The 60,948-nt window shown below is 36.8% G+C and overlaps 6 protein-coding genes and 1 long non-coding RNA gene across 29 annotated transcripts; 5 read left to right on the top strand and 2 right to left on the bottom strand.

Moving 5' to 3' along the window:
• Window positions 1–419: 419 nt before the first annotated feature.
• LOC103963035 (protein CHROMOSOME TRANSMISSION FIDELITY 7) lies at window positions 420–3,059 on the bottom strand. Of its 2 annotated transcripts, none has more exons than XM_009375817.3 (6): window positions 2,753–3,059; window positions 2,213–2,480; window positions 2,007–2,102; window positions 1,628–1,696; window positions 1,048–1,385; window positions 420–668 (listed from the first exon to the last, which is right to left on the bottom strand). In XM_009375817.3, exons 1-6 carry the CDS (start codon window positions 2,920–2,922, stop codon window positions 524–526), a joined length of 1,086 nt encoding a protein of 361 aa, XP_009374092.2. In that variant the 5' UTR covers window positions 2,923–3,059; the 3' UTR covers window positions 420–523. The 2 variants fall into 2 exon arrangements, with proteins under 2 accessions (XP_009374092.2, XP_048424119.1); XM_048568162.1 differs by having other exon boundaries at window positions 2,213–2,483; window positions 2,753–3,058.
• A 752-nt stretch (window positions 3,060–3,811) lies between these two features.
• LOC103963034 lies at window positions 3,812–16,070 on the bottom strand. 5 transcript variants are annotated; one of them, XM_048568133.1, is made up of 21 exons: window positions 15,867–16,069; window positions 15,500–15,568; window positions 15,325–15,397; window positions 14,922–15,044; window positions 14,475–14,644; window positions 13,780–13,929; window positions 12,899–13,042; window positions 12,339–12,399; window positions 11,638–11,951; window positions 10,650–10,781; window positions 9,795–9,914; window positions 9,455–9,541; window positions 9,192–9,314; window positions 8,862–8,982; window positions 8,636–8,761; window positions 7,846–7,980; window positions 7,254–7,405; window positions 6,923–7,063; window positions 5,323–5,682; window positions 4,645–4,787; window positions 3,812–4,234 (listed from the first exon to the last, which is right to left on the bottom strand). In XM_048568133.1, exons 2-20 carry the CDS (start codon window positions 15,554–15,556, stop codon window positions 4,677–4,679), a joined length of 2,700 nt encoding a protein of 899 aa, XP_048424090.1. In that variant the 5' UTR covers window positions 15,557–15,568; window positions 15,867–16,069; the 3' UTR covers window positions 3,812–4,234; window positions 4,645–4,676. The 5 variants fall into 5 exon arrangements, with proteins under 5 accessions (XP_048424090.1, XP_009374087.2, XP_009374088.2 ...); XM_009375812.3 differs by having other exon boundaries at window positions 15,500–15,562; XM_009375813.3 differs by having other exon boundaries at window positions 5,323–5,646; window positions 15,500–15,562; window positions 15,867–16,068.
• Window positions 16,071–16,577: 507 nt separating this feature from the next.
• On the top strand, window positions 16,578–21,891 carry LOC125468234. Of its 7 annotated transcripts, XM_048567966.1 has the most exons (11): window positions 16,584–17,380; window positions 17,762–17,865; window positions 18,330–18,455; window positions 19,035–19,147; window positions 19,465–19,553; window positions 19,706–19,748; window positions 20,263–20,473; window positions 20,984–21,043; window positions 21,209–21,325; window positions 21,514–21,588; window positions 21,750–21,891. In XM_048567966.1, exons 5-11 carry the CDS (start codon window positions 19,543–19,545, stop codon window positions 21,800–21,802), a joined length of 570 nt encoding a protein of 189 aa, XP_048423923.1. In that variant the 5' UTR covers window positions 16,584–17,380; window positions 17,762–17,865; window positions 18,330–18,455; window positions 19,035–19,147; window positions 19,465–19,542; the 3' UTR covers window positions 21,803–21,891. The 7 variants fall into 7 exon arrangements, 1 of the variants encoding a protein (XP_048423923.1); XR_007252186.1 differs by lacking the exon at window positions 21,750–21,891 and having other exon boundaries at window positions 16,580–17,380; window positions 19,465–19,597; window positions 19,840–20,392; window positions 21,264–21,325; window positions 21,514–21,530; XR_007252183.1 differs by lacking the exons at window positions 21,514–21,588; window positions 21,750–21,891 and adding an exon at window positions 20,644–20,878 and having other exon boundaries at window positions 19,465–19,597; window positions 19,840–20,473; window positions 21,264–21,293.
• Window positions 21,868–26,516, top strand: LOC103963037. The gene is made up of 11 exons (XM_048567965.1): window positions 21,868–22,024; window positions 22,144–22,287; window positions 22,465–22,533; window positions 22,604–22,738; window positions 23,055–23,171; window positions 23,397–23,642; window positions 23,766–23,855; window positions 24,055–24,179; window positions 24,363–24,511; window positions 24,624–24,713; window positions 25,590–26,516. Exons 2-8 carry the CDS (start codon window positions 22,195–22,197, stop codon window positions 24,124–24,126), a joined length of 822 nt encoding a protein of 273 aa, XP_048423922.1. The 5' UTR covers window positions 21,868–22,024; window positions 22,144–22,194; the 3' UTR covers window positions 24,127–24,179; window positions 24,363–24,511; window positions 24,624–24,713; window positions 25,590–26,516.
• A 606-nt stretch (window positions 26,517–27,122) lies between these two features.
• LOC125469929 lies at window positions 27,123–35,943 on the top strand. 6 transcript variants are annotated; one of them, XR_007252260.1, is made up of 5 exons: window positions 27,123–27,423; window positions 27,520–27,668; window positions 28,295–28,848; window positions 28,949–34,249; window positions 35,315–35,943. It is a non-coding gene; the product is annotated as an uncharacterized LOC125469929 (long non-coding RNA). The 6 variants fall into 6 exon arrangements; XR_007252262.1 differs by having other exon boundaries at window positions 27,124–27,423; window positions 28,949–32,003; window positions 32,112–35,943; XR_007252261.1 differs by having other exon boundaries at window positions 27,126–27,423; window positions 28,949–29,114; window positions 30,336–35,943.
• A 1,387-nt stretch (window positions 35,944–37,330) lies between these two features.
• LOC103955917 (monothiol glutaredoxin-S12, chloroplastic-like) lies at window positions 37,331–39,591 on the top strand. Its single transcript, XM_009367829.2, has 4 exons — window positions 37,331–38,052; window positions 38,189–38,262; window positions 38,754–38,830; window positions 39,329–39,591. Exons 1-4 carry the CDS (start codon window positions 37,796–37,798, stop codon window positions 39,422–39,424), a joined length of 504 nt encoding a protein of 167 aa, XP_009366104.2. The 5' UTR covers window positions 37,331–37,795; the 3' UTR covers window positions 39,425–39,591.
• Window positions 39,592–50,495: 10,904 nt separating this feature from the next.
• LOC103963038 lies at window positions 50,496–56,180 on the top strand. Of its 7 annotated transcripts, none has more exons than XM_048568144.1 (7): window positions 50,496–50,704; window positions 50,881–50,982; window positions 51,120–51,238; window positions 51,565–54,250; window positions 54,439–54,570; window positions 54,664–54,800; window positions 55,349–56,180. In XM_048568144.1, the coding sequence occupies exons 4-7, from the start codon at window positions 54,214–54,216 to the stop codon at window positions 55,904–55,906; spliced, it is 864 nt and encodes a 287-aa protein (XP_048424101.1). In that variant the 5' UTR covers window positions 50,496–50,704; window positions 50,881–50,982; window positions 51,120–51,238; window positions 51,565–54,213; the 3' UTR covers window positions 55,907–56,180. The 7 variants fall into 7 exon arrangements, with proteins under 7 accessions (XP_048424101.1, XP_048424100.1, XP_048424102.1 ...); XM_048568143.1 differs by having other exon boundaries at window positions 51,117–51,238; XM_048568145.1 differs by having other exon boundaries at window positions 50,497–50,704; window positions 51,102–51,238; window positions 54,442–54,570.
• The last annotated feature ends 4,768 nt before the right edge of the window (window positions 56,181–60,948 follow it).

The raw sequence follows: 60,948 nt of genomic DNA, 5'->3' as shown, positions 1-60,948 counted from the left end.
GGCCTCCAGGCATGGGGTCTCTAAAACATACATTATTAAACAAATTCCTCAAATATAATTAATTACTCTGCAGGGTTTTATTTAATTACTAAAACATGTTATTTAACATTATTAAACATCTATTCTTTGTGTTTTGAACTGTTCAATAAGGAAGAATAAGATCTCATATACTACACCAAATTTCAAATATATATATATATATATATTTTACTGAATTACTGATATACATGTTTTTTATAATTAAGACACAAGCTCACTTTGCACCGGAGTTTGAATCCCTTCCTCGTAAACAAGAGTACGTGATTTACAATATCGTCTAGTAAATAGACGATAGTGTAAACTACATACATGGAGACGAGACGGAGATCAAAAGGAGAGCCTAACTGGAGACAAGTGCATGAGAATCACTTCAAAAAATCAGATTGAAGAACTGAATTTCTAGCTTTTAGAATTTAGCAAACATGTCAAAATTGTTTCTAAAGGAATTAAACTCAAGGCACAGATGGACACAAATATCTGAGTTTTATGGGACAGTATGGTTGGTTTTGTAAACCAGAAAATATCCACCACCACCAATATAATTGGATGCCAATGCCTTTCCAGCTGATGTTGGTTGAGAGAATGCCAGTTGAGAGCGTTCGAGGACAAATCCCATGCAGAAACTTTTCCTGTGATGGGGAAATAATAAGTAAACAGCCAAATGCTCATCGGAGCAGACATCGAAAAGAAGCAAGCGATTCAGTCTTCTGGGATAATAGGACAGAAAGTGATTTCCAGATGATCATAGGTTCAAAAGCATTTGCTAGTTCCGAAGGACATATGATCCGTATGAATAAGAAAAAAACCTGCGTTTCTTTCAGATTCTTGGACAATTTATTATACTAAAATCTACTTATATTTAGCTGATGTAATTTGGCTAGCAGTTCATGATCCAATCGCAGAGTTACAATATCGTACAATTTGATTGCAATGTGATGAAAATATAATAAAATCCACTCGAAAAGAAAATCCATAGAGAGGATAGCAAGGACTTGAACATGAACATACCTCAGGGCATCTAATAACTGGGTGGCTATGTGTTTTCTTCTGTTAGATGGAGTGACCCAAATGGCTCTAACGCCGCAAACAGCAGCCACTGCTTCCCTTTCGCAGAAGATAGCACCGTTGAGATTCTCATTCAACGCTTTAGGAACAGAAGGGGCTTTTCTCATGACTTCCCTCTGAAACCTGATATCCCCAAATTGGAGAGTAGATGATTTTGCTTCATGTGTTGTAGTACCATCAGAACTTCCATCAGCTGCAAATGAAGGAACTTTGTATGCTTCTGTTATTGGTTCCACAACTAGACAGCCAGCAACCCTTTGGGATAAAATGAACAGATATACCTACAAAAACAATAGTCAGATACTGGAAACCATCCACATAAAAATACTGATAAAATGCATTATTGCACTCCTGAAACTGTCAAAAGATTGGAGTTACATGGCACCGAAGTATTCATAAAGGCCTATGAAAGTCGTCCAAAGAATGCACAAATCCGGAAGTTAATGGTAATTCAATAAAAGACATTTGATGCAAATAAAGTTCTGGTGGCATTTTCTAAATGACCAAGTTAATTGTCACTCACCTTACACAACTTGTGCAAAATCCATCCATTACCAAGCTCACTCTCCATTCTCTTCACAACTTCCCCAACCTGCCATACAACATAGTAGCCCCATTAAGTGCATCTTCGAGTTAACTTGAAACAATACCGCATACATAGGGCTCGTTTGGTGTCTAGGGTTGGATTTGATTATATAACCCATTATCTTCAAGGTATGGTTGAAGCAAGAAATGAAAACTGTGTTTAACTTGAGGTAGAAGCCAGATGGGGTAAGTTTCCTTCACTCTAATCATTCACCTCTACCTTTATCATACCTTGAATTCTATGAATTATCCTATCCAATCCAATTCAATCCTCTAATAAAGTATCAAATTCATGAAAACAGATTTTGTGTTCGAACCTTGTTTCTCTGCGCCGGAGGATCAGAATCCAACACCAAAACAATCCGACCTCCTTCCACAGAAGGCGAATGAACAACCCTCTCATTGCACCATCCCTGCAAAATTTGGTCAGCAATTTGAGTAAACAAGCACCCATTTCTAACAATCTCATTGTTTTATCAATGGACCTAACAAAGGAGACACAAAACCTATAACGAATTTGCACCTTGAATGGAATTCCATTGGTATACTCCTTGTGAAATGCCCTGTGAGACTTCTCATCGTCTTCGTCTCCGGCGGTATACTTGACCCCGCACGTGGAGCACGTGTGCAGATTGAAATCAGACTGTCCAAAGTCCAGATAGAACTGAGCATAGCTTCTCTTCTTGTTCTTGGTCACTATTCTTCCCAATGTGGTCGATTCCGGCTTCCCGGAATTACCATCAGAAAAGGGTTTCTCCGGCAATTGGTTCACTGGATTTTTGTCCCTTCCACTACTTTAGCACACAAAGAAAAGATTGGAAGGGAAACAAAAGCAAATAAATATAAATTTAAACAGTCAGTAAATCAATATATTCATAAATAAACTAAATCTCAGATTTTCTATAAGGAAAATCCCAAAATTTTAAATCCAGGCTAACCCCAGTTCCTAATTGTCTTAACAGAAGCTACCCAGAAACAACTTTTAATAAAAAATAAAAACAAAAGTTGAAACGTTTTTTCTCGGCATCCAAACAGCAGAAAGCCCAGAGCAAAAAAAAAATACCTTTGAGGGTTTGGAGATCTTCGCTTGTAGGTGTTACAGTACTGGTGCTGCGTATTCTCCCAGACGCTCAATTCGTCGTCGTTTTCGTTGGAAAGAAGAGGAGATGCGGCTGCTGGGTTGGGGCAAGAGGAAGAGGAGGGTTTGAAGAAGGCACTGATCTTTGATTGCATTGCATGAATTCGTCGGATTTGATTTGAATTGGATCTGATTTCATTGAGGTTAGAGCAATTGGGGAAATTGTGGGATCGAGTCAAATTTCCCGCCTAATTTATTTCTTTGGGTCCTTCTGTTCCTTTTGAACTAACCCTAGCAATGTTTTATTGAATTTGATCACTTTTTATTTTGTTACTTTTTTTTATATGTATTTAGCACAATCATCATTTCAACGGTCAGATATGATCTCCCAATTTACGTATATTCGCATATATTACATATGACTGTCAGATGACGATTCTATTATATACATGTAAGTATTATTGTCAATCACTTAATTAATTAGATAAATAATGAGTTACATTGCATACAAACATAAATTTCAGAGTTAATGAAAACTAAAGACTTTTAAAGTGTTAAACATTTAACAAGCCAGTTTAGGGTCGACATCGTTGTAATCCTAGCTAAAGGTTGCAAGCTTCCCCTGGTTCCACCTTGAAACACAAATCATAAAGTCTGACATAATAACAAGCAATTAAACCCATAAGGCGTCAGAAAGCTGACTAGGAGGATCTTTTGAAGTAGCACACCGTCGACTGACCCTTGATCTTCTAAGAACGATTCAGGAGTGAGCGAGAGAGAGAGTATGCTTGTCGGGACACAAAAGACGTGAATTATGACAAGTTCAGTTGATTAACCATACATGAATCTTCTTCTATTTGAGATGGTTTACAAATCATAAATATATGAAGAAAATATTAAGTCTTTCGAGGGCATTTGGGTTATTATCTGCACCAATCTTGTTTTGTTCTTCTTCTATTTTTCATTTTTGTGTGTTCCTGGAATACTTTGAACAAATTTGTTATTTCGGAGAATTTAGTATGTTTTTGGTTGTAAATAACAGGATTAACAAAAATAATGATCTTGTTAATTACTAGGTTATAGATAAGGAGTAAAAGTACAAAGAAAAACTATTCCTAAATCACCATCAATCTGTTTCAATCTTTCTATAACAAAATTGGACACCCAACACCGCCAGATATACGATGGAGACACTACTTTAGCTTCATGCCCCCAAAACCCGAAAAATTTGGTACGTGTTTGAGACTCTTTTCTTCTTTTGCTTTTGATTAGTTACACTCGTTGAAAACCATGAGGTAGACACAACGGCCATGGGAGAAGTGCATTCAGTCCCGGCCTTCGAGTACCTAAGCTGAACCAAGTCAAGGATTGACGACCAACATCAATCTGGAAGCCGTACTCTAGCTACTGGATCTGCACCGTCTGTTCTCTTTTAACTCCTTGTACTTCCACCATAGTTGCGTATTCCTGCAACAAACGGAATCAGATGCAGCGGATGCTTATAGCTGTCCGGAAAACAAGTAGTTAAACTGGTTATCTAAAATTGGTCATTCACTAATCGTTATCCCAAATGTCATCCAAGTGTGATTTTAAAGCTACAAGGGCTAAAGCACATTCCAGAGCCATATACTTTCATCTCCCTCCTCCCACTGGATTGTGTACACATGAGATATCAACTTCTGAATAGTCCTACACACTTTCATCTCTTTATTTATTTATTTGAGAGAGAGAGAGAGAGAGAGAGAGAGAGAGAGGAGGAGGAGGAGGAGGAGGAGGAGGAGGAGGGGGGGGGGGGTGAGTGGTTTAATAGCGAAGCGGATTATTAGGGCCCTACACATAAATGAATCCTAAAGATGGTTATGAAGAAGAAGACTCACAACGCAAGTTAACTCAGGTTAACAATGTTCTTCTAGACTGACTGCATCTCACTATGCAGTGTTATTATTACAGTCTGTAGTCTACCAAGTGCACATTGCACCTTGTGCTTTTCTTCAATCGTCATGCGGATTTCCGCTGATGACTGCATACATAAAGTAGAACAAGATTAAAGATCGCCTTTTTTTTTTTTCCGTAAAAATAAAATAAAAAAAGATCTCAACACAAAGAGCACAAATAAGAGTTGAGCGCGTGGAAAAAAACCAAATCAAACCAATGAAAGAATTACACCTGGGACGAAAATTTCCAGTTGTAAAGTAGTTACATATGGAGTGACAGATCAACTAGAATATCAAAGACTTTTCAATCCATAACACTCTTCAAATTACAATTTATATATTTTTGGCCATTGCCCCATACATCACTACACTACGTATATCAATCCTTTCATCCACTGCATGCAGTACATACCATATGTGTACATGTACATGTTGACTAGACATTGCACTGCAGTTACTCTCTTTTTAAACATTTATAGTTTATAATAATTGCAATTATCACGGGAATGGATCAAATGATCAAATTCAAATGAGGACAAGCTTCAGGTATGCTGTAAGGGGAAAAAAGTTCAAGATTATCTGAATATGCAGGGTTATGCCTGAGGGTGCAAATGAAAATACCTGTAATAACCTGATGCCTTCCATGATATAGTCAATCTCTGCCTTGAACGAAGATATGATTTGACAGATTTTGTCATCCATATGCATCAATTGCAGCAGGAAAACGACTGCATCTACCATACTTGAAATGTCAGTTGCGTAGTGGGTATGATCACCAGTTACATGTGGCAAACTACTTTCAGTTATCCATGACCCCAATGTATTCAATACAAGATTCAGAAGTTCGTGACTTTTATCAAACAAGACAAAGCAAGGGATGAGATAATAACGACATGAACTTGAAGAAATGGAAACGGTGGTCTTCTTGTCATCTTCAACAATGCACTGCATCAGAAGGCAGATACCTGAGAAACGGTAAAACTGAAACAAGGCCTAAGGACCTTCATTGTTTGAAATAGAATAGTATGCACTAGAGCGTTATGCAACAATTTAAAAGTTCACAAAGAGGGGGCACAAAATGTAAAACAATACTACACGTCTACAAACATATAGAAAGTATCAGTGCAAGACATCTGCGAAATGTTCCCTATATTGATAATTATTAAAAAGACATATATAGACATCCCTTCCAAAACCCCATCCTCCAGACCAGCAGTAGCATGAGATTGCAAACAAAATTATATTTTGTTGGCTTTTTATTAAAGGACATGATATTTAAAGATTCCAATCCATCGATTCTTGTGTTACAACGTGCAACTATGGAAGTATGACACGGTAACTAGCAACTTACCACACAAAGATACATTTATACTTCATAGAGGTTCCTATTGGAAAACACAACAATTTAAGATGAGCCTGTAAAGCAAAATGTCTTTGTGGATGTCTTTTCTCTTTGCCAAGGATAATAAGTCAATTATTATATGTGCATGAATTACTCTTTCTCATTGTTAGAAAGATATTAAACGTACCAAGGCCAGCCTAACCCTGATTTATTATCCTCATTTTGGTTACATTTGCAGACAGTGTACTGAGGCCAGCCTAATCCTAACCCAATTATCCCACCCTGGACAACTATTTGCATGATACTAATGCTGCCTTGCATCTTCATTAATACTAAAAATCTAATTAATAAAGGAAACATAAAGAAATCCTGATTAACTAGTGAAAAAAAAAAAAAAAACCAAATCCTTGTGAGACAAGGAATAAAGTTATCCAAAACTAAAACTTTACTAAAAATCTTAAAACTCAAGCCTCTTTTCTATGAAATGTAATCAAGCCACTAACAAATATGCAACACTGACTCGTTCTTTTTCCTACTTCCAGATATTATTCTTGAATGCATGAGCATTATTCTTTCTTATTTTGTAGCACTCTTGTTTCTTTGATTTTCTCCACTTTAATTGACCCCTATCTTGCCCTACATCAATAACCGATATCAAACCTGAGCATCCCGTGAAAAAACTTATTTTCATGGGAAAGACAAATTTACATATGAGCAGCAGAGAATAACAGATTCAATTAATATTGAATTTCAGAAACCAAAAACACTGGAATCCTCTCAGTGGAACATATTCCAAACTAAGTTAGAAGACACAAGAAAGTAAAAAATGGTGTTTGGGGGGTTAAGGCAGATGCTCTCCAAACAAGAAATGAAAGTTACCTGTACAACGTCAATCAGATACCGTGGAAGGATATTGCCTAGGCTTATAAAAGCTCCTTGGGAAATTATCGTTGTTTTAGAGTCCAGTGTAATAAGCGTCCTAAGCATAGCACAAACGTTGTCTAGAGGGGGATTTTGAGACTGAAATATGTAGAAAAATCAAAATCAGGAAACATAGGTAAACTGTAACTTTCAGAAATAAAGCACAGGAACACACAGTAAGTTGACAAAGTTAAGAAGATGAAGTTATAAAATAATAAGAAGTTAAGAAGATATTGATGTAAAGTAAACTAGAAGAACACAATAAGATGAAGTTATCTAGTCAACTCACCATCTGATCGAGTATAATTTTCTCTAGCATCTGCAAAACAAGAGTATTATCACCCATCTGTGACAGGCATGAGCAGACGATTCGGCTGAGTGACTTAAAAGTCCCTCGATTTGAGATATTCACATCATTCTCTCTATCAGGAACAATATTTTCTGCCATGATGAAGCAATTTTAGGTTTGGAACCCAACAAATTGCAATAAAAATTATGCATTTAAGTAATAAATTGGTTCTCTAGTAATACTAATATGAAGGCATCAGATCCTTTGGCAGCAAAAAGAATAAATAGCTATAAATAGTCCAGAGCAGGAACTTTCTATCCCAAAATCTCGGAGCAAGATAATATGCTTTTAAGTAGAGCAAGATGATTTTTGTTCTGAAGCAGCCTTTAAAACGTAAGTTGACAAAGTCTTACACTTGCAATTTAGTTACCTTATTACGATAAAGCATGAAAAACGATAAATCATTTGAAAGTCATCATATTAGTAGAAAATTAGAAATTTTAAAGTCATCATAAGATGTCAACTGGTACAAATAGAAATTACACATACTAATACAAACCATGAAGAGGAGAAGAAATTCTGTCAGACATACCTGGGAAAACTCTGAAATGGGAGAGCAAAGTGATCAAGAAACTAATGTGATCAACAATCTGAATATGCCCAGATTTATAAGCTGAATTCAGGACCTCTATGATTCGAAATAATACATATTGTTCCAGATCAGGACCTGCAATGAACGGGAAATAGATAGAAATGTCACTTAAACAATCCCAATTTGCAAATAACTCGTCATACTTCAACAATGTTCACAAATCACTGGAAAGCAGAAGAGAGAACATTCATCATTACTTCATATTGTTACCATATAACATCAATCAGAATCACCCTTTGATGTTTAATGGCATGTCTAACCCCCTATATGTTTGGATTTAATCCCTTAACAAATGACAGTTACATTAAGACATGAATGGCAAGCATCTATGTTCCAGTTGAAGGAAAATTACTATCATTCAGCCACAAAATGATGCAACAAAATGGTTTCTACATCAGATTTTAAAATGACATACTCTTTCTAATGAAGAAACTGATGCAGATAGGATTTTTTTTCCTGATTCTTGTAGTAAAAGATAACTCTACCAACAAAACTACTGTGCAGAAAGGAACATATCTGGTACCCATGTGACTTTAACCTGGAATACTTTTGGAATCCAAAGGTTCCCTTATAATTGTTATAACAGAAACAAGAATAGCTTGCATATTAATGGCATGCATGAGACATTAAAAAAGTCAAAATAATATCTATAGAGAACTTCGTACAGCATGCCAAACCTAAGCTGTCAAATCCATACAGAATCTAACCGAGGCAGATATGAATAACTTACATAGGCAACAGTAAGCTATTGACTTCAGCAAAAGTGGACCCAAATTAGAGATATAGCAGAGGCAGGAAAGAGAGAGTTCTTGAGAATCTCTGGGAAGCCTTACAAAGGGACCATATAATACATTTCCTGCAAGAACAAGAGGCAGAATCATAAGAAACCAAGTTGTCTGCTGACGGATGATTAATCCACAAAAAAGAATACTAGTGTCAACTGAATGGGCTCTTACCATCATCTTTACTTATGCCAAAAAATTCTTGCAGTGACAATTGCATGTTGTCATATTCCCATGCAAAGGATGAGTTCACTAAAGCACGTTGTCCCAGGCGAAGTAGAAGGTGCAGCACAACCTGAAGAAACATGCAATATAAACCAGAAATAATGGGGTGAAAAATCATAGGTGATGATAAAGACTGACTATGCAGAAAAACAAAGATGATAAATAATGACAATAATATTGAATAAGGTCCTCACTCAGAGATGCAAGATGCAAAACCTACTGTCTAGATTCTTCTGTGTCAATACTACTGTCTGTCTTACGAGGTTAAAAAAATGTTACCTGGGAATAGTATGGGTTTTTATCACCCAGCAGGATAAGCAACACAGGAAGCTCTCTTATCCAGGTAATCTGAAAGTCTAATATCTCGGAAATACTCGGATCCAGGTACAGCATATCTTGTCTCTATGATATGTAGAAAAGTTATCAAAATTCAATTTGAGAGAGAGAAAGAGATGAGTCTGATTTCTTACTACCACGGCTATACTATAAGGAAAGAAAAAACTTGGAGATATTGCAAGCAGGAGGTATAGAATCAAGCTTACAGGAACTAGCAGCTCCTCCAGTATGGAAAGACAAGCCAATTTTAAAGGGGATACAGGATTGCAGTCCTTGAATGCCTCACTAAAAGCCTGCATTTAATGATATATAGGTAACACCATTTTCAGAAGTTAAAAGACATAAATCATTTAATACCCCACTACAATGGTCTGTGTAAATTGGGAACCTCTAATTGTTTTAGAACCAAATCTAGAGTTACACAACCATTGAAGTACTTAAAGAAAAGAGTCAAGACAATCTTATAAGGAAAAAGGAATTCAGCTGACATAACTCTGCCGATGATAAAATCTTGGAATGTAAAATAGTTTTAAGCACAGCTCATACCTGAAGAAGGCGAGACTTCCAGTCATCTGCCACTCGATAAACAAGCTTTGGAACAAAAGGAAGAAGTGAAATTAAATGCTTCTCCCAGACTGCCTTACCAGAAAGCGTGTCATTGCATACCTGTAAAGTAACAAGTTTCCAACATTTTAAAAGAAGCTTTACAGAAAGTATTAGAAATGTAACCTAAAACATACAGTACAAAACTATTAAATACAGTAACCAAAATTGAATGAAATTTTCTTTAAAAAATAACCACCCTGGCAAGTTCTAGAGCATAAATATTTTCTTCAAAATTTGATGCTGCAAGTAACAACCTATCAGTTACATTATTCTATTGAAATAATATATGTCTTAATTTCTAGGAAAACTACATCAAGCACCCACCAGTATTTGAGCCCCAAACTATCATGGCAAAATGTAGATCATAAACTTCTTTTTACCTTCAAAACGTGAAGCTGTGGAACAACAATCCATCATTTACATTATTATATGGAAGACATTATTTTAATATTTTTTTTTCAAGGTAAATTACAACAGGCACCAAACCAGTATTTGCATCCCAAATTAACCCCCACCTTTGTGCTTAAGGGGAAGATGTGCAATGAGCCCTGAAGGCCATCATCGACACTATTAATACACATTAGCAGAATGCAAATCATTTTTTTTTTGTCAATATATGAGATTACTTTATATTTCAATTCATTGAATAGAAACAATCAAATTACAATGCAATTATACTTATAACTGCTTATCACACCTAGATCAGTACTCTTAAGAAATACAAAGCACATGATGCAGAAATTTGAACAGCATGAATGCAACTTCATACTAAAACATTATGGTAGACGAACCAACCTTTCCAAGCAGAGAATCTTCCAGAAATTCTAAAATTTTCTCAAATAAAACAGGAGGAGGGCAGATCCATTTGCTTAAGTGCAAAAATATTTCTGTCATCAGAGTGTTCAAGACAAAATATTTAACATCATCCTGTCAAACAGATATAGAAAAGAACCGATTCAATTCAAAAAGAGAACTTGTAATACTGGCAACAAAAGACCCTCATAAAATGTGAAATGAGTTACTACACACACACACACACACACACACACACATCTACAGCTAAGAATGTGCCTCACATAGTAGACATCCCTTTCTAAGATATTTGGTGCCCATATAGCACCTGCCCAGATCCTAAAGTTTGAAATTTCCCCCCAAGAAAAAACTCTAGTATAGAATTCTTACTATACACTCGGGTTTCAAGAATGTAAGAGCTGCCAAGGGGTTGGCCTGATATAATCCATAGAACAAGACAGACTTATGGAAACATGACCTTCTATGAAAATGTCAACATGTTCAGATACCATTAGATAGAAATGAAAACTCCCAAATACTGAATCGAAATTGCAAGACATACAAGAAATAACAGAACAGAAATTGAGAGAAATGCAAGAAATATCTAAGATGAACAAAAAAATAAAATGTGAACGTCAAAGACACATTATTCATTGCATTCGTACTATAACTTTATACCAATTTTATTCAAAGTATAATATATCATTATCAATGAAATAAAAAGAGTCCAAAAAAATGGAATATATCAATGAAAATATTGACAAATACATCGATAATGAGAAAAATTACAAATGATGGAAATTTTGACACAAAAATACAAAAATAAAATATTCAAGCAATGCTATAGGCTTCCATGCTTACTAGAGTATTAAAACAGAAGGACCATAGAAAGGATGCAAAATAAAGTGACACCAATCAAGAGACCCTTAAAGAAGTCATTTTGCAGAAACAATGATGAGTTTAAAAGTTATATTAAGGTTATAACTTATACCTTTTCTGAAAGTTGATTTCTCATGTTCAGGGGAAACAAAACTTGCAAAAACGTCTTCACTAGTGTCACAGAGATAGTATCACACATAGTCACACCATGCCCCCCTTGAGAAGGTTGTGATTCTAGTTTACCCTCATCAGTCATATAAAAGAAGAATTTGACAGCAAGGTTTATGCTGTTAAGTATGGACAGCATACAATCAAATGATTGTGTATTAAGAAGAGAGCCAGTCTGAACTTCTGGAATAAAATCTTGGAAACAATTTACTAGAACTGGGACAAGGTCTTTTAGTTTCGGGATGATGATTGAACATCCTACAAAAGAAAGCAAGATGATGATAGGTCAATATGAAAACGAAAAAAGGTATTAAATAATTGGAAGTTCTTGAACTGCGGAATGCTTGTCCCACTAAACAGCAACTTATTAATACAATCTAAGTAACAAGCTGATATCATCAGAGTGAATTTTGATTTCTCCTGCTGTGAGAACTGCTGCCAACTGCAAGGCATTTGAAACTAAGAAGTACATACTAATAAACTTACATTACCAAAATAAGTATTATCATTCCAATGTTCAGGAACTTCAACTATCAAACTCATATTGATCTATGTCGTGATATGAGCCATAACTAGACACATGGTGCCATCAGTAGAACATAATCGATAATGACGTATAAACACATGCACCAATGTATCACATACCAGCAGATTTTGCAAGTACATCAGGCTCAAAAGCATGCAGTATCCCTTGTCCAGCACCATTCTATTAAGTAAAAGGAAAGATATTACAAAACTATTTCATAAATAATGCAAGAGACTAAAAGCAGTAACTCAGAACAGTTTCTTCCTGATGCAGTTATATGCCCAGATAGTTTTTTTTTTATTTTCATTTGCCCTCTGATCACCACCATAACCCAAGAAAAAAAAATATTCTCCCATTTAAAAATTGTCCGTCCAGCTTCAGAAGTCAGATCTCCGAGTATGAATAAAACAAATTTATTTTCAAAACTTTCACATGTGTAGTCAAGGCTACTTTTCATGGCTTTCTGACTGACACATGCTTTGCACCCCTCATCTAAGTAGAGGAAAATGCTGATTATAATAACAACAATAACAAAATTTAACAGCAAAGTTTCAACCATAATGTGCAATGAAAGAATACAGCTGGAAGGTACAAGAAAACAAGCAGGCTCATGCTGCACAATACAAACAATGAAAGAAAACGTGCAAACCCTCTGGATTTTCAGAAAACTTAAAAATACCTTTTCACACGAGCCAACTTCTCTCTTGTTACATGGCAAAAGCGACAAGCATAGTTCCAGGCCGGCAAGAGCAGTCTTGAGCTTGCCCTTGTCCTCTAAAAAAAACTGGTTCCTCTGCAGAATATCCTCAAAGCTTTGAAGAATCTGCCAATGAAGCAATCGTTAAAACAACCTTAAAAGTTATCTTTAAACACAAAAAGAGAGCGGTAACAGTGAAAAATTCGAGTTCATCTAATATTTAGATTCATTAGCCACACAGACAGACTAAACCATAAACAATTGATAGGAAATAAAGCAGTGGAAAATATAAAGGCAACCAAACAAACAAGCTCACACACCCACCAAGGATAAAGATTCGATCAAGAATATCTGCATACAGGAATAACATGTCTAGTGGGAATAAGAAAGAAAGAAAGAAGAAGACAAGTAACATAAAGCTCAACATCTATAAGAACTTTCCTGTTATTGAGCAGAATGAGAGCAAAGAAAACATGAAGAGAAGAGACCAAGAATTACAGAAACAGCAGAATCTTGGAGAAAAAGAATGTTGTTGAATAAGGCCTCAATCCGTAACACTAGACGACAAAGTTGCAAACTCTAGCCATAAAATACCATTATAATGTAACTAAGAGACAGTGTGGGGTCTCAAAAGATGATTATGTAACATCCAATCTTTGCGACAGGTACATAACTACAAGAATATGCCTAAAGTCCATTCCATTAGAATAATGCATAGAAGAAGAACAAACCATATAACAGTTCATAGTCAATGACCAAAGCATAAATTAGAAATTCTACAGTTGTACATCAGAATAACATATCCAATAATGATTCCAACGAAAACACTGCACACATCATTTTACAGCACAATCTTAGGATACCTTTTCAGCATTCAAGAAGAAGGAAGGTGGATGGTATTGGATAGCAAGCTCCAAAAATTTGAAAGCCATCAACCGAACATCGATTGCTAAATGCGTCATTGCATTAAATATATAGGCCATCATCAAGGAAATCAACAGCTCTTGATTATCCTGGACAAGAAAAGAAGGGAAAAAAATGTCACATTAAATTCATTGGCTATAAACACCACCGAACTTAATGATAATAATAGAGAGATGATGACAACAAAATCTCAAAACAATGTTACACTTAGATGAATCCATAAATGCAATAAAAGCAGTGTGAAACTACCAAATTGTTCTATTGTAAGGAAGATGCATAACATTAAGAAAAAGTAAAAACTAGGAAGGAAAAAGAATAAGCCCTTCAAAGATAATTTATGTCAATTTCTATGAAAGAGAATAAATTCCATTTCCCCCCAGCTAGGAATGGCTTTGCACATCCAGAAGTATGGTGTGGCCGTTTAATTTAGTGCAATGCATGGCAACAATTGAATAAAATTTGGCATATAAGACACATGTCTCATGAAAAAATTAAGAGGAAAATAGTGTAATGAACAACCCAAAACTTTCTTGAACTGCAAATAATCAAATATAATCATCCTTGTTTCGCATTAATACATTTAATTCACAACAGATTTTTACCTCGCTGCATTCAGACAAGAATAAAAAATTACCTCCTTACAGCCAGGTAAAATTACTGACTTAAAAAGTTGATATAGCGTATCTCGAACCAGTCTATTGTCATCACCAATGCGTTCACGCAGCTTTTCAACAACAGCATACTTGTGCAACCTCAACTCTTCTGGATACCTAAGGAGTAAATCCTTCATACCCAGTAATGCATCTTCAAAGAGAAATAACAGTAAGATTATTAGATATATACTATACGGTACAAAATATTAATAATGGGAAACAACTTCCTAGACAACATAATTATTGAAAAGGTCGTAACCTCTTCAAATTTAACACACTAAAACCCAAATCAATGTGCAGAAATACATGATCAACGATCTAGGTAATCTATTTCAGGTTAAAAATAGATTAATTCTCATATTTTGGAAGATACTGTAAGGCTATAAGCGTTTTCATTAAGAAAATATTTTAAAATAACATTAACATACCTTTACGAACTTTCGGGTTGTAATGAGATGTTTGCTGAAGAAGTTCCTTCAATGTTAAACCTTTCTTGTTCACTGCTAATCCTGCCTTCTCTGATGCCACACTCTGCTCGGGAAGAACAATTGCTGCTCATAGCAACCATTATTTAGTACTCATTAAGAAACTAGTTCACTACGATATTTGACATCAAAATGGAAGCACATAGGCAACTCCATCATCATGGCAAGAAAAAGTATTTCAAACAATCAACAGAATACAAACTCTCATCCTTAATTACTCTCGTCACCCCAAAACGAACTTATTTTGATGACAGAATTTTCCTTTCAATGAATTAACGAAAAACGACACAGAGAGTACAAAAAGTAATATCAACTCATGAATTTAAGAACAGATTAAAGTCAAAACCTTTGGACTTAATTTCAGTATTCGTAGCGTTCTTTGGTGGTGGCAACTTTCTGCCAATCTTTCGCCTTATTTTCTGCAAAAATTACAAAAGAAAATAAACATAAAATGCAAATGAAGTTTTCGGATGTTGAACTTCCCAAAGCAAAATGCATTCAAAACCCGAAATATCGATTACTTTGAAGTCGATGCCGCGCTTTTGCTGCTTCTTTGCCGGAGCCTTGGAGCGTGCCATTTATACCTACAGCTTACACACAATAAAACGATCCTATTAAGTTTCTGCGCAAACTAATTACTTTGTTTATTGTATGGAATACAATTTAATTGACGAAATTAAAGGCTCTGCTGATCATATCAGATGGTATCAAATGGCAATGCGGCGCCGGTTTCAGGCCTTAGCCAGCTATTAAGAACAAGAACTCCAGGAGCAGTAAACTAAACCAGCTCTCCGTTTGGCAGCTGAGAAAATTTGGGGAAGTAAAAAGGAAAATAACAACTCTAAAAAAATTAAAGAGAACTAATTGCTTCTCTCTTCCTTTGCGTACCTTTTTCTCGGCAACCAAACAGCGGAATGGAAACAGTAAGCTGTGGTCTTCGAAGTGCCAAGCAACGAAGTTGAAGGAGGAGGAGAAGGGGAGAGAAGGTCAAGGAACGAGAAAGTGACAGTCACGGCGGCGAGGAGCAATTGCAGAGCGTATTGTGGAGCGGCGGAGAGATGCACTTCCTATATATTATTTGCTCATTTTAATTGTAAATAACTTATTTTTATCGTAAATATTTTATAATCAAAATTTTTTTAAATTCTTAAAATTACTCAAAGAATATTTTATAATCAAATTCTGTAAAGTTTTGTACGAATAATTTTTTCTTTACTCCATTGATATTTTTACATTAGAAAAGAAGATTTGGATCTTATCAAGATTCAAATGGTAAAGATTTTAAAGATCTTTAGATCTTAACTGTTTATCGTGTATCGTGCAATAAGAGATTATTTAACTTTTTTTATTTAAAATTAAACACAAATAGTTTAACTTTTTTATTTAAAATTAAACATAAATGGTACCTTGACAAAAATTGACGATATATAATGAACAATTAGAATGTGAAAATCTCTAAGATTCGTACAAAGTAAATTCAGAGAATTCTCAAGTTCGACTAAATTACATAATAAATAGTATAATTTGATACCAAATTTGATATTTATAATATTTAAATTTAAAACCCCTCATTTTTCATGATTCGGTTTTAGCCTTTCATATGTCACAGCCCCTTTTTTGAACCGGTTGGGTTTCGGTTTTCATCTTAAAATAATTCCGTACCGATTTCGGTGTTTTACCTTATAAGAACCGACGTGTATTCGGTTTCATTTATCGGTTTTTACCCTCAATCTGTCTCAGTCCTCCTCTTGTACGCATTTTTTTCGGTTTTACCCCGAAAAGAATCGGTTCAGGTTTCGGTTTTCACCCTTGCATTTTCTCAATGTCTCTCTCTCTAATCGACCCGTTGAGGTCCGGCCTCCAAAACCCAGATCACACGGACGACTTCGTTTGACGCCGGAAAGTCGTCGGATTCCGTCGTATGCGGAAGAGAGAGCTAGAGAGGACTGCGGGTAAAACACGTTATTTTCGAAAGTAAGTGAGCGCAGTACTGAAAGTTTAATTAAAACGGGACGCTGGGTACGCAGACGACGAAACGATCCAGAACGCCGCCTAGTCCCATAGACGACGATGCTGCAGCAGCAACAACCCCAAACACTGACCCAGAACTCCACGCCGGGCAGCCTCCCTCTGCGGGGTCTACCACGGCGGAGGCGCCGCCAACACCGACCCTCCTTTCATTTTCTCTCTCCCGTCCTCATCCTCTCTCTCTTCTCTCTTTTGGCGGGGTCTTCCTGCACTGATCTTACCGGTCCACCACCATGAAGATTCAAATAGAGAGAGAGACTGGGGAGGCCGCAGTAGGGTTTTCGTGGCGGAAGTGTTTGGCATCTGGCATGAGGTTTTGGAGAAGAAGAGTTCTTTTTCTGTAAAAATTGGATCTCATTTCGGATTTATTTTCGGTATTTACCCTTTATCTGTCTCAATTCCATCCCTTAAATTGCTTTGGTTTCGTTTTTTTTACCTCCAATGGACACGCTCGATTTCGGTTTTTACTTGAGAAAACCGGTTCGGTTTCGGTTTTTACCTTCGATTTCGGCTTTTACCTTAAGAAACCGGTTTGGTTTAGGTTTTTACCTTCAGTGAACAGGTCCGATTTCGGTTTTGACCTTCAATTATTTTGTATGAGAAGTGTGAACAGAAAAGTCGGAGTGGGCTACTCGGCATTTTCAATTTTAAACGCGTTCTGTGCATGAATGAACTTTCGTGTTCCAAACTCTGCCTTTTACTCGGGACTAGGTTTCTATATATGTATGTATAGTTGCTGAATATATATGTTGCAGGCCACGAGTGAGTGAATTGTAGAGCTGCAGCTGCTTGTGCAAATTGCAATCACAGGGAATTTAATTGAAACCCACTACCGAGTCCATGGCGGAGAGCAATTGGGGTAAGTTTGATAGATATATATATATTGCTGATCAATTTGGTAAGTTTGATATGTTGGATAAAAATGTCGACTTTTTGGTGGTTGGAGGGAGTAGGGAGAAACGAAAGAGTATATATGAAAACAAAAACTTAAAATTGTTTTTAGTTTTCATTTTGTGTTATTCTATGTACATTTCTTAAATCACCCTTTCATTCTTCTTTTATTCAAGAACAAGAATACCAGATAAAAAACGAAAGAATAAATAAAAATAAAATAATTATCAAACCGTGATGTATGGGTATGCACGTGTCAGCAAGTCTATAGCGAGTCTGATTAAAATTTACTTGTCATCGTAAAAATACTTTGATCCAAGTTCATCTGTGGTTCTTGTGTTTTCTTGAAAATTGTAATTATATACTTGAAATATATCAAATTTTCAACATAGATATTTTATTATTTATTGATTTTGATATGATTGAATGCAGAAAGTAGAATTCAAAGAATACTTTGTGAAGGGAAACTTTGATGGCTACGTTCAGATGAAATATGTGAAGTTCTTTGAAGTCATAACGGAGTTGCAATTTCTGAGAAGCCTGAAGTTAAGCCACCGAGTATGACTTTCTGCTGCATTGCATTTGCTAAGAAATATTGCATTGGCTGATTTAACTCGAATTTTCTTTAGCATTTTAGGAATTTGATTTTGCTTTTTGCGTTATTCTTTGAAGATTCATTTGGATGTGTATTGAAAATTCCCTTGATGAGTTTTGAACTGTTGATCATTTGGATAAGAGGAAAGTTTATGTCAACCGGTGTTTGTGTAAAGTATTGGTCGAGTTGCTTAATTATTTTTTTTTGGATTGCCTTCTCACATGAGATTTGTGGGTTTTTCTTTTCTCGATAAAATTAATCTGGCAATTTTTTATGAGAATTGTTATTGGGGCTCCAAAATCTCATTGTGCACTCCTCACAAATAAGATTTTTGGAGTGCCAATAACAGTTTCCTTTTTTATTTCTAAGAAATAAATTGGGATATAGTGGCATTGGCCTTCAAGAATATAAGAATCGACATTTGCATTGGACGTTAAGACGTTTAATATTTTTAATTATTTTGGGATGCCTGTGAACATTGCATTGCTTTATTTGGAAACATATGAAACCTTTTTTTGCTTGACACACTTCATTTGTGTTAGGTGGATCCATTTTTCTTTTTGATAAGAAGGTGGAGAAACATTTTAGAAATGATGGCTACAAATGGAAGAAAGCAAAAGTTGGAAGGACTAAGGAATCCCATGAGAAGCTCAAGGTAAGTATACGCCAAGGTTGACGTTATAAGAAATATGATGTATTAAGCATGACACTTAACCATAAAACTATATTTATGTAACTTAATCAGTTAATCTTGTAGCTGTTGATTTATTTATGGAACAAATTGGCATGTTGAATATCGCCATCTATAATTTGATGTAGTAAAGTTGGAAGAACTTTGGTATAAAGTTGATGTGGAGCAATGTGGCATGATGTAATTTTGATGTGTTGCATTTGTGGGAAGAAAATAACGATGTTGAAAATTCCTTATTTCCCAGTTAAACTTATTGAACAATTATTGTCCATATCTGTCAGGTTGAAGGTCTAGATACATTGCACTGCTACTATGCTCATGGAGAAGAAGATGGAAATTTTCAACGACGCATTTACTGGATGCTTGAAGAGTGAGCTTCTAAAAGAATTTATTCTCTTTTTCGGCCTCAATGCAGTAATCTCTCTTCTCTGTCAACTCGCTTTAATGCAGTAAACATTTAGTCTTACATGCTTACAATTTGATTAATCACAAACCCTAAACCCTAATATGTCACTGCTGCAGGAATCTCTCACATATGGTTCTTGTCCACTATCGGGACGTAAAGGTTATGCCTTACACTGTCATTTATATTTTCAGTAGCATTTCATTCATTTGTGCAGTTAGTCCTTGAGATTCTTACACACCCTTTCTTTCAGTAATTTTCATTTTCAAATCACTGTTTGGATTTTGAAGTATGAAGAGATCAAACTCTTGTAAGTAAACGCAAAAGGGTTTTAGATATAGACTTGAACTCCTTGGTTCTCATCTTTATTATAAAATAATGACTAGTGTCTCTTACAATCAAATACAGACTTCTAAAGTGAAGGACGTTGTGGTTCCACCATAAAACCAATTGGCAATATGGAGAGTAACTAAACTCCTTATAAGCACGTGCAAGTTCCATTCTTTCCCTGATGTGAGATTCGGTCTCAAAATAAAAGAAAACTACTTCATTGGATCAGTTATACAACAATCTAGATATGACTTTAGATGAGATCTAGGCTCTTATGACCTTATAATTTGTCCGTCATATCCATGTCCTACCTATTCATGTTTATTTTGATATATAACATGATCAGGGAGAGAAAAGAAAGGCTAGATACATTGAAGAGACTGAGAGTGCAGAAGGTGTTCAACATTCCCGCAAAACTGACGAAATTACACCCAATTCTAAGATGGACAGTTTTGCTTCTTCTAGTTTCAATCCAAGTAAGTTCCAGCATTCACTAGCTACAGATGGGACAAACTTGAATAGTGCCCCAACATCAGAGTCTGAAAACACTGAATCAGGTGTTTGTTTTACCTTGTCAAAGTCTCTCCGATATTTGTCACGAGTTCCATTTCTTTTACAAATATTTCGGTGATTTTTTTTTTTTTTTTGTATTATTTGTTCTCCGTGTTTATCTTCTATATATTTCTTCTATTATTGTTGTCTTCACTTAACTCAATAAATGTTGCAGCATACCCTCTTCTTGAGATCAATGCTAGATATCTTGATAGATCCTGTCCCTTGATACATACAAGTAATACTCGTTACCTTTCAAAAATCCATATCGTCTTTGTCAACACATGAATTCATTTAAAGAAGCTGTTTCTTCATGTTTTGTTCCAACAAATTTTCAAATGCTTTCCCAAGCTGTAAACACGGAAAGTTTGAGTGATGTATATACATCAGACTTTGAAGAGCTCAATCAGGTGGTTGTTGTACATTGTCATATGTTTGTTATTCATTTGTCAGATTTGCCTTCCATATTTCTCTGGAGTTTATCATTATTTAACTTGACTTTCTATAATGTGCAGCATGTGATGATTGTCGTTGGGAAAGCTTCTTTAATAACACTGTCACTACTGGATTCTCTGGTACATGCAATTCGATCCTTTGTCTTATTCAAGTAACTTGTTTCATTGTATCTTTTAAATCTATATTGTCTTTGTCAATACATGAGTCATTAAATAGCTACTATTTGTTGATTTTTCAATAACAAAAGACTGAAGAAGTTGTTTGATATTTGCATGAAACTGAAGGAATTGATGAACCCGGATTGTTTGATTTGGAGATGGACTATTTTGGTTTGCCCAGGTTTGTAGACACGGCAAGTTTGTATAGTGCAAATTCATCATACTTTGGAGATGACGAAACAGGTACTTGTCGTACATTGATAAATCTTTTTCCATAGTTTGTCATATGTTTTTCCAAAATTTTTCAAGATTTTGGTGATTTGTTAAACAAAACTTGTTGGTTGTTTCCCTTTGTTACTCATTTGCCAGCTTTGCCTTACCTATTTCTCTGGAATTTTTCATTATTTAACTTGACATTCTATAACATGCAGAACATTCCTTCGCTGACGAATTTTGGGTACCCTGGGAAGCATCATTTGATAACCATTTCACTGCTGGACTCTCTTGTACGTGCAGTGCGATCCTTTGTCTTAATCAAGCACCTTGTTCCAGTGTATCTTTTAAATCTATACTGTCTTTGTCAATACATGAGTTCATGAAATAGCTACTATTTGTTGAATTGGTCAACAAAAAAAGACTGAAGAAGCTGTTTCATATTTGCATGAAGCTGAAGAAGCTGTTTCTTTTAAGGGTTTTCACCGCTCCATGACCCCTAGATGACTTGAGATAAGAATTATGTTTACTACAACTCGTGTAGCTATACGGATTCACCCAGCCACCATCACAGATCGCCTTCTTGAGTTTTTTTTTCCCTTTTGTTTTGTATTTTTTTCCTATGCTCACAAAGTTTAATCCATTCTTATTCTGATGCAGCCTGGACCTTTTCAAGAGCCAGCTCAAGTGTTGCGGTAGAGCCAAGTCCTCTTGGAAAAAGGCAACGCGGTAAATTCTCAAGTTGCAACATTACAAAAACTGCATTGATTTTTTTCTCATTCATACACTTATTTCATAGAGGGAGACTCTAAATAGTTTCTTAGCTGAGGGTGATGATTTATTTCTAGACTCCACTGCCTCAGAAGAAGGAAAGTCCCTAGGCCACACACAATGCAACCATGGAAGAAGTAGACAAAGAGAAAGATGAAGAGGAAGATGGAAACGATATAAACCAAGTCCGGAAGCGACCCAAAGTCACTTGTGGCCAGAAGGTAGACTCAGCCACACAAAGTAACTCGCGGCTAGAATGGATATAACCCCCTACGCATCTAATCTACCTTGCCTGCATTTTAGGTTAATTTAAAGAAGAATATCATTTGTATCAAAAAAATAAAACATAAATTTATTTTCATTTTTGGTACCTTGTCTAAGATCTCTTATGTTTCTAGAGCAATAGTGTGGGCCCCTCAAATGATAGTGAAGAGGCGACTCTAGCTGTTGGGACTGCACATACTCAGGTTGGAATTTGTATTATTATTTTTGTTATTTTATCAAACTTTTTTTAGTAATAACTCAAATTTGCTTCAGGTCCAACAGTTCAATTTTGCTATCCAACAGGGGGAAGTGATTGCAGGGAACAACCCAGCCGCATCTGATGTGGCCGTGACAATTGATAGAGCCATTACTGATGGTGCGATGAATGATGCAACTGCATTGAGCCAGGTAGAATCTACAAGTCTTCTTCTGCACTTCTCTGACTGGTACCAAACCCAAATGAAATAGTCATGTTTGATGCATCGAAAATCACTAGAAGAGATTAGGAGAGGCTGCAAGTAAAGAAAAATGAGTTTGAAGGGAAAAATCTCAATTTTCTTTCGAATTTAACGCATATTGGTTTTTTAAATCCTTTTTAATCTGTGAACAATAGGATCCGCCTAATTATCTAAATTTTTTTTTAATACATGCCTCCTTTGATAGTTTGGGTTATGACTTTCAGTTTAATATTCAAGATTCTCAATCCATTATTTACACACAACAGGATGATGAAACCACCAGATTGGCTGCATTTCATATTGCAGACCCAACTGTGGCTGCAACTTCAGCCATAGGGCCAATTCATCTAAACCCATATACCATTGCCAAAGTAGCTGATCAGGTAAAACAGATTTCTTTGGTTGACCTTCCTTTTATTTCATGTTCCAAAACTAAAATTCCTTGTTTCTCCTTTCAGAATGTGACTCAAATTTCTTCCCTTACTACTTTCATCGTTTCCAGCCAAGGACTTAATAATCAACAAGCTGATCAGATGCTTGAAAATTTTGTTCCAATATGTCTTCCTTCATTTCTAAACTAACAATATTTTGTTTTGCTGGCTCAAAAGGCGCAGCCACCAGTTCCACAACCAACTGCAACCATTGGGGTTGATATTGCTGCCGCAACAAGACTGCTGCTCCCGAGTCTAGCAATCCAGCCTTGGTGCAATCAAGACCAACCTCAAATGCCAACCATTGGGGTTGATATTTCTGCCGCAACCAACAAGACTGAAGCTCCTGAGTCTAGTGATCCAGCCTTGGTGCAAACAAGACCAACCTCAAACGTCAACCAAGATTTCGTCCAAGACGTTGAGGTAAACACTATTCCATCTTTGATTTTTACGTGTGCGTGTGTGAGTGTGTTTTTTTTTTTTTTTTTTAATCTTCTGAGCCTGCTTTATTTGAACCTTTTCGCGAACAAATTTGTTTGAACGTAGAGTCAAGAGAAGGAAACTGAGCCTACCTCATTTGAGACGGAAAATGGCAAAGGCAAGATTATGGTTCAAAGCGATGTTGGGACGGAAAAGGTATGTAGACAACGTTCTTTAATTCGATGACCCTTAGGTTTCATTTATCTATGACCTCAATATCTGAACCGTCTGCTAAAGTTTATATGTATATGTTTCTTTAAAATTTGTAATTTGTATTTATTTTTTAAATATGCCTTCTTCAATAGTTTGGGTATGACTTTCAGTTTTAGATCAAGATTCTCCATCCATTATTCAGGCACAAGAGGACGATGCAACCACAGATTGGCTGCATTTTCTATTACAGACCCTAGTGGCGCAGCATCTTTAGCCAGAGGGCCAATTCATCTGAACCCAGATACCATTGCCAATGTAGTTGATCAGGTAAACCGTAAAACAAATTTTTTTGGTTGACCTTCCTTTTGCGACTCAACTTCCCTATCCTACTACTGTCATCGTTTCGAACCAAGGACTTGAGAATCAATAGGCTGATCATGTATTTGAAAACCTTGTTCCATCCATGTAGATCTTCATTTCTTAACTTCTGATAATATTTCACTTAACTAGGCTCAAGATTCACAGCCAACTGTAACCACGGGGATTGTTATTTCGGCCACTACCAATGAGACTGTTGCTTCCGAGTCTAGCAATCATGCCTTGATGCAATGGGAACCAACCTCAAATGCCAACCAAGATTTCCCCAAGACGTAGTTGAGGTAAACAATATTTCATTTTGATTTGCGCGCTTGCGTGTGCGTATGCATTTGTTTTAATCTTCTGAGCCAATTTTATCTGAACCTTTTCATTAACAAATCTGTTTAAACATAGAGTCAAGAGAAGGGAACTGAGCCTACCTCGATTGAGCCAAAAAATGGCCAAAGCAAGGCTGTGGTTCAAAGGGATTTTGGGACGGGAAAGGTATATACACAACTTTCTTTAATTTGAAGTCCCTTAGGTCTTGTCAAGTTGAAGGTAAAACATGGATTAGAAAATAGTAGAATTGTTGAAATTTTTTAGATTGACGGGTCCCCGGGGGGGGGGGGGGCCTCACTCTAACGATATAGATATTGTCCCCAACTTTATCACCTGCCCAATCCGTCAGATGTAAGGTTTTATCACAAAAGGCCTCGATATTAGTTAGAGTGGGGTAATCCTATTTAAACCCATTGGTTTCCTTTATCCCCACCAATTTGGGACTTTAACACTCCTCCTCATGTGTAACCCCATTTTAGTGGTTCATACGTGGAGATTCACACATCGGCAATTGAAACTCAGAGGTCGGCTCCAATGGAGTCCAAACTTGTTTTCAATCTTTTTTAAGAAGCAACTCTTAGAGCTCAGAAGTCGACTTCATGTTAAGAGTCCAAGCTCATTTCCAAGCCCACTGCACAGGCCCATAACTGTGGGCTCTGATACTTTGTTAAATTTTTTTTTAGACGACGGGCCCGGGGGGGCCCAACTCTAACGACACCGATACTGTTCTTAACTTTACCACCTGCCCAATCCGTCAGATGTGGGGTTTTACCACAAAATGCCTTGGTATTAGTTAGAGTAGAGTAATCCTATTTAAACTCATTGGTTTCCTTTATTCCCATCGATGTGGGACTTTAACAAGAATTTGGAAAGAAAGTTTCCTTCAAAACTAATGTATCTTCTAGCTTTGACTTGGACATAATTTGGAAGTTAGCACCCATGTCTTTGTTTGACATACATCGTATATATCCATTCCATTCCAGTCCTTGACACTAGCTTAAAGAGACCTTATTAGTTTTCTTCAACGTCTTTCTATTGTAGAGTCACGAGTGTTCAGAAGTGGTGATAAGCTCCCAAAAAAGACTCCATCAACTTTTAGACAGTGTCTGCACCCAATACACTGCCCAGCTCCTCCAGTTCTACTCCCACCAAAGACTCGCAAGCCATAGCGACAACCAGAGCTACTTTAGAAATGAACTTTATTACTATGGCTGGCGAGGTTTAACGAACTCGCATGATTTCATGCATACAGAGCTTGGTAGATTCTAATTACTTTCCCACCAGCACCAGACCAATGATTTTGGCAATGTTGAAGCAGCTAGAGCAATCTGTTCTAGCCTACTTCAAAGCCTATTCTGAGTATGATATGGGCAAAAACTTGATTGGCCAAGTCGAAGCTTCAAAACAGCTTCTTCAACCTAGGGTTCAGTTTTGTGATAGCATGGAGAAAGAATTTCAAGAACTTGAGGAAAAGAAAATGAAGATTGAAGCTAGGCAGGTTGCGGAAATTCATGGTGCCGTCAAAGAGACTGAACCAATCCAAGCACATCTCGAGAAATTGCTCCTACAGCAAGATCAATTTAAAGAAAATGAGGGTAATCTCAAGAATATCTTGGATATTGGAGATGGATGGCCTCTGGACAACCTTGAAGTGCATAATTCACCACCACCTCCCTACAGTGACTTCCTTCTTAGGGTTGCATTTGGGCTGCAGTTTTTTTTCCTTTTCTTTTTGGTGTTGTATCGGCTCGCATTAGCCAACGGACTCTTTTAAGGGAGAGATTTTTAAGTGTACCGGAAGGTGTCATCATATAATTGGTTGGAAATTGTTTTTTTTTTTTTTGTTCTACCCCGCTATATTATTAGATATAATGTACTGAGTCGTATTATCGATGCACAGAAAAATTTTGTTTAAGGCCGCATTTTGGTCTTTTGCACTTTATAAATGGAAATTTTGGTTTTGATGGATGTTTAAAATTAGCAATAACCCATTTTTCTTTTTAATAATTTATGTAACATTTGGTCATTTCAAGCTTTTATATTTCAATCATGGTTAATATTTAGGAAAGTTGGATATAACTGTAGGTTCGACTCGGAGAGATTATTTGTTTAAGTTTATCGGGCTAACTATATTTATTATTTTATACCCTTTTAAGTTTTAAGGTAATTTTCAAATTAGGCCATTACGTTTTTAAATTGCTCTGTAAATTTTTGAAATTGTATTAACTTACCCTTGTTGTTGAACGTCTATTATACATTAAATGATGAGTTTTTTAGATCATGTTATGTTAATGTGGTTTATATATCAACTTAGTTACAGATTTTATGCTCATTATGTCATCAATTTAGTAAAATTCAAACAATTTTTTAGACAATATATATAAATTAATACAATTTAAGAATCTCAAGGGGCATTGCGAAGAAATTGGAATCTCATACCCAATTTGAAAATCACGGGTGCAAAATATAATTGGGATGTGATATTCACACATTCCATTTTACTTATCACATCCTTTTTAATTTTTAGTCGTCGGATCAAATGAATTGAAGAAGAACAATAGATAGAAATTATCAAGGGGTGTGTGAGCAGTAAAATGAGATGTATGGATAGCACACTCTAATATAATTAGCTCAAGTTTTTCAATACATTACATTTCCTAATTTATTTTATGTTTTTTGGATAAAAACCCCAACAAAAAATGAATGTTTAAAAAAAAATGAAAAGCAAAAATTATGGGAAAAAAAAAGGAAAGAGAATTGGGGGGTTTGTCGAAAGCGAGGTTCACCGTTTCGCCGGCTCGGCAAAAAGATGAGTGTTGGGTACCTGTAGCAATCTGCGAGTTCAAAATCTAAAATTTAAGGATGGTGTTTGTAGGTAAAATCTCCTCCTCGTAGGAAATTTTTCGTTTCAATTAAAAATTTAGGGTTTTTGCTTATCGATTTTTTGAGCAACAAATTTGAATTTTTGCAGCTGCAGATTCTCTGCATTTCCTTCTCTTCGGATCAAAACAAATCAACCCGATTTCAAGGTTTCGGTTGCGGTTTTTACCCTCAATCTGTCTCAGTCCCTCCGCCTTGAACAGTTTTACCTTCGAAGAATCGCTTCGGTTATCGGTTTTGGTCAGTTTTGTTTAGCTTTAAAAGTTCAGTTTCGATTTTCAGCTTAAAGAATCCCCTATCGGTTTCGGTTTTTACCTTGAAAACACGGTTTGTTATTCGGTTTTTACCTTAAAATCCGGTTGGTTTTGGTTTTTACCTTAAAAGTTTGGTTCAATTTACAGTTGTTGTGCTGAAAATCCGATTTGTTTTCGGTTTTTAGGTTAAAAATTAAGAAAACTATCGAAAAAGTTCAAAAAAACTTCCATTTTAATAAATAAAAAATTATTTTTAAAGGTACAGTGAATAGTACCAGGAAAATGTATAAATGTGATTTTTCGTTAAAAGTAAACAGTACCGAAAATGTTCGGTTTGTTACCATAGTCCTGTTCGTTTTCGATTTTCACCTGGAAAGAACCGACTTTGGTTTAGATGATTGTGTCGCAAAAAACAGGTGATTTCGGTTTGTACATTTTATCTTTCGGTTTTTACCCTAAATCTTTCTCGTCAGATTTCGGTTGTTACATGTACAAATCCCGTCTGCTTTCCGTTTTTACCATAAGGAATCTGTCCGATTTCGGTTTTTACCTTTCTTTTTCGGTTTTACCCTAACTCATTCTGACTCTCTCTCTCTCTCCTTTTCATCGCAGCTATTCAGTTAGATTCATTGGACGTTGCACATTAATCGACCTGTTGATGTCTCCAAAACCCAGATCACCCTGACGGCTTCATTTGACGCCGAAAAGTTGTCGGATTCCGTCGCCTGCGGTTATGTAGTGTAAGAGCACTGTGGTGGGGTAACTCACGTTATTTTTTTAAAATAAGTGAGGGCAATACAGGCATGCTGAAAATTTCATTTCAAACGAGGCACCTGGAATACTGATGGCGAAACGATCCAGAACATCGCCTAGTACCATAGACGACGATACAGCAGCAGCTGCAACAACAACAACCGCAAGCAATGACCTAGAACTCTACGCTGCTGTAACTTCCCTCTGTTAAGGCGCTGCCAAACAGATGGCGCAGGTGATGGAGCGGCTTTCTCAAGCCGGCCGCCTCATCGCGGGCATTAGGCTTCGCGCCAACCGCCTCCGCCAAGCCCTATTCTTGGCCACTCAACCTCACCAGAGCTCCAAGCCTCTCCACTTGTTCCTTAACGAGGACGCCTCCATGCGCCAACACCTCCTCTACCTCTGCTCCGTCGGTACCTCCTCTCTCTCTCTCTCTAGGAATTGATTCACAATAACCTATCTCGCATTGAAAAATCCACAAATGTTTAAGGGTGTCGCCCTTATTTTTGTTAGGAAGCCAGCTGGAAGAATCTGGAGTTCTAAACGAGTCGCTGCGATCACGGAGCAATTCTTGGGGGCTACATATGCCATTGGTTTGTCCCGACAGAGCTGTTGTTGCGTATGCTTGGAAGCGGCAGCTCGCCGGCCAAGCTGGCGCGTCTGCTATTGACAGAACCAGGTTGGTCTTAAGTTCATAGACTATATCCTTTACAGTAGGATTCTCTGCCTTCTTTTCTTCCCTCCCTTTCCCTCCCCTCCTATTTGAACGATTACGGTTAAGCTACGTCAACATCTTATATTAATTTTTCATAACAAGAGAAAAACAAAATAAGACAACGTAAAAGGAGGGGATGGAAAGGGTTTGAAAAAAGAGGGAGAGAATCCTAGTCCATCATTTACTTGAAAAATTATGATTAAAGGAAAGCATTTTTTTTGGAAATTTCCAAAGCATACATTACATTACATTGTTGGAGAACAATTCAGAAAATAAATAAAATGACAGAAATTGAAATACTATTTCTTTATTAACAAAATATACTTGTAATACAGAATAAAATAACAAAAATAATTACATGAATTAATGGCGCGTTTACTAATCCGTAATCAAATTGAGAGGAATTAGATTGATGGGGAATTAGATTGAGGAGGAAATGAAATGAGGTGGAATAAGAATCAGATTCCTGTTGAAGAAGTTTACTAAAACTGTCTGGAATCGGAGTGAGAATGATGTCGAGTCCAAAGAGGTTGTTTACTAATTTACTTCAATTGGAATGAAAACTAGGTTGATTACTATATTGCCCTTACATAAATAAATTATTTTCATACTAATTAATTAAATTAAATTCTTAATTAAATTTATATAATAAAATTCATCTATATAAACATATATAAATAGGTTTTATTTATTTATTAAAAGATGGCAATAATGATGTTGAGTCCATATAAGTTTACTAATTCATTTCAATCGGAATGAAAACTAAGTTGATGACTAAATTGTCCTTACATAAATAAATTACTTTCATACTTTTTAATTATATTAAATTCTTAATTAAATTTATATAATAAAATTATCTATATAAAAATATACAAATAGGTTTTTTTTATTTATTAAAAATGTCATAATGAGTGTCAAATGAAGGGCAATGTTGGGATAATAAGAAACAAGTGAGGGCATAATAGGAATAAAAGACCCATTCCCGATTCCCTTACCCTCAGGGAATTCAAATACCTCACAAAATTAGGGAATCCCGTTCCTCCAATTTCAGGAATTGAATTCCTTGTATCGTGTGGGCTCCACCACTTTTTTGATTCCTTAATATTTAGTAAACACTGGAATGTTAGGTTTTGAACTTACACATATCATGATAAGGATACCTAAACGTGGGTTCAAACCAATTAGGAGTCATGGCCATGTCAATAACTGATCTCCTAGAATTAAGGGATATGGGACATGATAAGGATGCTTACATTGCTCCACGTCAAAAGAAACTGATTGCTGCAGTTCATAGCAGTTGCTATCCAATCATCTTGATAGATGGAAGTTGGAGAAGTTCAGTTCGATATAATAAAGGATTCCCTGCTCACAAAGAACACGTTCTGTAATCAGGGTTCTATCACCATTGGAACATAAGGTCTTGAGTGAGTAGAAGAATTCTTATGTATTACTAGTAAACACAGCCTGCACCAGGTTTTTCAGTTGGTGTTGCTGCTGTCTTTGTTGCTGGGCAGATGGGTTCTCAGGTATGGTCGATCTCTTTTTAATGCCAACTCTTGTAATGTTATATGTAAGATATGTTGTTTGTGATCCTTGTTGAAGACTAACGATTTATAGTTCCTACATTTGGTATCAGAGCAAGGTTAGTCTACTTGGATTCAAACTTAATTATCTTAACATTTATACCTATATCATTAACTGGGAATATTTGCTGTACGGGGAAGAGAATTGCCTCAACCTAGCCCCTAATGTTAGCATCGGTGATTGTTGCCTGGATTCATGACAACATCTAATTCCCTACATCATGGCTACCTTGGTTAATGATGGTTTCATTTATTATTTTGAGGCATTTATTTATGACTATTTTGATTTCTTGGTTCATGGTTGCCTCGATATATTGTTGCCTAATTCCTAATTACAAGTTCCTGTAATGTTTCTTGATTGTTTATATATGCAAGTACAAGTAAAAAGATGATTAGGTCACCAAACTTGTGAAACCCAATCTCTGCTTAGAGAACCTGCATGTTGCTTTCATCTTGGTTGAAAAGACACAGAATTAGGCAAATTCTACAAAGAAGGGCAATTTTAAGTGGTTTGTTTTTGTGCAATGTTGGATGCTTGTAAATTTTTCTCTTCATAAGCATGCGTATTTTTTATTTATTTCAATTTTCTTCCTTGATCTCCTTGGGTGCATGCAAGTAAAGTTGAAACTAAACTATTTTCATGCACTGGTTGATGGTGTGTAAATGAACATTGCGAGAATGTATCTTGGTAAAATTATACTGCAGTGTGTGTGCTATCTGCTGCTGTGATTCTTCTGGTAAAGTTTCCTCGTTAAACAACAGATTGAGTGCATGCTCTGGGACATGACTAATCAAATGATGTTTTTCATTAGTTTATTAGTATGATTATATCCCATTTATTTAAAAATGGAAGATGAAGTGGCTTTATGATCTGCATATGCAACGTGTTTGGCTGCAGTGAGAATACATTTTTCATCTATTTCTGTTGTGATCAATATAATGATCCGTATATTGTTGGAACTATATCACTTGGAGTTTTATCTTTTTTGCTACTATACTAACAGTTTGGTTTGCAGTAAATGTTAAGAACAATTAAGAACATTGTTCGATTACAGTAAAGGAAGAATGGTTGTGGTTTAAAACTCAAGAAATGTTCACATTCTTTTCCAAAGAAGGGGATGTATAAATTGTTGGTGGTTTTAATCAGTGTATGGCATCATGTAGATCAGGCCATATTCTTGTCCAAAGACTTGTAATAATTGCATGATAAGATCCTTGAATGATGGCTATACAATGAAGGTCAATGTCAGTTTATATCTCTTGCCCAAAGGTGTGATATAAACATGCATTTGACAATCACTAATGATTGTTTCAAGTTTTCCATGTCTTCTTAAGATAGTCCTTACAGTTTTCCAGATGATTTCAACTGGCGTATCAGGATAGATTTAAGGACTGGGAATCTTCACGTTTTGAGATTGTGCCGCTGCTGTGTTATGCGGGCAGAAGCAGATGCTGAGGTATCACTCTAATGCTTTCATTCTTTCCCATGTGTGCTGTCAGAAGCATTCCCATGTTGTTACTGTTAAAGTATAACCTTCAGACTTCTTTCCCATGTGTGTTACACAAGTCTTTCCCATGCGTGCTGTCAGAAGACAGCAGATGGTGCTGCCATATACTTGATATAATTGCATGAAAAGATCTTGTAATGGTGGGTGTACAATAAAGAATGAATGGTTGCTTATAGTTTTAACTGAAGGTATGTTATAAGTATGCATTTCAACGATTTTTCCATGTCTTCTTCAGTGAATACCTCGGCTATGATCCTGTGCTATTTGTTTATTGTGATAAGAAATCCTAATGCTTTATGCATGTATAAAATTCGTATGATGATTGCTACAGTTTTTCTATAGCATGATTAATTGTTCTAATGCCATATGCTGCTGCCAAAGTTTTATTCACAGCAGGAAAAGGAATATATGGTTTCGAGATTAAAACACTGTAAGCTGCGCTTTTATCATTCTAGAATTGGTAGTCATGGTTGTTTCAGATTCACAAACGATGATCGATATCTGATTGAAATCTGGTATATGATTGAAATCAGTTTCTTGATATCTAAATATGTATTGGCAATAGGCATTGGTGTAGATTGTAGCTTAGTAAATTTATGTTGAACTTGAATATGGCTGGTAGGTTGCAAGGTTCCTGATACATGTGAAAATAATCTATAATTATAACTTGTGTAGAAAATTGGTTTTTTATTTGACGTTTGGATGATTTCTACAATCAAATTGAAATGCTAAAGTTTTATGCAGGTTTTCAACACTAATAATCTCTATACTTGAACAGATGTTTGAATAAATCTTCACCAAAGTGGGAATTATTAGGAAATTTTGTTCAAGGGATTCTTAATTGAATTTTGTGAGTGACAGTTCATTGCATAAGACCAATCTTTCAAAAGAAAGAAATAGTGAATGGCTTGAACTGTGATATAGCGTGTAGTATTTTATAAAAGTTTTAAGTCAACTTTGTTCCCTTGTCCAAAGGCATGATTTGAGTTGTAACTTGAAATTTTTGTGAAATAGCTCTGCAAATAAGGATGCATGATTAAGATTGCATAACTGATATTTTGTCTCTTGCCCAAAGTTGTTACATAAAATTGCATGTCATGGTTATTCACTCAATGACTAGTTTATCTGCATAAGGCAGAATTGAGGCTCGGTTGGAAGCATTAGGCAAACTCATTGGATTTTGATAAAGGATCGAATATGATTGTATCATATTTGATGTTGTTTCATATATATATGCAATGTTTGAAATGATGAATTACTAATCAAACCGAGGTTTAATGAGCTGGTTATTGCAAAAGGCTTATCATTGGAGCCAAACAATGGCTTGACAATGATGTTTGGTTTGATTAGTGGGAGTGTAAATAATAGACATGTTAAATATGTTTGTTTGCTCTGTTAATATCATGCATGAGTAGTTTTGAGGGATGTGATTTCAGAGTGTTAGTACAAATTATGAAGTACTAATTTTCTGGGGTTCAACTTTTGAAGCTATTCATGGCAAATATGAGTTGTTGTATGGTTGACATGACTTGAGTGATCACAAAGGGATTGGCTTAATACGTTGGACAAGGAACATGATAAGTGGAAGTTCAAAAGTGGGAGAATGTTAGGTTTTGAACTTACACATATCATGATAAGGATACCTAAACGTGGGTTCAAACCAATTAGGAGTCATGGCCATGTCAATAACTGATCTCCTAGAATTAAGGGATATGGGATGTGATAAGGATGCTTACATTGCTCCACGTCAAAAGAAACTGATAACTGCAGTTCATAGCAGTTGCTATCCAATCATCTTGATAGATGGAAGTTGGAGAAGTTCAGTTCGATATAATAAAGGATTCCTGCTCACAAAGAACACATTCTGTAATCAGGGTTCTATCACCATTGGAACATAAGGTCTTGAGTGAGTAGAAGAATGCTTATGTGTTACCAGTAAACATAGCTTGCACTAGGTTTTTCAGTTGGTGTTGCTGCTGTCTTTGTTGCTCGGCAGATGGGTTCTCAGGTATGGTCGATCTCTTTTTAATGCCAACTCTTGTCATGTTATATGTAAGATATGTTGTTTGTGATCCTTGTTGAAGACTAACCATTTATAGTTCCTACACGGAATTCTCCGTAATCGGAATTCAATTCCCTTTCCTTATTCCGATTACCCTTACGTAAACATGCCATAAATGATACTAACTTGATTAAATCATAGATAGAGGCTAGCGTAAAAGCTATGTCCTTCGAACAATATTTCTGTCCTACTCTTGTGCTTGTGATTCTACGACATTTGCCTGATCAAGATACAACCATCTAATTCTACAACCTGCATCGGATTATAGAATTCTGACGAATAGCTTTGTGTGTTTGCCCTCTGTAAGGTTTTGTATGGGAGAGATGGGAAAGGAAAATATGTTATATGATGGAAATGAGACTTCAGTTATATAGGTTCTTTCATACCTCTTCAAATACTTTTTGTTTGTATTTGAAACCACACAATTTTTTCCAAATAGTTGTGTCTATTAATCAAAACGTTTTTTAATTAATTTAATTAAAAAACTTAATTCAAAATTAAAATTAAAGAACTTTGATTAATTTTAACTTCTTAAGCCTCGAGGCTCAAGGCTTTTGTCTTGATTAATAATATTAATATTGTATAATCATCAAACTTAATCCACACAATTAGTGGCTCAAACCTCAATTCTCATTCTAAGTGGTCCAATACCTAACCATTAATAAAGGTGACTAACCCTAAATAAAGGCTTCTAGGGAACTTGAGTTCCCCGATGTGGGACTAAAGGAGGCTTAAAACTCCTACATACATAAGCTTCTGCTCCAAAAAAAAAAAAAGTAACAGATTTTGAATAGTTTTTCACTAAAGAGGATGTGGAGCAAATACAAGTTTCGTAATTTCGTATCGGGTTTCGAATCTCATTCATTGATGATTATATTCTTACTGGTTGTGTATCTTGCCATTTCTTGAATTGTGTTATTCAATGTTCTAGGTCAGCTGTCAAGGCCTTCATTGAATTGTGTTATTCAAAGTTCTTGGTTAGCTCTCAGAAAAAATATATCTTGCTTGCAGGACTCTTCAATATTTGGCAGCTGGGAGGCCTTCCCTTCCTTGATGAAAATCAGGCAGCTTAGGAGTCTTTTCATGCTTGCCGCTGGTCTTGGATTCTAAGATCGGCCAACATGATAGCGGACCGTTTAGCGTCGAATAGGTATACATAGATGTGCAACTTCACATGCGCTAACTGTCCCCCATCTTTGTTGATTCGTGTTCTGAACAATGACGGTTTACCATGTCCTCCTCAAATTTCCTGAAATTGGTAGTGTAGGGGGCAACGTTTTAGCATTTGTTGCAGCGTAATGTCCCCTACTTATATCTTCATGAGCATATCTTTAAGTTCCATAAGGCTCTACAGACATGAAGAGCTTGGTGGGCTCCATGTGTTCTTACACTGATCCAAGGAGTTAATTTTATGATTAACTAGTATATGTCCACATACAAAGTGTGAAATTTTTTATCTTAGTGAGAGTGGGGAGAGAGGTTTATTTTTTAATTTTTATTTAATTTTTTTAAAATTAAAATGTTAAAATCACTTGTAGGTGAAACTTAAACAAAAAAATAGCAAAATTTTGTTTTGTAAAATTACATTACTGCTCTTAATCATTTTGTTGTAATATAAGACTAAATAGTATTTTCACCATCTTTTAGTTGATAAAGATGGTTCTATTAATATGTAGTTTAGATGAAGTACTTTTAATTTTTTGTTGGATGATGAAGTAACTTGGTGAAAGTTGGGGTGTACTTTTTTCTCATATGCGTTTCCAGTGTGACATTACGTAACATCCTATGCTACGTGTGTCTTAAAATGTTATTTTTGAATTTCACAATTATCTAAATCTTCTATTTTCAATCTATGTATCATTCAATGTTACGTACTTCTGAGAAAAATTCAAATTTTTTCTCATCCAAGCTTTTTCGGGGAAGCTTTTTTACGAGGCCACTCTGAGACCCTAATTTGAAAACAAGTTCTCTACTATGAGAAATGTGGACTAAAATTTAACTGAAATGTTGTTTACATGTTTTGTGCTTTTTAGAATGTGGCTGAAATTCAATCTCAAGATCATGAGCAACTTTCACATCTGCCCAAAACATGTAGAATCAAGAACAATCATTTTCCCTTCCTTTTTCTTTTTCTTTCCATTTTGCCTTCCTTTTTCTTTTTTCTTTCCATTTTTCTAACCAATACTTAGCTTTTTGATGGTCTAATTAAAAGCAAATTCCACCAACTACAATTTTCTTTTTTTGACAAATGATTGTCGTAATGGGTTAAATTATTGGCTTTTTAGTCAAAATGGTCTCTGAGATTTACATAACACATCTCTTTGGTCATTAAGATTAAATATCAATAGAAATGGTCCCTGAGATTGTCTACCATCCATTATTTTGGTCCTTTCATTAAAAACTCCGTTAAGTGTCCCGGAGCTCTTGACCGGAAGTTTGGGCAATTTTCAAAGCTTCGTAACTCAATCGTTTCTTAACCAAATTCAACCCATAATATATCAAAATGAAGATAAGAAAGTGTAGAATAAGATTATACCTATTTGGAAGCTCAATGGTTGCTAGAGATAGCTGGAAAATAGCCTGAAAGGTGATTGGTCTGTGAGAAAACTGGAAAACTCGCCAGAAACTAGGTAAACTTTAAACGTTCATAACTTCTTCAATACTCAACGAAATCGAGTGATTCATAATGAGAATCATACTTCTCAATGACACGAAGAGAATGATATATTTCTTGATGGCTAATTCACCATGGTTTGGCTGAAAAACGGCTCGAAAGTGACTAACCGAGTATGACTTTCTACTGCATTGCATTTGTTAACAAATATTGTATTGGGTAATTTAAAGTAGTATTTGTAACAATTGATGTTTTGTTCCCTGTAATTTTAAATCTACTATTTATCCTTGAAGGGTTAAAGAAAACTAAAAATTCGTTTTTTTTTAGTTCCCTTAGGTAGCGTTTGGTACGCGGGACGGGACGGAACAGAGTGGGACGAGGCGTTCTGTCCCGCGTTTGGTGTGCCTAAAATGAGTGGAACGCGTTGTTCCACGGAACAGATTTTGGATGATTTTTTGTTCCACACCCCCACCCTGGAACGGGTTGTTCCACGTCTGTGGGACAGAAATTTCCAATATTTTTAGACAAAAATACCCTTGGTCTTTTTCAAAATTTACAACTTCAAAATCAGTTAACAAACCCTAAAAACAAAATCTCTTCTTCTCAGCCGTTTCTCTTCACCTCTGCATCCCTTTCCCCTTCGCAACCTTCCTGCTCATCTTCATCCCTTTCCCCTTCGCAACCTTCCTGCTCATCCGCCGCCAAACCCTAACCACAAAACCCGCCTCCACCGCCTCCGACTTCGTCCGCACCCTCTCCACCGCCGCCGCCGTCGCCGAAACCTACGACGACCCAGATGGAGTTTCAAAAAGCCAAGCAAAAAGCTCCACGAAAGCGGAAGCCAGAGACAGAGAGAGAGAGAGACAGCAACAACAGCAATGGCAGTCTCATATAATCTCACCAATTTCGCATCCGTTTCTCTAAATTCCCCTCGCATTCTTTCGTCTGCAAACAAGTCATCCATTTTCTGTGTTCCTTTCACCAACCTTTCCAGCGTCCATGGCGGCTCGAGACGATGGAGACCCATGTCGGTTCAGGCCATGGCTTCCTCCTCCTTCGGTTCCCGGCTCGAAGAGAGCGTTAAGAAGACGGTGGATGAGAACCCTGTTGTCGTCTATTCCAAAACTTGGTGTTCGTGAGTACATCTTATCAAAATCTCCTCTGCTATTAAATTTCGTAAATTTGCAATTTGGGTGTTGTTTTTGCTGTAAATTTGGTTTCTTTTCGAGAAATTTGAATTGGGTTTTTTTTTCTGGAAATTGTGTTTGAAGGTACTCATCTGAGGTGAAATCGTTATTCAAAAGGCTTGGTGTGGAGCCGATCGTGATTGAATTGGATGAACTGGGTATGAATTTTTTACTATCCATTACATGGCAATGCTTTTGTAGTTGAGTCCGTAGATTTAATGTAAATTGTTAATAGAGCTTCAGTTTTCTGTGCTTGACAATGTGGTAGCATAGTTGGAATGTAAAATTTGATGGTAGGCCAGCTGATTATGTATACAATGTATGAATAGTGGATAGTTTCAAGAGCAACTTGTCAAGCTCTATTCACCTTTCGAAACAGAAAGGTTCTGGGAATGTCCTCACTTGGTTCTAGCATCTAGCACGAGTACTTCCTTATATTATAAATTGATATATGTAATGCTGTTATATTATAGTTGTTGTGTCCTAGTTGTGTCAATCTGTGCAACATAGCCTTTGACACTGATTATTCAAAACGTTTCATTATTAAATTGCAACAATTTTTATGTAAGGCAGTATTAGTATTGAGTTCTACTTCGGTTTGCTTTCCTTGAAAGAAGTTGTCACATAACCCTGCCAAACTAATTTTTAGGATTGGCTTTGAACTTCTCTATGTTTTACTACGAGATTCTAAATTCTCCTGACCGGGCTTGCAGTCTTGCCAAGCAGGTGAGGAAATTTACTCAGAAATGCCCATAAGCCTACTTCTTTCTGATCTGTTTGACCCTCTCAGTATATTTATATTTTCCCAATCAATTAAGGTTGTATTAGATATTTGGGACATAACAAAACTTGGCTTGTTCTTTCAGAAAAGTAAATGTTTGGCAAAAAGGATAAGGCTCAATCTTTCCTTCTCATAGCTCATAAGTTTGCAGCTCTATATTCTTGCATGCAACCAACCAACTCAGAATTCAATTTTTTTTACCTCTCATCTCTTATAGTTGCAGATAAACTTGTGATGCTGACTGAAAAACAATATTAGGGTGAACTTTAAAGATTGATAGCATGCGTTCTATTTGATTGTAGTTTGTAATTTAGTTACAAATTTCTCAAATTTTTTTCCTAACCCCATGATCTCTTGTCAACCAATATCTCATGTCAACTATTTTTTTATGCAATCAATATCTTATTTGTTCTAAAAAACTTAAGCTTTGTTATCTATAACAGGCTTATCAAGAGTCAACCGATCTGATGGGTATTTGGACCACCTTGGATGACTCACAGAAGCCAGATTTCATTAAAGTGTTTATGGAGAGCCTTTGAGCATTTGGGGTTTTAGTATTTGTGGTTTTAGTATGGGGAACTTTATCAACTTCTAAGTGTTTTCATTATTACTTTAGCAAGACATTATTTGTTTTTTAAGTCAGGACGAATGTTTGATTTTGGATATTTCATGTTTAAGTTATGCATATTTCATTTTCTTTGTTTAAGTTCTAAATGTTTAAACCCTAAAATGTTTACGATATGCATGATCATTAAACTTATATATTTTTCAACATTTGTCATGTGCTCTTATGTGGTTTGCCTTGTTCCTGCAATGGCGAATATTTAGAGGGGTGTCCTTCTAAACAAGGCCAATTCTAATGTTTGTAGAACCTAAACTCCCTGAACAACAACCCACAATTGAAAGGACCAAAATTAGGGACTAAAAATTGAATTGGGATGTGGGTTTTGCAATTTGCACAATAAAATTTGATGGGTTTGTGGTGAAAATTCGAATGGAGATGTAGAAAACGGGAAAAATTACAAATTTTAAAGGGGTTTGCATGTGAAACACAACATATGCCTATTAAAATTTGGACCAAGAAAAACAAATAATGGATAATAGTGTTCAAATTTGAACAACTTATATAAAAATAATAATAATAATAAATAAAATAAAAAAATAAGAGTCTTGTCCCGTTCCGCCCATAAAATTGTACCAAACAACAGACGGAACATGGGTATTTTAGTCATTTTAATCTTTTGGTTCCGTTCTGTCCATGTGCTACCAAACGCAGGACGGAACAACCGTCTTGTTCCGTCCTGCGCGTACCAAACATAACACAGAACATCTGTTCCGTCCCGTCCCGTCCCGTTCCGTCCCGTCCCGTCCTGTCCCGTCCCGTTCCGTCTGCGTACCAAACGCTACCTTACCTTCCCCTTCTCTCCTGACGGTGCTGGCCATGTTAGACTGGTTTTGCTTTATGTGGAGGTGAGTAATTTTTTAGATTCAAATAGAATCAGCATATTATTTATTGTAATGAAGTTATGTAATAAACAACATCCCGAGTTTAGGAATGAGAAACCTATGGCTGTTTACATTATGTATTAATCAATCACTAATCTTTCGATTGTGCTACTTCTATTTTTTGTAACTTAACTTTCTTTAGCATTTTAGGAATTTTATTTTTCTTTCTGCATCATTCTTTGAAGATTCATTTGGATGTCCGCTGAAAATTCCCTTGATAAGTTTTGAACTGTTGATCATTTGGATGCATGTGAACATTGCATTGCTTTATTTGGAAACATATGAAACCTATTTTTGCTTGACACACATCATTTGTGTTAGGTGGATCCATTTTTCTTTTTGATAAGACGGTGCAGAAACATTTTAAAAATGATGGCTATAAATGGAAGAAGGCAAACGATGGAAGGACTAAGGAAGGCCCTGAGAAGCTCAAGGAAGGCATATGCCAAGGTTGATGTTATAAGAAATATAGTGTATATTTGAGCCTTTTTGTTAACAATTTCTTGAACATAGAGTCAAGAGAAGGTAACTGAGCCTACCTCATTTGAGCCAGAAAATGGCAAAGGCAAGACTATGGTTCAAAGGGATGTTAGGACAGAAAAGGTAACAACGTTTTTTAATTCGATGAGCCTTAGGTTCTGTCTAACTATAGTTTAAATGTATATGTTTTTTATTTTATTAATTTTTTAAATATGCCGTCTTCAATAGTTTAGGTATGACTTTCAGTTTCAGATTCAAGATTCTCTATCCATTATTCAGGCACAAGAGGACGATGCAACCACCAGATTGGCTGCATTGTCTATGAGAGACCCTAAGACCCTAGTGGCGTAACATCTTTAGCCAGAGGGCAAATTCATCTGAACCTAGAAACCATTGCCAATGTAGTAAACCATAAAACAAATTTCATTGGTTGACCTTTTGCGACTCAACTTCCCTGTCGTACTACTGTCATTGTTTCCAACCAAGGACTTCAGAATCAATAGGCTGATCATGTACTTGAAAACCTTGTTCTATCCATATAGATCTTCATTTCTTAAATTCTGATAATATTTCACTTAACTAGGCTCAAGACTCGCAGCCAACTGCAACCACTGGAACAATGAGATTGCTGCTTCCGAGTCTAGCAGTCACGCCTTGGTACAATGGGAACCAACCTCAAATGCCAACCAAGATTTCGCCTAAGACGTAGTTGAGGTAAACAATATTTCATCTTTGATTTGCGCGCTTGCGTGTGCGTATGTGTTTGTTTTAATCTTCTGAACCAGTTTTATCTGAACCTTTTCATTAACAAATTGTTTAAACATAGAGTCAAGAGAAGGAAACTGAGCCTACCTCGATTGAGTCCGAAAATGGCAAAAGCAAGGCTGTGGTTCAAATGGATTTTGGGACGGGAAAGGTTGTACAAACTGAAAACTTCCTCTGTAAGTTTTCAATTGTATTAACTGAATAATCATTTACACAAAAGTAGATATATATAGCCACTAGTTATTTACATTAATACCCTTAACTGACTAAACTAATCCCTTAACTACCTTAACTAATCTCACCAATTATCACAACTAATTACATTTAGTTTGAACACACTATTTAATAGTAATTGAAATAGATGACTTGTCATTCTCCCTAATACACCCCTCAAGCAAAGAGGGGAATCAGAAATGATTCCAATTGCAAGCTTGGAACACAGATAAGAAAATCTGCTTTTAGACAAGGACTTGGTGTGAAGATCAGCCAATTGGTCTTCACTGCAAACAAATTGCATTTTGATAATATTTGCCAGGATCAATTCTCGAATGTACCGGTAGTCGATCTCAACATATTTGGTGTGAGCATGAAAAATAGGAATAGATGCTAATGAGATTGCTGAGATATTGCCACACCATAAAGTAGGCAGTTTAGGAAAAGGAAAGTGAAGATCACATAGAATTTTGCAAACCCAAGTGACTTCTATAGCTGTGTGAGCTAAAGAATGATATTCAGCCTATGTAGATAAGTAGGCAACAGTGCTTTGTTTCTTGGCACTCCAGCTAATGAGATTGGAGCAAAGAAAAACGCAATATCCATTAGTTGAACGCCTATCAAAGGTACAACCAGCCCAATCAGCATTAGAATATGCTGAGAGGTGAACATGACCCTTTGTGAACCATAAACCATGTGAAATAGACCTTTTAAGAAATCTGAGACCTCGTTTGGCTGCCTGAAGGTGTTGTTCCCTTGGAGCAAGCATAAATTGACATATTTGATTCACAGCAAAAGCAAGGTCCGGTCGAGTCCAAGTAAGGTATTGTAAGCCACCAACTATATAACGATATTCAGTGGGATTTGACAAGAGTGGCCCACTATGATCCAGTTTCTTGGAACCAAGAAGTGTACAACAAGGTTTTTCACCCTTCATATTTGTTTTCTTGAGAAGATCAAGCAAGTACTTGGTTTGATGAAGAAATATCCCTTTGTTTGATCTGTGTACTTCTAATCCCAAGAAATAATGTAAAAGACCAAGGTCTTTCACTAGAAATCGAGTACTCAGTTACTGAATGAAGTGTTGACAGAGTTAGGAGTTGGGTCCAGTGACAAGGATATCGTCGACATAAACGAGAACAACAACCAATTGAGGACTATTTAGGACAAACAAAGAGGCATCAGATGAAGATTGTTTGAACCCAAGTGTATGCAGAACTTGAAAGAGTTTATCACCAAGCTTGAGGAGCTTGTTTGAAACCATACAGAGATTTTCTTAACTTGCAAACATAACTTAGAGAGAGTGGATCAATAAAGCCTAGAGGTTGTTGCATGTAAACATCCTCCTTTAAATCTCCATGAAGAAAGGCATTACTGATGTCTAATTGGTTCAAAAACCATTTGTATTGAACAACAAGTGTAAGAAGAACTCGAATTGTGACCGGTTTGGTAACTGGACGAAAGGTTTCTTGAAAGTCAATGCCTTCTTGTTGATGAAAACCCTTTGCCACAAGGCGGGCTTTGTACTTATCAACAGTGCCATCTGGCTTTTTCTTGACTCAGAATGCCCACTTACAACCAACTATATTTTGGGAAGAATAGGAAGGAACAAGGGACCAAGTGCCTGTGGACATTAAAGCATTATATTCATCTTGCATTGCAACTCTCCAATGAGCATACTTTGATGCTTGCAAATAAGTACTTGGAACAAATTCAAGATCAACTGGAAGTGGATGTTTTGTTGCTGCATAAGCCTTAGACTTGTATATCCCAGCCTTAGATCTTGTAATCATAGGATGTGAATTTCCAAAAATAGGGGGATGACTTGTCTGAATTGTTGGCAAGAGGGAAGATACTGAGAGGGAGATAGAACTTGAAGAACTCTGAGAAGTATCCACTGAATTGTTCCCTGAATTATTTCTAGTAGAAGTTGAGTTCTGAGTAGTATGAACAGGGGAACAGGTACGGAAGTACACTGCGGTGTTAAAGATACACTACCTGTGACAGAATGGTGAAGATGTTTGCTGAAGTGAAGATCCAAAGATGGAGAATACACTGAAGGCAAGCTATCTGAACTTGAATTCTGGAGTTGCAGTGATTGACATGGATAAGTACCTTCATCAAAGACTACATGTCTTGATATGTAGATTCTGTTTGTGATGGGATCAAGGCACATATAGCCCTTATGTTGAAGACGATATCCCAAAAACACACAACTTTTGCTCTTAGCATCCAATTTGCTATGAATATAAGGTTTAAGCCATGGAAAACATTGACAACCAAACATTTTGAGTTTAGAGTAATCTGGATACTGATTGAAAATAAGTTCCAAATGTGACTTTGTAAGACCAGAAATGGGAAATCTATTAATAAGATACATGGCAGTGGAGAATGCTTCAACCCAAAAAACCTGAGGAACATGGGAGGCAACAAGCAAAGTCCGAGCTGTCTCAACAAGATGTTTATGCTATCCTCTTAGCACAACCATTTTGTTCAGGGTATGTGGACAACTAAATTGATGTAGTATACCATGTTCATTAAGAAATGATGCAAGAGAATGACCAGTAAATTCACCCCTTGAATCTGAATGCAGAACCTTGATTTTATTTCCAAGTAAGTTTTCTACATAGTTTTTGAATGTAACAAATGTAACATTTGACTTTGACTGCAATGGAAAGAACCAACTATATTTGCTAAAGTCATCAACAAGGAGTAAGTAATACTTGAAACCACTATTAGATGTAACAGAGGCAGGTCCCCACAGATCACAATGCAGAAGTTGAAGACTTTGAGTTGATGAAGAAGCCACTGCAAAATGAAGCTTGTGGTTCTTAGCTAGTGCACAATCCGAGCATAAAAAATCAACAGCGATCTTGCCTTACAGTACAAAATTACTGGTGGATATTACCCATCTAAAAATTGAGGAGGAAGGATGACCCAAGCGCTTGTGCCATACTTTGATAGGAGTTTTGATGCTAAGAAAGCTGAAGGTGGAGAAATATGAGAGCTGCTGGAACCTTGAAAGGGGTAGAATCCATCCCTAACTAGTCCTCGCAAAAGCATTTACGATCCTTGATAGTGGATCCATAAGGGTCAAGAGTCAATGAACAATTATTATCCTTAAGAAATTGATAAGCAGACAAGAGATTATGTTTCATGAAAAGAACATGTAAAACATTTCTCAGCTTAAAGGAAGTATGAGGAGTGTGTAGAGATGATGGACCCATATTATGGACAAATAAGCCTTTACCATCTCCAATATACACTTTATCCTTTCCAATGTGGGGAGTAGGGGAAGAAATATTAGCAACATCATTGGTGATGTGGGAAGTGGCACCATAATCAATTAACCAAGACTAAGAAGGTTTGGCTGAGTGATGCACACACATGGCGGCAAGTTTGGCTGGAGGAATTTGACCACAGATGTTCGGATTCATACGATCAAAACAGTCAATCGCCTCATGACTGGTAGAACCACATATCTAACAAGGAGCTTTGAAGGTGGAAGAACCTTGATAATTGCAAGAGCCTTGACAATAGCGATTGCCACGATTATTGGTGAAGGTACCACGATGATAATGAAAGTTGTGATTGCCTCGATTAGAGGAGAAATTACCCTGAGTTGTCTTGCCACATTAGAGTTGTACCGAGATGCAAAGTGGAGTGGTTGGTTCTGAGCAACAAAGATAGATGGAGTAGGAAGTAGAGGAGGCTAAGATTGCAATAAGAAAGTCTGAAATGGCTCAATTGCAGAGGATGAAGTGACATTCTTTCATCGAGCCATAAACAATTCTTTAGTAAGTTAAAGACCATGGAGTTCATCAAGAGATGTAGAGGACAGACGAAGCATGATGGAGTCAATGAATGGCTCGAATTCATTAGGCAATCCATGTAGTGTGGTAGCAATTAGGTCATGATCAAACACTGAAGCACCATCGGCTTGCAAGGAATCTGCAATTTCCTTAATTTGTTGAAGATACTCAGAGATTGAATGAGATCCTTTATGAATTGATTGAAGTCTTGATTGCAATTGATGAATGTGAGCCTCTGAAACTCCAGCAAAACGCTGTTTGAGCTTCACCCAGAGCTCTAGAGATGACGAAACCCCAACCGTGAACGAAATGATTTCTTCAGAGAGGGTAGAATTTAAACAAATCAAAAGATTTTATTCTTTTTCATACCATTCCTTAAAGGTAGGGTTCATCAATTGATCAGGCAAGAATGACGGTGGACAGATCTCAGAACCATTAATGATGCCAAGAAGTTTGTAGCGCTTGAAAATTGGGGCAAACAGTGATTGCCATGGCAGATAGTTGGATCTTTTCAATTTAATCAACACTATACTGACGATGTTGTGAATCGTAAGAGATGTGTACAAGTTCAGATGACTTGGATTGGAAGAAGAATTAGGGTTTTGGACCGAAGGAGATATGATCCGACAAGACGATCTAGTCGATGACGATTCAAATTGAGCAGCCATAACTTGCAAAAATCAAGATGCAAGAGAGATCAGAGGCGAAGAATTGAAGAATCAGAGGGAAGAAAGTAAGAATCGATCGATTTGACGAGTGGAAGGTTGGATCGGTGCTATGAAGCAGAAGGGTGAGATACCATATAGAAATAGAAAACTTTTTTCAATTGTATTAACTGAATAATCATTTACACAAGAGTAGATAAATATATATATATATATATTTACATTAATACCCTTAACTGCCTAAACTAATCCCTTAACTAATCTCAGCAATTAACACAACTAATTACATTTAGTTTCTATACACTATTTAACAGTAACTGAAATAGATGACTTGCCATTCTCCCTAATAAAGGTATGTACACAACTTTCTTTAATTTGATGACCCTCTGGTCTTGTCAAGTTGAAGGTAAAACATGGATTAGAAAATAGTGGAATTTTGAGGGATAAGTTTCCTTCAAAACTAATCGATCTTCTAGCTTCGACTTGGACATAATTTGGAAGTTGGCACCCATATCTTCGTTTTAGATACATCGTATATATCTTTTCCATTCCAAGAGGCCTTGCTAGTTTTCTTCAACGTCTTTCTATTGTAGAGTCATGAGTTTGCAGAAGTTGTGGTGATGAGCTCTCTTAAAAGACCCCATAAACTTTAAGACCGAGGGTCTACACCAAATACAATGGCCAGCTCCTCCATTACTACTCTTACCATAGAATCGCAAGCTATAGCGATAGCCACAGCTATTTTAGAAATGGACTTTATTGCTATGGTTGGCGAGGTTTAACGAACTCACATGATTTCAGGCATCCAGAGCTTGGTAGATTCTAATTGCCTTCCCACCGGCACTGGACCACTGATTATGGCTATGTTGAAACAGCTAAAAAAATCTATTCTAGCCTACTCCAAAGCCTATTCCGAGTACGATATGGGCAAAAACTTGACTGACCAAGTCGAAGCTACGAAATAGATTCTTCAACGTAAGGTTCAGTTTTGTGATAGCTTGGAGAAAGAATTTCAAGACCTTGTGAAATGGAAAATGAGGATTGAAGCCAGGCTGCAATACTTGCTAAAATTCATGGTGCCGTTAAAGAGTCTGAACCGATCCAGGGAGAACTCAAGAAATTGCTCCGACAACAAGATCAATTTAAAGAAAATGAGGGTAATCTCAAGACCATTTTGGATAATGGAGATGGCCTTTGGACAACCTTTAAGAACATAATTCACCACCACCTCTCTACGTGACTTCCTTGGGTTGCATTTGGGTTGCGGTCATTTTTTCTTTTCTTTTTGGTGTTGTATATGCTCGCATTAGCCAGCACTCTTTTTAAGGAGAACTTTTCAAGATGAGTGAAATGAAAGATGGAACCTTCTTGAGCAAAGATCAATTACCAGCACAAATTAAAGCTCCCAATTTGCTAATTTCTAAACTTTCATATTTGTTCTATCACTCTACAACAATTTTAAAAGCATGCTTGTTCAGAGATATAAGCTATAATCAAACCAAACAGAAAAACTAAATGTATTTCTAACACCAGCAACCATAATTTTCTAACAAAAATAACATATAGCTATGACACTGAAAGACCAACACAACAGGAAGAAAATACACACACACACACACACACACACACACACACAGATATACACATAAACACACACACACAGGCACAAATACAAAAAAGTTAAAACAGAGCTCAATTAAAAAATGAATTTTTTTTTAGAAAATTACATATTGTAAATCAGTCTATTCTGTTTACTGATTTTGTTCCAATTCAAATCACAGAAAGGAACTGAAAAGCTTAAAACAGGAATGTCAAATACCTTCACCTAAATACAATGCTTTAGCAAGTTGACCACCAGTAATCTGCACAAAACACTAATCCGAGAAATACGAACTTCGGGATTGAGTGAAAAATCACCTGGTCAATAACATTAATAAGTTTAGGGATTAGTATTCTGAAAGAGGATTAAAATATTAAAAAACTAATAAAAGGGGTAAAATTCTATACATCGAATGACAGTCAACCCTAAACCCTAGTTTTGAAGATCAATATATTTGTTGTTTTTATCATGCAAAACGCATTGAAAGCCAAAGTTGCTGATCATGTTTACGATGACAAACACTTTACAACAACTTTAAAAGCATGCTTGTTCAAAGAAATAAGCTATAATCAAACCAAACAAAAAAATTAAATCTATTTCTAACAATAGCAACCATAATTTCCTACCAAAAATAACATATCTCAACAGATTTGTTAGGAAACGATTCGCAGTGCATCATATGTGAATGAACAAAAACCAGATACATAATGTATTTTAGAGGGATAAAAAAACTGAGCATTTGATTCACAGAGCCATCACAAAAACAAAGAATAAGGTAATGAACAAAAAGGGGCAAAATGCATACAGTTTGATTTCTGCAGAGAAGCTATAACACTGAAAGACCATCACAACAGGAAGAAAAAGAGAAATGAAGAGGAAGTGGTATTATCAGATAGTGAAGAAAGCATCACAAAATATCTGTTTTTCTGTCCTAATTTAATAATTTAAAAACAATCCTTCACTCCCAACTAAAAGTTGAAGAACCGAACCAGAACCAAACAAAAAACAAAGCAGGAAAAAAAAACAGGTTTCTAAGGAGGTTCAAACTAGAAATAGTGAAATAAGGGAAAATTCTGTTCAAAAGGGACACTTAGCTTTGAAAGGAATCCAAGCTGCTAGCTGGGAGAAATCCTCATCAATGCTTGTAGAGATAGCTTCCATTTGGAACCAAATCTCTGAAACCAACCCTAGGTTTAGGCGTCCCTTCTTGCCTCACCATTTCTCTAAGCAAAGCTCATCGAGAAAAAAAACAAAACCCAAATTCCGGGCAGCCCTACCTACTACTTTGCTCATCCTACCCCTCCCTCTCTCCTCCAATTTTTCCTTCTAGGAGTCATCCTCTCTTCTCTCTGGCATCACACGACCCTTCTCTCTTCTCTCTGCCATCGGACCACTCCTCCTCTCTCTCCTCTCTCGCATCACACGACACCTCCCCTCTTTTCCCACTAGCATCGTTACAGGCTACGCCTGCCCGTGTCGGCCATCCATCCGAAAAACTCAACCACAAACAAAACCCACTAACCCAGTCACAGCCCAAACCCGCAAAAGCCCATACAACTAAACCTAAAAAAAAAAAACCCAGGCGAAATCCTTGGAGCAATGGCATGTTCGTAAATAGAGTGAAATTGGGGTTCAAAAAGCATTCATTTATACAGTGCAATTTCAAAGCCTCCTTTAGACTAAAGTAATGGGCCTTTCTATTAAATGCGTATAATTTCTTTTTTTAGGAACATGCCGTTATTGCTTTGCAGTAATATTTTCATTGCATTTTGAGCTGAAACAACTCTACATTGTCTTTTGGTACCATCTCTAGCATTTTCCTGTGAACCGACTGATTTATTAAATTATAGGGTAAAATGTCGATTCAGTCCATTAACTATCATTGCAGTGAAAATTAGGTTCCTAGGCTAATTTTTTGGTAAAATAAGTTCCTAAATTCATTAAAAATTGTTAATTTCATTCCTACTATTATATTCAAAGTTATTTTATCCAATTTTTCGTCAACTTAAATCACTTGAAACATTTTAGAGTGTAATACCATCATTTTCTCGCCTATAAACCCTTAACATTTCATATAGATTACGAATCTAACGTCTAATTTAATCTCCAAAGTTAACTTACACTATTTCTTATGTAAAACTACTAATTTACCCTCCAAAATTAACTACATACACTATTTCTATATGAAAAACTATCAATTTACCCTCTAATATGTACTACATGCAAGTACTGTGATTTAAATTGACGGAAAATTAAATATAGTAGCTTTGACTATAATATTAGGAATGCAATTGGTAGATTTTTATTATTCATGGACGAATTTTTCTGAAAAAATAGTTTAAGAACCTAATTTTCACTGAAATAATAATTCAGAAATTAAATTGACAATTCATCTTAAATTATACGCGTGCATCAGCTTACGCACGTGCTCACTCGATGCACCGAGAAAAAGAAGTACTGTCCTTTACTCGGCACTAATCGGCTACTCGGCATTCACTTTTAAACGCGTTCTGCCTTTTACTCGGCACTCGGTTTATTTGTTTTAAAACACTTTGAGGGATCCACCTTCAGATCAAAGTAATGCATTATAATATTATAGATACTCGGAGGAACCGCCAACAGGATGCCTTTTTTGACCCGATAAGGCTCAAAGAAAGGAATATATATGTTGTTGCTGGATCTGCAGCTGCTTGTGCAAATTGCAATCACAGTGAATTTATTCGAAACCCACTGCCGACTTTATGCCGGAGAGCAATCACGATCTTCTTGATCAATTAGGTAGGTTTTATATGTTGGATAAAAATTTGACTTTTTTGCAATTCATTGCAATATTTTGATCCAGGTTTATCTCTGGTTCTTATGTTTTCTTCAAAGTTGTCCCACACATGAAATATATCAAAATTTTCAACTTAGATATTTTATTACTTATTGATTATGATAATGATTGAATGCAGCAAGTAGAATGGAAGCAAGACTCGACAAGAAACAACCTCGATGGCTATGTCCGGAGGAAATATGTGAAGTTCTTCGAAATCCGCCTGCAATTATGCCACCGAGTATGATACATTTGTTAAGAAATATTGTATTGGCTAATTAAACTCGAATTTTCTTTCGCACATCATACTTCTCGTTCATACACTTAGTTTCTTACCTGAGGGTGATGACTTATTTCTAGACTCCACTGCCTCAGAAGATGGAAAGTCCAAGGTTCCACCCCATGCAACCATTGAAGAAGTAGACAAAGAGAAAGATGAAGAGGGAAACGATATCAACCAAGTCTGGAAGCGACCCAAAGTCAGCGGTGGCCAGAAGGTAGACTCAGCCACCCAAAACCTCGAATGCCTTGTTGCGTTTGTTTTAATCTTCTGATCCTGTTTTATTTGAACCTTTTCAATAACAAATCTGTTTAAACACAAGAGTCGAGAAGGAAACTGAGCCTACCTCGATTGAGCCTTTTAATGTCAAGGGCAAGGCTGTGGTTTAGAGGGATTTGGAAGCTGGCATCCATGTCTTCGTTTGAGATACATCATATTATATATATATATATATATATATATTTATATTTATATTCCATTCCAGTCCTTTGACGCTAGCTTAAAGAGGCCTTATTAATTTTCTTCAATGTCTTTCTATTGTAGAGTCATGAGTTTGCGATAGGTGTGGTGATGTGCTCTCTTGAAGAACTCCATCAACTTGTAGACCGAGCATCTGCACCCAATACACTGGCCAGCTCCTCCATTTCGAATCCTACCATAGACTCGCAAGCCATAGCGATGACCAGAGCTACTTTAGAAATGGACTTTATTACTATGGCTGGCGAGGTTCAACTAACTCGCATGATTTCAGGCATCCAGAGCTTGGTAGATTCTAATTGCTTTCCTGCCGGCACCAGAACAATGATTATGGGTTTTTTGAAGCAGCTAGAACACTATGTTCCAGCCTACTCCAAAGCCTATTCCGAGTATGATAGTGGCAAAAATTTGACTGACCAAGTCGAAGCTACGAAACAGCTTCTTCAACCCAAGGTTCAGTTTTGTTATAGCAAGGAGAGAGAATTTCAAGAGCTTGCGAAAGCGAAAATGACGATCGAAGGCAAGCAGGCTGCAGTACTTGCTGAAATTCATGGCATACTTGCTGAAATTCGTGGCGCCATCCAAGCGATGCTGGAACTAGTTGAGAAATTCCTCCTACAGTAAGATCAATTTAAAGAAAATGTGGGTAATTTCAAGACCACGTTGGATACTGGAGATGTCCTCTGGACAGCCTTTAAGAAGATAATTCACCAGCACCGACCTGCGACTAACAAGCTTCTAACAAGGACATGGACGGAGCTTTTTGGGGAGAGATCAAAGGTGCCTTCCGAAAGAGCTGTATTCAGCAATTTCTATTACTTCTACTTGTGAATTTTGTGTGACTGGTATTCTATGACTTCTTTGACAGCAAAGCAACCTCCGTTTCCTGCTGTTTTTCTGTCCTAATTTAATAATTTAAAAACAAATCTTGCACTCCCAACTAAAAGTTGAAGAACCGAACCAAAACCAAACAGAAAACAAAGCAGGAAAAAAAAAACAGGTTTCTAAGGAGGTTCAAACTAGAAATAGTGAAATAAGGGAAAATTCTGTTCAAAAGGGACACTTAGCTTTGAACGGAATCCAAGCTGCCAGCTGGGAGAAATCCTCATCAATGCTTGCAGAGATAGCTTCCAGCTGGAACCAAATCTCTGAAACCAACCCTAGGTTTAGGCGTCCCTTCCTGCCTCACCATTTCTCTAAGCAGAGCTCACCGAGAAAAAAACAAAACCCAAATTCCAGGCAGCCCTACCTACTACTTTGCTCATCCTACCCCTCCCTCTCTCCTCCAATTTTTCCTTCCAGGAGTCATCCTCTCTCTTCTCTCTGGCATCGCACTGACTCCTCTCTCTTCTCTCTGTCATCGGACCACTCCTCCTCTCTCTCTTCTCTTGCATCACACGACACCTTCCCTCATTTCTCACTAGCATCGTTACAGGCTACGCCTGTCCGTTTCAACCATCCATCCAAAAAACTCAACCACAAACAAAACCCTCCAACCCAGTCATAGCCCAAACCGACAAAAGCCCATACAACTAAACTTGAAAAAAAAAACCCAGGCAAAATCCTTGGAGCAATGGCATGTTCGTAAATAGAGGGAAATTGGGGTTCAAAAACTATTCATTTATACAGTGCAATTTCAAAACCTTCTTTAGACTAAAGTAATGGGCCTTTCTATTAAATGCGTATCATTTCTTATTTTAGGAACATGCTGCAATTGCTTTGCAGTAATATTTTCATTGGATTTTGAGCTGAAACAGCTCTACATTGTCTTTTGGTACCATCTCTAGCATTTTCCTGTGAACCGACTGGTTTATTAAATTATAGGGTAAAATGTCGATTTAGTCCCTGAGCTATCATTGCAGTGAAAATTAGGTTCCTAGGTTAATTTATTGGTAAAATAAGTTCCTAAATTCATTCAAAATTGTTAATTTCATTCCTACTATTATATTCAAAGTTATTTTATCCAATTTTTCATCAACTTAAATCACTTCACACATTTTAGGGTGTAATACCGTCATTTTCTCGCCTATAAATCCTTAACATTTCATATAGATTGCAAATCTAACGTCTAATTTAGTCTTCAAAGTTAACTTACGCTATTTCTTATGTAAAACTACTAATTTACCCTCCAAAGTTAACTACATACACTATTTCTTTATGAAAAACTATCAATCTACCCTCCAATGTGTACTACATGCAAGTACCGTGATTTAAATTGACGGAAAATTGAATATAGTAGCTTTGACTATAATATTAGGAATGTAATTGATAGATTTTTATTATTCATAGACGAATTTTTCTGAAAAAATAGTTTAAGAACCTAATTTTTACTAAAATAATAATTCAAGAATTAAATTGACAATTCATCCTAAATTTTACGCGTGCATCAGCTTACGCACCTGCTCACTCGTTGCACCGAGAAAAAGAAGTACTGTCCTTTACTCGGCACTAATCGGCTACTCGGCATTCACTTTTAAACGCGTTCTGCCTTTTACTCAGCACTCGGTTTATTTGTCTTAAAACACTTTGAGGGATCCACTTTCAGATCAAAGTAATGCATTATAATATTATAGATACTCGAAGGAACCGCCAACAGGATGCCTTTTTTGACCCGATAAGGCTCAAAGAACGGAATATATATGTTGTTGCTGGATCTGCAGCTGCTTGTGCAAATTGCAATCACAGTGAATTTATTCGAAACCCACTGCCGACTTTATGCCGGAGAGCAATCACGATCTTCTTGATCAATTAGGTAGGTTTTATATGTTGGATAAAAATTTGACTTTTTTGCAATTCATTGCAATATTTTGATCCAGGTTTATCTCTGGTTCTTATGTTTTCTTCAAAGTTGTCAATATATATATACCCACACATGAAATATATCAAAATTTTCAACTTATATATTTTATTACTTATTGATATGATAATGATTGAATGCAGCAGGTAGAATGGAAGCAAGACTCGACAAGAAACATCCTCGATGGCTATGTCCGGAGGAAATATGTGAAGTTCTTCGAAATCCGCCTGCAATTATATATGCCACCGAGTATGATGCATTTGTTAAGAGATATTGTATTGGCTAATTAAACTCGAATTTTCTTTCGCACATCATACTTCTCGTTCATACACTTAGTTTCTTACCTGAGGGTGATGACTTATTTCTAGACTCCACTGCCTCAGAAGATGGAAAGTCCAAGGTTACACCCCATGCAACCATTGAAGAAGTAGACAAAGAGAAAGATGAAGAGGGAAACGATATCAACCAAGTCCGGAAGCGACCCAAAGTCAGCCGTGGCCAGAAGGTAGACTCAGCCACTCAAAGTCACACGTGGCTAGAGTGGATATACCCCTATGCACCTAATCTCCCTTGCCTTCATTTTATATTAATTTAAAGTAGAATATCTTTTTTATCAAAAAGATAAATTTCGTTCTGCTAGGCTCAACACTGCAACCACTGGGGTTGTTATTTCCGCCACAACCAATGGCACTGCTGCTTCCGAGTCTAGCAATCCTGCCTTGGTGCGGTCGGAACCAACCTCGAATGTCTTGTTGCGTTTGTTTTAATCTTCTGATCCTGTTTTATTTGAACCTTTTCAATAACAAATCTGTTTAAACACAAGAGTCGAGAAGGAAACTGAGCCTACCTCGATTAAGCCTTTTAATGTCAAAGGCAAGGCTGTGGTTTAGAGGGATTTGGAATCTCGCATCCATGTCTTCGTTTGAGATACATCATATTATATTTTATATATATATATATATATATTTATATTTATATTTATATTCCATTCCAGTCCTTTGACACTAGCTTAAAGAGACCTTATTAATTTTCTTCAATGTCTTTCTATTGTAGAGTCATGAGTTTGCGATAGGTGTGGTGATGTGCTCTCTTGAAGAACTCCATCAACTTTTAGACCGAGCATCTGCACCTAATACACTGGCCAGCTCCTCCATTTCGAATCCTACCATAGACTCGCAAGCCATAGCGATGACCAAAGCTACTTTAGAAATGGACTTTATTACTATGGCTGGCGAGGTTCAACTAACTCGCATGATTTCAGGTATCCAGAGCTTGGTAGATTCTAATTGCTTTCCTGCCGGCACCAGAACAATGATTATGGGTTTTTTGAAGCAGCTAGAACAATATGTTCCAGCCTACTCCAAAGCCTATTCCGAGTATGATAGGGGCAAAAACTTGACTGATCAAGTCGAAGCTACGAAACAGCTTCTTCAACCCAAGGTTCAGTTTTTTTTTAGCAAGGAGAGAGAATTTCAAGAGCTTGCGAAAGCGAAAATGACGATTGAAGGCAAGCAGGCTGCAGTACTTGTTGAAATTCATGGCATACTTGCTGAAATTCGTGGCGCCATCAAAGCGATGCTAGAACAAGTTGAGAAATTCCTCCTACAGTAAGATCAATTTAAAGAAAATGTGGGTAATCTTGTTATGATCCAAACTCAAAACCTTAACTCAGACCTGCAAGTATGTGACAATGGCGGATGGAGGAATACATAGGAGAGCTAGAAAGAGAGAAGAGTATATTTTTTTTAAATATATTTCTTTTTGAATATTCGTTGTTTCTTCCCTTTCACAAGTGGCTACATATATGGTTCCCCAAAACTCTCAAAGCCAGTTGGCATAACTAATTACAAAACAACTTAATCGAAATTCTTATTTAATTGCTAAACTATGATTAAGATAATCACAGATATAACATTGCCTCGCCCTTCAGTTAAACCTTGTCCTCAAGGTTGCTGTTAAAACTTGAATCCTGGAAATTTTGCTGTGAACTTATCATAATCTTCCCAAGTAGATTCTTCAGCGTTCTTGTCCCTTCCACTAAATGAGCAGTTGAACCCCAGCTGCATTGTTCTTTTTGTAGACTCTTCTTTGTAGCACTGCTGCAAGTTCTTGAGCTTGGAGTCCATCGTCAGTCACTAGTGGTAACAGTGGCACAAGATTAACATCAGGACCCACATGTTTCTTTAAGCAACTGACATGGAAGACAGGATGTATCTTAGAGGTCTCCAGAAGCTTTAGCTTGTAGGCCACACTACCAACTTTCTCTAATACTTCGAAGGGGCCATAGAATTTTGGGTGAAGTTTGTGGTATGCATGAGTTGCTAGTGATTGCAACTGGTAGGGAATAAGGTTCAAGTAGACCCAACCTCCCACCTCAAAGGTTCTCTCACTCCTGTTTTTATCCGCCTGCACCTTCATTCTGTTTTGAGCAATGATCAAATTAGTTTTTAGCATTGTCAACGTTCTGTCTCTTGCCATCAATCCCTGTTCAACACTCTCCAGTTTAGCATAACCAAGCTCATAAGAGGCAATGTGTGGAGGAGGGTAGCCATATACAATTTTGAAAGGTGTGAACTTGGAGGCAGTGTGAAATGAAGTGTTGTAACTCCATTCAGTCCAAGGAAGCCATTAGAGCCACTTCTTGGGTTGGCAGCTAGTGAAGCATCTCAGATAGGTTTCTAAATATCTGTTGACAACCTCCGTCTGTCCATCACTTTGTGGGTGATAACCCGAGCTTATGCATAACTTCGATCCTTGTAGTCTAAAAAACTTCCGCCAAAAGGCACTAAGAAAAATGAGATCCCTGTCACTCACTATGGTCAGTGGCATGCCATGCAATTTGAAAATGTTTTCCACAAATTCTTGTGCTACCATGCTAGTAGTGTATGGGTGCCCCAATGCTATGAAATGCCCATACTTAGAGAGCCTGTCCACCACCACTAAAATGACCGACTTCCACTTGCATGGAGGCAACCCGCAAATGAAATCCATACTTATATCTGTCTAGGCTTGCTGTGGAATTGGAAGAGGCTGCAGTAACCCAGGTGGTGATATTGTTTCATACTTATTCTGTAGACAAGTCCTGCATTCAGCCACCCAAGCTTTTGTATCTTTTTTCATCCCAACCCAATAAAAACCTCTTTTCAGTCTTTGGTAAGTCTTCAATACCCCTTCATGACCTACTGTGGGAGTAGAGTGATGCTCCTCGAAAACTTTTCTCCTCCAACTAGAATCAACTCCCAATACAATCCTATGCTTGTATTTCAAGAAGCCATTATCCAGGTGATACTTAGGAGCAGTGATAGTAGTTCTAGGATCTTGATCTCGTACCTCTACTTCTTGTTTCTTTGATCTAACCCACGAATCTTGTTTTAAATCTCTCTTGAGGTCATCCAACCACCCAAAATAGGGATAAGTAACAACCAGTAATTCTCCATTCTCCTCTAAAGGTAGCTCAGAAAGAGGTGGTGACTCTGGAACCCGAGAGAGAGCATCTGCCACAATTTTTTCCTTGCCATGTCTATATTGCACCTTATAATCAAGTCCCAGCAGTTTGGACACCCATTTTTGTTGGAATGGGGTGTTGGTTCTTTGACTCAAGAAATATTTCAAACTGTTATGGTCTGTTTTGATAATGAAATGGCGCCCTTATAAGTAGTTTTGCCATTTTTTTACTGCATAAACGATGGCAATTAGCTCCCTTTCATAAGTTGACAATGCCTGATTTCTTGGACCTAAAGCTTGGCTGGCAAAAGCAATAGACCTCCCATGTTGCTGCAAAACTGCTTCAATACCTAAACTAGAAGCATCACACTCAACTATAAATGGTTCTGCAAAGTTGGGTAGAGCTAGCAATTGGGGTGAAGTCATGGCTTGCTTCAATTTCTAATTTCTGGAAAGCTACCTCAGTTGCTTCCGACCACAGGAATCCCTCTCTTCCAGTGAGTTTGTACAAAGGCTGGCAAATTTTGCCATATCTAGGTATAAATTTTTGTAGTAGCCTGTTAACCCCAAAAATCCCCTTAACTCCTTAGCATTCTTAGGAACAGGCCACTCCAATATAGCTTGAATTTTTGCAGGATCTGCAAAAACTCCCTCACTGGATACTATATGGCCAAGGTATTCCACTTGGTGCTGCCAAAAAGAACACTTTTGTTTCTTGACAAACAATTGATGTTGTTGCAATAATTTTAGAGTTTTTTTTCCAAATGCACTAGGTGCTCATCCCATGACTGACTATATATCAATATGTCATCGAAGAACACAAGGATAAACTTCCGTAAGTAAGGTTTAAAAATGTCATTCATGAGGCTTTGAAATGTTGCAGGGGCATTAGTGAGGCCAAATGGCATCACTAGGAACTCATAATGGCCCTCATGAGTTCTAAAAGCTGTTTTTTCAATGTCATCCTTATGCATTCGAATTTGGTGATAGCCGGACCTTAGATCAAGCTTTGAGAAATAGTGAGCTCCATATAATTCATCCAAAAGATCATCAATCAGTGGAATAGGATACTTATCCTTGACTGTGAGTCTGTTCAATTCCCTATAGTCCATGCATAACCTCCATGTCCATTCATTGTTCTTCACTAACAGCACAGGGAATGAGAATGGACTGTGACTAGGCTGATAAACCCTGATTTTAGAAGTTCCTGCACTACTTTCTCAATTTCATCTTTCTGTGTAGGGCCATAATGGTAAGGCTAAATGTTTTGAGGCTTAGACCCTTGCAGAAGCGGGATTTTGTGATCCTGTGCTCTATGTGGAGGCAACTGTGAAGGAATCTGAAACACTACATCAAATCTCATTAAAACTGCTTGTAACTCTTCCATTTGTTGAGCACTGAGGGTGCCAGTATCCTTTGGTGTAGACTCCATTGAATACAATAAAACTCCCAAGTTAGAATCATAGAATTCCTTGTTGAGCTACTGCAATGACATTTCCTGGATAGTCAGCTGTGATGGTATACTATGGGACAGTTTGAAATTGTTTTGGCCCACTTGAAACTCCATTGTGAGTAACTGAAAATCCCAGAGTACCGGACTCACCGTAAACAACCATTGCACTCCCAACACCTAAGTCACAACCCCTCAAAGGCAAAGCAAACAAATCAGTGTGACAATGGTATCCTCCCAATTCCAACAGAATGTGTCTACAACAACCCTGACTTTTGATTTTGCCTCCATCTGTTATCATTACTTCAAATGGTTTGGTTGTTTGTAAAGACCACCCCAATTTCTTAGTGAACCTAGAATCAATAAAGTTGTGGGTACTAACCGAGTTGAGGAGGATTCGTACGGGTTGGCCCTTAACACTACCTAAAACCTTCATAGTTTGTAGGAAGCGCTTAGCATTCATGCCATAAAATGCACATTCACTCAGTGTCATTCCTTGCAACACAGTTTGCACAGCCTCGTCATTCTCCTCACACAATTCCCTATCATCACACACATCTAACAAAAGCAATTATTTATGTGTGCATTTATGCCCCATGATCCATTTCTCAGGGCAAAACCAGCATTCCCCCCGGTCTTTCTTTCTCTGTACTTCCTCACGAGTGAGCTTACGATATGGTAAATTGGGAGTTTTATGATATGGTTAAGATAATCACAAATATAACATTTCTCAAGACCACGTTGGATACTGGAGATGTCCTCTGGACAACCTTTAAGAAGATAATTCACCAGCACTGACCTCCGACTAACAAGCTTCTAATAAGGACATGTATGGAACATTTTGGGGAGAGATCAAATGTGCCTACCGAAAGAGCTGTATTTAGCAATTTCTATTACTTCTACTTGTCAATTTTGTGTGACTGGTATTCTATGACTTCTTTGAATACAAAGCAACCTCCGTTTCCTGTTGTTTCTTCCGGTACCTCTGAGCAGTTGCATTAACAATCTTGACAAAGAAGTCTAACATCATAAACCATACCAAACTGTTCCAAATTGCGAAGGATTCTGAATTAGACAAACTGAAATAAAACTGCCCCTGAGATCAATAACGACAACATATAAATTAAAAGCCAATGTACAAGGATGCATTTTAATTAGCAGAGTTACCTTGATATTTGACGAAGAAGAAGCTGTGAGATACTTTTCCTTTGCTGCATCAATTTTTTCAATGAGGTTAAGGAAGACAGCAGCAACACCTAGGAATGCAACTGAAAACACAAATCAATACATTCTCTATCCATTTAAGAAGTTGATTGTTGCAAACTGAGATGATCAAAACTGTGTGCATGTATAGAAAATAAGCAAACCATCACCATTAATCAGAAGCGAATACGTAACATACATTTGGTTGCCAAAATATATAGCAAAAGTGAAAGCTAAAACATTTTTGCATAAGTGAAAACTAAAACCTTATTTCCTTGAAGGAGCTCCGTCATAATTGCCACAGTTTGTCGACCATTTTCGTTTCCCACCGTTTCTTTCGGCTGCCATTTGGTAGCTAGGGTAGCCTGGGCTGCTTGTCCACAGGCCATGCAGTCTATTCTTTGGCGGCGACATTTCTGCAATTTGTACAGAGTGATATATACGTTAGCAGAGGAGTTGTAGATATACCAACATTGGTCTTGTGACTCAGGTGGCTTGAAGGTTCATTGGTTCACGGGTGAACTTCAGCTGCCAGAGTTGCGCGCATAATAATCTT

Source organism: the organism of the source record quoted next, unplaced genomic scaffold, assembly GCF_019419815.1.
Source record: "Pyrus x bretschneideri cultivar Hongxiangsu unplaced genomic scaffold, Pyrus_bretschneideri_v1 Contig47, whole genome shotgun sequence".
In the NCBI taxonomy this organism is placed as follows: Eukaryota; Viridiplantae; Streptophyta; class Magnoliopsida; order Rosales; family Rosaceae; genus Pyrus; species Pyrus x bretschneideri.
The sequence above is the reverse complement of the archived record's forward strand: the minus strand, read 5'-3'. Positions and strand labels throughout refer to the sequence as shown.

Coding starts and splice junctions, on each gene's coding strand:
- LOC103963034 (XM_048568133.1), bottom strand. CDS start 15,556: ATGGCACGCTCCAAGGCTCCGGCAAAGAAGCAGCAAAAGCGCGGCATC. Junction 15,045..15,324: donor TACTGAAATTAAGTCCAAAG/GTTTTGACTTTA, acceptor TGCTATGAGCAG/CAATTGTTCTTCCCGAGCAG. Junction 10,782..11,637: donor GAAATCAACTTTCAGAAAAG/GTATAAGTTATA, acceptor TCTGTTTGACAG/GATGATGTTAAATATTTTGT.
- LOC103963037 (XM_048567965.1), top strand. CDS start 22,195: ATGGAAGAAGTAGACAAAGAGAAAGATGAAGAGGAAGATGGAAACGAT. Junction 22,739..23,054: donor ATGCAACTGCATTGAGCCAG/GTAGAATCTACA, acceptor TACACACAACAG/GATGATGAAACCACCAGATT. Junction 23,172..23,396: donor TTGCCAAAGTAGCTGATCAG/GTAAAACAGATT, acceptor CTGGCTCAAAAG/GCGCAGCCACCAGTTCCACA.
- LOC125468234 (XM_048567966.1), top strand. Junction 20,474..20,983: donor GTCTGAAAACACTGAATCAG/GTGTTTGTTTTA, acceptor TATAATGTGCAG/CATGTGATGATTGTCGTTGG. Junction 21,326..21,513: donor CTTTGGAGATGACGAAACAG/GTACTTGTCGTA, acceptor TATAACATGCAG/AACATTCCTTCGCTGACGAA.
- LOC103963035 (XM_048568162.1), bottom strand. CDS start 2,922: ATGCAATCAAAGATCAGTGCCTTCTTCAAACCCTCCTCTTCCTCTTGC. Junction 2,484..2,752: donor AGATCTCCAAACCCTCAAAG/GTATTTTTTTTT, acceptor TGTGTGCTAAAG/TAGTGGAAGGGACAAAAATC. Junction 2,103..2,212: donor CCAATGGAATTCCATTCAAG/GTGCAAATTCGT, acceptor CAAATTTTGCAG/GGATGGTGCAATGAGAGGGT.
- LOC103963038 (XM_048568144.1), top strand. CDS start 54,214: ATGCCGGAGAGCAATCACGATCTTCTTGATCAATTAG. Junction 54,571..54,663: donor TGCATTTGTTAAGAGATATT/GTATTGGCTAAT, acceptor ACTTATTTCTAG/ACTCCACTGCCTCAGAAGAT. Junction 54,801..55,348: donor AAGTCAGCCGTGGCCAGAAG/GTAGACTCAGCC, acceptor TTTCTATTGTAG/AGTCATGAGTTTGCGATAGG.
- LOC103955917 (XM_009367829.2), top strand. CDS start 37,796: ATGGCAGTCTCATATAATCTCACCAATTTCGCATCCGTTTCTCTAAAT. Junction 38,263..38,753: donor GATTGAATTGGATGAACTGG/GTATGAATTTTT, acceptor ACTAATTTTTAG/GATTGGCTTTGAACTTCTCT. Junction 38,831..39,328: donor CTTGCAGTCTTGCCAAGCAG/GTGAGGAAATTT, acceptor TATCTATAACAG/GCTTATCAAGAGTCAACCGA.